Source organism: Empidonax traillii, unplaced genomic scaffold (assembly GCF_003031625.1).
Source record: "Empidonax traillii isolate 1590-97213 ecotype Southwest subspecies unplaced genomic scaffold, ASM303162v1 scaffold385:size1130455, whole genome shotgun sequence".
Classification (NCBI taxonomy): domain Eukaryota; kingdom Metazoa; phylum Chordata; class Aves; order Passeriformes; family Tyrannidae; genus Empidonax; species Empidonax traillii.
The window spans coordinates 159333-229873 of NW_020955578.1; the positions used below are offsets into that span (position 1 = coordinate 159333).

At 39.2% G+C, this 70541-nt stretch overlaps 3 protein-coding genes across 6 annotated transcripts; all 3 read left to right on the forward strand.

Moving 5' to 3' along the window:
- The first annotated feature begins 798 nt into the window (after positions 1-798).
- Positions 799-30235, forward strand: RAP1B (RAP1B, member of RAS oncogene family). Of its 3 annotated transcripts, none has more exons than XM_027893255.1 (8): positions 799-859; positions 19272-19356; positions 20751-20819; positions 23601-23657; positions 25075-25215; positions 25747-25890; positions 27089-27204; positions 28636-30235. In XM_027893255.1, exons 2-7 carry the CDS (start codon positions 19300-19302, stop codon positions 27173-27175), a joined length of 555 nt encoding a protein of 184 aa, XP_027749056.1. In that variant the 5' UTR covers positions 799-859; positions 19272-19299; the 3' UTR covers positions 27176-27204; positions 28636-30235. The 3 variants fall into 3 exon arrangements, with proteins under 3 accessions (XP_027749056.1, XP_027749057.1, XP_027749059.1); XM_027893256.1 differs by lacking the exon at positions 799-859 and adding an exon at positions 15689-15845; XM_027893258.1 differs by lacking the exons at positions 799-859; positions 19272-19356; positions 20751-20819 and adding an exon at positions 24360-24443 and having other exon boundaries at positions 23609-23657.
- Positions 30236-35648: 5413 nt separating this feature from the next.
- Positions 35649-62900, forward strand: NUP107 (nucleoporin 107). Of its 2 annotated transcripts, none has more exons than XM_027893281.1 (28): positions 35649-35653; positions 36856-36941; positions 38595-38684; positions 42189-42304; positions 44076-44211; positions 44720-44823; positions 46498-46625; positions 46943-46991; positions 48234-48305; positions 48772-48860; positions 49683-49761; positions 50703-50816; positions 51603-51693; positions 52843-52919; positions 53423-53482; positions 53854-53999; positions 54106-54154; positions 55167-55236; positions 55676-55794; positions 57216-57254; positions 57673-57823; positions 58857-58963; positions 59889-59991; positions 60167-60327; positions 60520-60645; positions 61345-61458; positions 61741-61908; positions 62571-62892. In XM_027893281.1, the coding sequence occupies exons 2-28, from the start codon at positions 36896-36898 to the stop codon at positions 62676-62678; spliced, it is 2712 nt and encodes a 903-aa protein (XP_027749082.1). In that variant the 5' UTR covers positions 35649-35653; positions 36856-36895; the 3' UTR covers positions 62679-62892. The 2 variants fall into 2 exon arrangements, with proteins under 2 accessions (XP_027749082.1, XP_027749081.1); XM_027893280.1 differs by lacking the exon at positions 35649-35653 and adding an exon at positions 36066-36131 and having other exon boundaries at positions 62571-62900.
- An 822-nt stretch (positions 62901-63722) lies between these two features.
- Positions 63723-70086, forward strand: SLC35E3 (solute carrier family 35 member E3). The gene is made up of 5 exons (XM_027893285.1): positions 63723-64211; positions 64299-64409; positions 65949-66107; positions 67047-67129; positions 67596-70086. Exons 1-5 carry the CDS (start codon positions 63822-63824, stop codon positions 67780-67782), a joined length of 930 nt encoding a protein of 309 aa, XP_027749086.1. The 5' UTR covers positions 63723-63821; the 3' UTR covers positions 67783-70086.
- Positions 70087-70541: the final 455 nt, after the last annotated feature.

Genomic DNA, 70541 nt, shown 5'->3' on the forward strand with positions numbered 1-70541 from the left:
CTCACTGCAACTTCCTGTCAGTTTTACACACTCTGCTGCGGACTTCCTCTGAGCACAAGTTTTATCTGAATGTACCACGTTAACTATTTGCTTACTGTTTCCTAGAAACTTAAGTGCTCATTTATTTTTAACCTTTATCAGCTCAACTCTGTGTAACTGGAAAATATTAGTGACACCCAGGGGGAAAAACAAAAAGCGATTTACATTATTTAGGACTGAAATAAGAGAAAGGCTAAGAAATACCATCATTATTTGCAGGCAAGGGGCATCCTGCTTTGTGTCAGCAAGGCTAATGATAAGCTGTTCACATTCAGAGGCGTAATGATCCACATAAAACCAACAGTATGTAGCATTTCTGAAACACCCTTAACCAGTGGATCTCGGCACCCTTTTAGAAACGCGAGAAAAACTGCACTGGCATTTGCGTTTGCAGCTTTTTGTGTTCTTAATTAACTTGAAGCAACCATAACGTGCTTTTGACGCACCTTTGAGCTGTAACTAACCCACGGCTCCAAGACGAAGAACTCGGGGAGACGCGCGATGATACCGCACTCACCCCGCTCCCCTCACACCGCGGGGCCGCGCCCCTCGCCCCCCGCCCCCTCCCGCGCCGCCACAGCGCCGGGGGCGGGGCAGCCGCGCGCCTGCGCAGGGGGCGGTGCGGCGGGGTCACCCCTCCCCTCCCCTCCCCTCCCTCCGCCCCCGCCGCGCCAGAGCGAGGCTGGGCGTGCGGCGTCACGGCGACGGCCCCGAGCCGCGCCCCGGCACAGGCGGCGAGAGGAGCGCAGCGCGGCGGGGCGGGCGCGGTGCGGCGCAGCGGCATCGGCCGGCGAGGCGGCGGGAGCGGAGGCGCTGTCCGGTGGGTCGCGGCGGGCAGCGCGGGTGGGCCGGGCCGGGCCGGGCCGCCGTGGCGGGGAGCGGCGCGGCGCCTCTGGTACAGGTGGCGGGGAGGGGAGGGTTTAGATGGGGTGGGGGCGGCGGCAGTGGCGGCGGCGGCGGTGGGAGGGGGGCGGCGGGGAGCGGCGCGCTGTGAGGGAAGGGGCACCAGCCTGGAACATGGCGGAGGAGGAACCGGGAGCCGCCGCCGCGTCCGGCCTCGGGCACGGGGGGACCCGGCGGGGGTGGGGGTAGCGGGGCGGCGAGGGACAGTCGCCGCGGCCCGGCCCGGGGCCCGGCCCTGCCTTTCTCCGCCGCCCCCCGCCCGCCGGTCCCCGGAGCAGAAGTTGGAGCGGAAGCGGAAAGTTGTAACCCCGCGGGTCGGGGCCGCGACGTGGGGCCCGGGCGGCCGCGGGGAGGGGCGGGTGACGCCCGGCTCGGCCCTGCCGCGGGCGGGGAAGGGGACGGTCCCCGGCGGCCGCCGGCGATGTCAGCGGGAAGTCCGAGCCGAGCCCCACCTAGTCCGGCCGCCGGGAGAAGCCGCTGGCTCTTTCCGGCCGGTGTGTGCGGGCGGGGCGGGCCGCGCGGGCAGCCCGCAGGGCTTGTGCCGGGGGTGGCCACGGAGCGGGACAAGCGGGCAGCGCCCTGGCCGGCGAGCTTCCCTCTGGCCTATCACAAAATGAAAAGGGGATGACAGGGATGTTTACCTCGTCCAAGCACCCCCCCAGCACCCGTGTCAGAGCAGATGGAAGAATATGACTGACGCTTCCTGCACCAGACCCGTCTAATAAACCTGAGATCCTTGTACTCTTCTGTTCGCGTTTGTGGAGAAGTGGTGGAAGGAAACCAAAGTTTGCAAAGAGGAAAATAAAACCAAATCCAACTGTTTTCGCACTGGCCCTAGATTACAAAAGAGAACAAGAAACCAAAGTTTTCTCCGAAAAAAGAACAGTGTGCTCTTGCTCCCATTTCCATCTTTAACGGATGGGTTGTGCTGCTCAGGGTAAAGGAAACAAAAAAAAAAAAAGTCTTTTTCTGTACTGTTTTGGGGTATGATAGTAAGGTAAAACAGTTCTAAAAGAGAGGGTATGTCAGAGATGCCCGGCTTGAAAATCACACAGGTCGTGTGTGTGGTTTTGCATTTACATCTTTTGATTAGTGTAATTTGTAATTTTCAGCATGTAACAGCTACATCTTATCCAAGTGTGAGATGTGCAGACAGTGTATGACAAAGACTTTTCAGTAGTCTTTGACAGTATACATTGACACTACTGTTATAAAAAAGGAGATGAGAAACACTCTTCTTTTTCATGAATTATAATTAAAAGGCAAAAAAAGAAATTGCATTACCTTAAAGAGCAACCATTAAAAATAAATATATTTCCCTTTGGAAAGAATTTCTTTTCACCTTTATGAAAAACTTTTAACACTAGTCAGATTATTACCTTTTGGATGACTTACCTCTATATTAAAATTGCAAGCTTTTGTGAGGGGAAAAATCCAACCAAACTTGCTACAGTCGAGTATTTTCACTTTCTTTATTCATTGCACCTTTTTTTGCTCTCACTAAAAGTCTATCCTGTAGACTTCATTCTAGATAAAAAGTGAGTAGTGAGGGTTACCTTGTCTGTTCACATTGAAGGCTTTGCAAAAATAAACTTTCTAACTAATTAAATGCATTAAATTTATTTCCTTGGTACCTGTATGTTTTCAAGGATGCTTCTTGTAGTGGTATGAACTACTTCAGTTTTAACTTAGAGCTGTAGTGTAAAATTCTGTTACTGTCAGTACCCAAGTAACTGAGTTTTAAGTTGCACTGTGCAGTATAAGTGCCATGTATCTTTTTTGCAGCAAAGATGATCATACTTGGAGCACCTGTCTGCCTGGGGGTGAAATAATCTGCAAAACAGAGTTGAAAGACTATAAGTGTAAAACCAGAACTTGTATATAGGGGAACAAGAAACCTTGGTAGTCTTTTTAATTTTTTACTCTCTGTACCTGTGCGTCATGCCGCTATTACTATATGCTTGCACCAGATAAGTTTTCTGAGTGGAATTAAAATTGTGCTATTTTGTTCCAAAACTCTGCTGTAGGACAGTTCATCAAAAATAAATCTGAAGTGAGCCATGACAGTTCTTTTTGTGCTGTGCCAGTTTTGCAGAGTAAAACTGACTGTCTTTTTAATTGAAAGCCTTTCTGGAGCAGAGGCAAACAGATGGGAATCTAGGTGAGGGCCTACAAAAGGAGAAGGAAATTGCTTGTACGGCTGAGGAACGAAGTGTGCTGAAGACTACACTGTAGCTTGTGATCTAACAGTTAGTAAATGTGACAGGGAACTAAAATAAACAGTTGTCCACCTATCATCTGGGATGTGGGAAGTGCAAGAGTCACAGAAGTACTTGAGTGCTTGATGCTTACTGCTATAGTGCCAATCCTGTCATCTGCAGAGCTCTGCTGGCTGCTTGGGGTGAGGTACAGAGAGGTGTTCTTAAGGATAAGAATATCTTAGAGATAAAAACAGGCACTCTGTTGTTCTTGGGTGTGTGCTAAGAGGGTAGGTGGATCCTCTATGAATTGGTTGGTCTAAGTAATGCTTAGATGACTTTCAGATACTTAACTGAGTGTTCTTCAAGTTAGGCTGAAGTTTTATGAGTTTTGATCAAAATTGCTCTCTTAGTAAACAGATCACTAAGCATACCCTGTGCAACAGAAGTTCAAGTTTAGCTTGTGTTTGCAAATGCTGCCATTCCTTTACCTCAGAACAAATCCAAAAGCAGACCAAAGTGCACTATGTGGTGTCAGTGTGCTGGATCCCTGCTGAGTTGGGGCAGGCTTCTGCTGTGTTCTGTTGCATCTAGGTCAGGTAGAGGGATATTTTAGACAAACGTCTTGTTCAGAGAGATTAAAGGAGTATCTAAAGTAACTACACCTTTATATTTGAAGGCAAACTTTGTTTGCCTGCTCAGATATCGTTAAGATGATCAGTTTCTATTTGTCTTGCGTAGACCAGGGAAAAAAAAGAAGTGTTTTTGTACTTTAATGCCATTAATAGGAGACATGTTTTCAAGTTGACCGAGTTTTCAAAGTTGTTTAACAGCTGACTGTAGTAGAGCTTTAGTATCTCAGAGCATCTAATGTATGGCTTTCTTCTTAGGGCCTGTCAAACACAAGAAAACTGAGGCAGGCATAGTAGAAGCTGTACTTTGATGAAGCTATGGCAGTTTGCTTGTAGTAGGCAAACACTATTTGGAGAAAGTCAAAGACTTACCTGCTGGTACAAAATGTTTCTTCATGGAGCAGTTGAATGAGGTTACCTTCAAAAGCAGCAGTAGGTTCTTGCTTGAAACTCATCTGCCAAGCTTTACAATGCCTAAAGAAACACTGGACAACTAAAAGTGATAAAGGTTTTTTTATTTTTATGTTTCTGCTTATGCATGGTGGTGTGAGCTCCTGACAGGCTGCATGTTCTTCTCTTCTAGCAGCAAGGAAAGGGAGGAAGGCTGTAAACACCAAGTTGGAAATCTGCCTGTTAAGCAACTTTTGAAATATAAAATGATTTGGGGGCCCTCTAGTTATTCAGGATGCTCTTTTTTCAAGAATAGTGTTTTAACAGTGATTTTTACTACTGAAGCAGTAAAGTGAAAGTCACTATAAGACCCTAGAGGACTGTGTGTTGAAGAGTTAAAGGAACTTTGTAGAGGTGAACCAGGAAGAAAAGGAGACATTTGGCAATATCTTGTATACTGTCCAAGTCAGCTCTCTAGTTATTAATCTAAGGAATTGATGTTATTTGAAGTAAATCCCTGCAATGCAGCTACAGAAAGAGACTTCCAATTACAGCCCACATGGTTAGTTCATTCCTGGCCAGGGGAGGAAGACCAGAGCATAGTGCAGGAGTTGGACAGCCTAGCCCTTCTAATGGATTGATGTTTGCATCCTGGGCAGACAAGCAGCATTCTCAAGTTTCTCTCCAGCTTGAGATTCTCTTCAGGAAATCTGTGCTTTCTTAGATCACTTGGTATCATTCCTGCAGCTGTTGCAACACAGGAAGGTGTGCTAAATCTGAATGACTTGACCAGGTCTTCTGTGAATAGGATATTGTATGCCACTGTTATTCATGAAATAATTTTCAGTGTAACTCTAATTGTAGAGCTGTGAGAGACTTCATATCATTAAATTTTCGGACAGCATTGAACTGGAACAGGAGAACAGTTTATTTTCATAACTGAAGACAAACTTAAAGCAGGGATCTGTAGTTAAAATTCTTTTGCACAGAAAGAGAATATGCTCTTTGCATCAAGATTTGTTGACATCAAAGTGAATGTTTCTTGCTTTAATTATAGTAGTTGTTACTAAATCAGTTAGTACCTGATTTTGGTAGGTAATCCAGATTAAAGGAAAATATGTGTTTCATCAGTATTTCCATTAGTATGGTTTACTACATAACTTTTTGAGACTTTAGATGGTGAAAGCTTATTCTCAAATGAATTTGCTATCTGTTGCCCAAATAATGTATGTTGTCTAGCTTTGTCTTCATCTGAAATAATTTGTGAACACAGATAGTCCCTGCAACTGTTTCTCTGCATTGGTTGTCTTAGCTTTTGAAGTCCTATCCTATTTTTTCCACTCACAGTCTCTGTTTCTGCAACCTAACCAGTTGTGCTTCACTTTTTTTTTTTTTTTAAATTTTTTTTTCAGTGAAGTCTGAAGTAAAGTTTCTTAAAGAGATGGTTTAGTATATCAGGAAGAAGCAAAAAAAAAAAAAAAAAAAGACCACTGCATCTGTGTTAAAGGTGAACTTCAGATACTTCTGAGTTACCTGTGTAGAGTTCCAGAGGGGAGAGGTACAGGAGACAGAAGTAGGACCTGTGAGTTACTACAAGTGACACTTCAGCACTCAGCAGTACTGAAATGCAGGTGTTTTTTGTAGTTGCAGGGTGCTCAGCTAGTTACCAGCTACTTTGATTTTTCTACAGGTTTTGTGTATGGTCAGTATTTTTTGAGATGAAGCTAGCAAGCTGGACAGTGGCTGGACTGCATCAGAACCCAGACAATAATGATAGTCTGAGTGTGGAGAAAGATAAACTGGAATGTGGAAAGGAAGTAGTATCTTAAGTGGAAGTTACCTAAATATCTTACTTTCTTCAATACAGTATTTAGGAGTAGATATATTTATTTATTTATAAGGTGACATTTACAGTTGAGACTGAGCTGTGAATGCCCCATCTCAAAGCCAGGCTAAATGGGGCCCTGAGCAACCTGATCTCTAGTGGGTGGTATCCCATGGCCAGTGGAACTACATCATCTTTTAGGTCCCTTCCAATCCAAGGCTCTCTGTGTGTATGGCTGTGTGTCCAGGCTTGCCTGGGGGTAGCCCAACAACATAGTGTTCCCAAAGCTCTTTTATTAATCTTGCAAATGTGAAGTGGTTATGGTGGATTTTTAGAAGTTGTAAGATGCAGTCAGTAACCGTCCTGTGGTCTTTCACTCCGAAGCTACTTACAAGGTAACATTCTGAAAGCTTGATGTACAAGATGACCCATAAACATAGCCTGCTTGGCTTCATGTGGTTTATTTTTGCATATAATATTGCTGAAGGATTTTCTTTGGGTAGGAAGAGTGTATAAATTAATATGGCATGCAAAACCTGACTCTTACACTTAATGCTTACTAACTTCTGGAGTTATCATTATTCATACTAACTATATAAATAGATATCCTACTGTCTTTCTGTGACCCTTCTGACTTGTTTAAAATGGAGATTTGGTGGGCAGTAGACATTCTGTGAGTGTGGTGATTTTATTCCCATTCAGGGAATGGTCCTTTTGTTGTTTGGTATCTATTGTTTATGTTGTTAGAAACGTACAGAAAATGAAATGTGCTTTCATGGGTTTTATAGTGAGCAGCATCAGAAATGAGTTCATGGCAAGTGTGAACTCACCTTCAGAATTCTCACAAATATAGTACCAATCCAGAGATGAATTTCTAAGGTAGTTTTACATCAACAAGTATATAGTTTGAAATGCCTTGGACTTGTGTTCTTTGTGGGCTGTGAAGTGTTGTGTTCAAAAATCCAACCTCAACTGACATCACTTATTTGAGAATGTGCCATGCTTCTAGAAAGTACCAAATTGTCATCGTAGGACTTGGTGGAATCTAAGAGACTGTAGTAGTCCTGTGGCATCAAGATGGAACACTGAAAGAGGCAAGAATAGCTGACCGTCATACTGGAGAATAATACTCTTCCATTTTTCTGATATCTTTTTTCACTTAGTAGCAGATTAGATGAGATCTCACCAAAGAAGAGACATCCTGGCACTTAATCATCAGGGGCATTGAGTAAGTTTGGGAACCATTAGAGAGAAGTATGTGATACTGTAGTAAACAGGCATTCATAACTAATTTTTTAACTGGATGTGTGATCTTGAAATGTTCTTACATTTCATGTACAATTTTCTACTTGCTTTTTACATCTGAGTACTAGAGAGGGAAACAAGCATTTCTGAATTATAGCTATGTTATACCTGTGCTCATTGTATATTCTTATTTTATTGTTACCTTTTCACCTTTCTTTATATTTAAGCAAGTCCATGGCTTATATTTTTAACGATCTTTTGTTTTGGTTTGGGTTTTTTTTCTGATCTCCCCAAACTTTTTATTTCAGGAAATGCCCAAAGCTAAACTGAGGTTCATCCAGAGATCTCACATAGAAAACTTGAATGTGGTAGCTGAAGTTCTGCAAAGATGGAGTAGCTGAAAGGAGGTTTTATGATTAAGTGCTTTAGGCCACTGTGTGTGCTTGTGTTTGGCATCCTTTTGATCTATGTGTTGCTTTTCATCAAACTCTGAAGAGTAATCTCAGAAGAAAAGTGCTGTATCAATGGGAGTAGGAATTAGAGTGAGAAATAAGAATATTTCACATGATGCCTGGAATGAAAAGATCAAATAGGTTGTACAGTTGTATTCCTGAAGAACAAAGAAGTACTGATGCTACCTCTTCCTTTTCTGCTAGAAATCTGGATCCTGTTTAGCCAGGAGACCAGTGAGGAAGCAACATTAAGTGCATGGAAGTTTGAACTTAGTTTAACTGCAGTAACCAATATTTTGAACAATATGCAGTCTCGCTGACTGGTATTGCTTCTAGCCAGAGGCACAATCTTAAGATGCAGTTTCCAAAAATGTCAGTTTTATGTCAGCTTGAAAATATTTGTATTTACAGGTAATGCAATTCTTCCATTACTTAATCTTACTGTGACTCTACTTTTTGAATGAAATTCGGTGCTGTAAGTTTCACAGAGGACAGCTGAAGCCTCTTTTCCGAGCTGAATGATGAATCTGCTGTGACAGTAGAAGTGAAAATAAGGAACTTTTCACACACTTGCCTACAGAAGATTGAAATCATAGATCACAGGAACCTAAACAGAGTATGCATTGGGTAAACTGCAAGCACCCTAAGCAATGTGGAAACAATAGACTGGCTTCCTGAAGGATAAACTTGCTTCACTGGAACAGTCAGGGTAGACTACAAGGTCATTCTTCTACTTGGGCTTTGCCAAAATATAGATTGTTTGGAGATGGATGTATTTAACTTTCTGAAGCATGTAGTGGTAATGCTTTTTCAAATGGTGTGGTGACTGTTGTAGCCTAAATAGTCGATGATTCTTAAGAGTCAGACATGCTGATTTGTATTTAGAAAGTTCTTCCCATCCAAACCTCTAGAGCCAAATTTAAATTTCAGTATACTTTGGACATCTTCTGTTACCTTATCAGGGTGTTTGATTTGTGTTGTGGGTTGACCCAGAGTGGACACCAGGTGCCCACCAAAGCTGCTGTATTACTCCCCTCCTCAACGAGACGAGGGAGAAAAAAATATCACAAAGTATGCTGAGTTGGAAGGGACCCTCAAGGATCTTTGAATCTGGCTCTTAGCCCTGGACAGGACCATCCTCAAGAGTCACACCATATGCCCAAGAGTATCATCCAAATGCTTCTTGAACTCTGTCAGGGTTGGTGCTGTGACCACTTCCCTGGGGAGCCTGTTCCAGCACCCAGCCAGCCTCTGGGTGAAGAACCTTTTTCTGATATCCAACCTAAACTTCCCCTGCTGCAACTTCAGACCATTCCCTCAGGTCCTGTCACTGGTCACCACAGAGAAGAGATCAGTGCCTGCTCTTCCTCTTCCCCTCACAAGGAAGTTATAACTGCAATGAGGTCTTTCCCTCAGTCTCCTCCAGGCTGAACAGACCAAGTGACCTCAGCTGCTCCTCACACGGCTTCCCCTCAAGGCCTTCGGGGGGGACCATCCTTGTTGCCCTCCTTCGCGTGCTCTCTAATACAGTGCAAGGCTTGTACATCAAGTTAAAGACAGGGAGGGATCACTTGTCAGTTATTGTCAAAGGATAAAACACATTTAGCTTTGGGAAATCAATTTAATTTATTGCCAATCATATCAGAGCAGGATAATGAGAAATAAGACCAAATCCTAAAAACACCTTCCACTCACTCCTCCCTCTTTTGAGGCTTAACTTCACTCCTACATTTTCTGCCACCTCTCCCCCAGCAGTGCAGGGGGATGGTGAATCAGGGCTATGGTCAGTTCATTACATGTTGTCTCTGCTGCTGCTTCTTCCTCAGGGGGAGGACTCCTCACACTCTTGCCCTGCTCCAGCGTGGGGTCCCTCCCATGGGAGACAGTCCTTCACAAACTTCCTCAACATGAATCCCTTCTGGGGGTGCAGTCTTTCAGGAACAGAGTGCTCTAGCACCTGATTTCCATAAGGTCACAGCCTCCTTTGGGCATCTGTATACTCTGACCTGGAGCCCTCCATGGGCTGCAGGTGGATCTTTGCTCCACTATGGACCTCCATGGGCTGCAGGGGGGACAGGTGTCTCACCATGGGCTTCTGAGAAATATGCTCTGGTACCTGGAGCACCTCCTCTTGCTCCTTCCTCACTGACCTTGGTGTCTTCAGAGTTGTTGCTCTTACATATTCTCACTCCTCTCTCTCTGCTGTTGCTCTTCCCCCAGCAGTTTCTTCCCTCTCTTAAATCTGTTATCCCAGAGGTGCTGCCGCTGTTGCTGTTGGCCTGCAGTAGGTCCACCTTGGAGACATCTGGCGTTGACTGTCAGACACGGGGAATGCTGCTGGCAGCTTCTCACAGAAGCCACCCATGTAACACTGCTGCTACCCAAACCTTGCCATGCAAACTTAATATAATTTGACTTAAAGCAAAGAGAGTCTTGAGGTATGACAGGTTTCTCCAGAAATTGGCAAGCTTTGAAGATGCAGAGGAATCAAAAAGTATGGTCTAAACATGAACTAAAGTGATCTTAAGAAGATTCAAATAGAATCTTGTGGAGACCTGATTAAACAAATTTAACTCTAGTTAATTTAGTAACTCTCTACTAAAGATCTAGTCTGTTTAATAGAAAGTGGTGTAGGGATGACTGTGATTCGAATTCATTTGGTTAAAATTATTCAGTTTTTCATGTAGGTGTCCTCAAGTCTATAAGCTCAGGCTTGCAAGTGTGAATTTCTTACCTTTGGGTTTATATTCCCAACTGTCAGATTTTTCCCTTCTCTTGGAAATTCCTGACCCATTAAATGAGACTTCTGGAGGGCTAAGGTGCATCAGCTACTCACAAAGCAGATGCAGAGCTATGCAGTTCACAACTTTGCATGCTAAGATTAGCAGGCATTTGTTTTAGTGTGGGTTGTTAATTTGGTTTTGGGGTTGGGTTTTGTTTTGGGAGGAGTGGGGAGGTCCAGCGTGGGGGATGTTTTTAGTGGATGGGGTTTTTTGTGGGGTTTAGTTTTTTTGGGTGGTTGGATTGGGTGTGGTGGTTTTGTGGTGGTTTTTTTATTTTTTTTAATAAGCTCTGCTGGCGCTTGTGACAATTCAGCCTCAGGAACAACCAAGTTGTCTGTGCATCTCCATATGGGCAGAGGTGTGAAAGTCAGCTGCAGTTGTCATCTCCTACTTAAGGTATGCTTGTGAATTGGACATTCTCTGAGGAGCAATCATCCTTAGATTCAAGATGCTACTACCTCACTGTCAGAAACAACAGGATGTTCTGCCCAAGTTTCACCCACTTCAGTTAAGCACTTCAGACCTTTTACAAGCTCAGGTTCATCAGTGGATTCAGCCGCTGAAGTTAACTGTGAAAAGAGGTAGTTACGGTTGCACCTCCACTACTGCAGAGTTTGCAAAACTACGTGGCAGAAGATGGTGGTTGTTGCTGGGTGTTGGTGTATGCCTTTTTCAGCCTACCCTCAGGACAGATGTCTGAGGCTATAACAAAAGAACTGTTTGTGAAGTTAGGTGTATTTTGGGTGATTCTGAGTGACGTTTGCTGCTCATGTTCAAATACCATGCTTCTATTAGGGAAGTATCGATTGAGAGGTCAAAAAAGACATGAGTTAAAATTACTTGGGACATTGCTGGTATGGTTCATTTATCATGGAAGAGCTAATTTTATTCCTGTTAATGAATGCTAGTAGCAAGTATTCTCAATTTGCATAGAATCAGTGTCTTTTCAACAGATAAACCTTCTAATCCTAATTAAAATGACGTATGGGAATTTGTAAGACTGCTCTCAGTCTACCAACCTGATTTGTAATAGAAATACTGTAAATTGTACTGTGGAAGGATGGTTTGAACGTAAAGGCCCTACACGAGCTGGTTTTAAATGGCCAGTAATAAAAAAAAAATCATATAATGATGGAAATATGTATATATGTGCCTCGACAAGTGTGTTAGTAATCTAAACAAACCTGAATTGAAACCAAACCTTTTATAGTGAAGACAGTACCAGTTTTCAGGTACCTTGGCATACAAGATCTGGCATTGCCAGGGGTGTATATGCTTTGTAGGTTATGGAGAAAAATAAAGAGGAGTCACAAAAATTCAGATGATCCTGGAATTTTAGTTGATCTGAGCATTGGCTTATGTCTGTAGAAGGAAACCCAATACAAGGCTTTACTGATTCAGCAGCCAGTGTCCCAATCAAGGTAGAGCTAGGATTGCCAGATGTTAAGCAGATACCACATGGAATTTGAGGCCAGGTCTTGCTTCTGCAAGAGAAATTAAGATCCCTTTTTCCAAAGAAGAGTATCTTAAGCCAACTGGCAAGCTTGTTCTTGAACTAGCTTTCAAATTGCACGAGTGCATTTTACAAAAGAAGTATCTTGACTCGGAAAACTTGCATATCTTCATTGTAGTCCTGCTGGTTTGATCTCATTTCATAGCTTGAAAGATTAAAATTTACTATAACAATTATGGGAACAAACAAATGCTTATATCTGCTTTTAATCAGAAATATGTGTATCACGTAAAGCATGTTGTGAATACTATGATGTGGCAATCCATGGATTTGTACAAGTTTTACAGCTAAATACTGATGCTTCTCTGCAATGACAGAGCCAAATTCACAGCAGTAAATTGCTGGCCTGGTTCTTGCTGTGTAGTTGAATACTTAGCTTACGCATAGCAAGATATTATAATGCCGTAATTATGCATTATCAGAATTTAATATACTTGTAGTATTTTTTTAAATTGGAGTTTGTTTCTGTTTATTGCCTGCCTGGATTTTCTTTGCAATTCATCTTCTCCAGGAATTGCAAGGTCATAATTTTAACTGTAAATCTGACTGGTAGAAAGTTCGCAAACAACTTTCCTGGGGAATCGTGACTATTTTACAGAAGTAGAGAGAAAATGTAAAACCATGGCCAACAGTCACCAAAAATAAGAATATATCTGATAAATGTTACAAATTCCATTTAAAGATTAAGGTAGATTCTATAGCATAGGTTTTATAAGGTACTCCAAATTTGAATTGACAGATTAAAATTTTTGCACAAAGTTGAAACTTGAACTCGGTAAGCGTTTGAAGGATAGCATATTCTTAGTAGCATAAGGGTGTTCATTACATCACTTGCTTTGAGAAGCCTTTTTATACTTTGTATGAATCTACTGCAAGTTGCACATGCTTGTTAGTCTCTCACATCAGGAAGCTTTCATCTTGAGATATCAGTGGCTTCAAGCAGGCAGTTTTCATCCTTACAACATGCATCAGATTTGTGTTCAGATTGAAGATCTAGCTGAGAGTTAACTGACTTAGGAAAAAAAACTAAACCAAATTTTATTCAGTATACTAATTATAGACAGTGGAGCAAGTCTTACAAGGTCAGCTTCTGTTACCTGCTTTGCAGAAATGGTCCCTGTGTGCAGTATTAATCAAGGTAACTCCTTTCAGGAGGAAAACTCGGTTAAGCTATCTCTGTGTAAGTGTCCCTGTGGGCAGTTCAAGGAGCAGCTTAAACCTTGGTGCCATATTTGTGCTGCAGTAGCTTGTGTTCAGATCTCTCTGGCTGTTTCTCAAGTGGTTAGTATGACTTCATGTCACTGAATAAGCTTAACCACTCAGCTATTTAAAAATCCTCTGTAGATTCTCTGACATCAGTTAAAATATTTGAACATAATTGAAAAAAGATTTTTGTCCAAGAAAAATTACTGTATTAGTGCCCAGAAGAACTAGTTGTTCAACTGACAAAATACGTATGTGTCAAACCCAGAAGCTATCAAACCCAGGTGAAAACTAGAAATAAAAGTTGCTGCTAGCTTTGTTTACTGAACAGTTGATTCTCTTCCAAAGAGTCTACATTAGTAATGAAATAGCTTTACTTCCAGGAATCTTGAATATAAAAGTCCTTAGTTAGACCCAATCAGCTTTTCAGTGTACCTGTCTTCAGAATTGATTTCTGAATAATGTTTTCTATAAATATGTGAAAGTCAGCTCTGGAGTATTTTAATTTATCTTTTATAAGAGGTGCACTTACCCTCCTGAGAAAGGGTTATCTCAATTGTTTTTATTCCTAAAGCATCTAAAAGTTGGTGAAAATGATCAGACTTCCACTTTTGGTTTTGTTGTCGAGGTTCTGCTTATGCACTGAAATTATTCTGGAAAAAAAAACCCTCCTTGGAGTCGAGCGATAAGGATTTAAGACTTACCCACATGCAAGTATTTGGGAATATTAACAACAGCACACATCTTCTCTTAAGTAATTGTTTACCTGAAGAAGAGGTTCTTAACCAAGAGATTCAAAACTTCGTGGAATCTGGATGGTACAGACAATGAGAAAGATTTAGGTTTGGCCATCTGAGACTGCTCCAGTATCAGAAATGGGAAAAACCTTTTCTGCAAAGGCATAATCCTCTGATCTTGGTTGGTCCCGTGACTGAACTAGTGCTATTTTTCCAAATGTCTGACCATTGTCATCTTGTTCCATCTCAGGCCTGGTATCCCCTTTCTGAGAACAGGGTTATTTTTTTTTCCCCTTGGCTTTTTTCCCCCTCCATTGCTAATTGTAAGCAGGTGAACCAGTCAGTTAATTTGTTTCATCTGTCAATCTAGTATTTGAAACGTTTTTTCTCATGCAAATAGTTGAGATTAATTTAGGAATGCTATTCCCAAGGTGGTTCTAACAAAGCCTCTTTTCCAGAGAGGTAAATGTGCAGGGGCAGAAGTGTTACGAAAATTTTACTGATTACACTGCAACTTCCCAATGCAACCAGAATGTCAGTGTCTGAACAAGAATTGTGGTATCTGTGAAGTGCTGAATAATCTTCCCTTCTGAAAATGATAAGGCTTCTGGGAGGGACAATTTGTTTAATTTCATACCTGAACAACTAGTTCACATAAGCAAGCCTTGGGGATATCTTCAAGTAAGTGGCTGTATTAGTTCATGTCTTTGGCCTGGGGCTGAGCTCCAGTTACAGCTTCATATGGTTTAATATCACTTGAAAATGTTGGATTATTTGCTTTCTCATTCCTCGGAAAGATAACAAAGTTCAATCAGAACCCAAAATTTGAAGCTGAAGGAATTGAAAGAAAATTAAATTTAAAATAAAACAAAACCACCAAGAAACTCACCAATCCCCCCCCCACACCTCACTTTCATAATTATCACATTAGGGCCAATTACCGATGGTATTTGAACTTACTTGAATTCTTCATTGTGTGGTTACTTTTTAGGAAAACTGTACAAGCAGTAAGTGTACAGTTTTTTCATTCACCTCTAAAGTAAGGTAACTTATTCCTCAATTTTCTTAGCATCATCAGTTTGCCTTTTGCTCGAGACTGCTTCAACAAACTATTCAAGGAAATGTCCAGGAGGCACTTTTTTGGTAGTTTATCTGATAAGGACAGAGGCAGAAAGCAAGTTCCGTGTTCACAATCCTTGTCAGATGTGAAGCTTTTAAAATGCTTTATTTTCAGTGACTTGTCCTTGTTAACCTTTCCTCCTTCTGTTCAAATGGGTTTATTCAAAGATCTGCTCATCCTTCAAAGAGAATCCTTACTGGGAAAGTGTCTGTGTGCATATAAAGTGTGTGCACTTGCTCTTCTAGTTTATCGAGTACTTAAGTGTGCCATGAAGAAGTAGAACCAAGCAGTTAGATTAATACATCACACTAATACATTAATGACAAAAAGTAATATGGGCAGACTAGTGAGAGGCTGCACAGACATGGTGGTTTTATGAACAGTTGTGTCTTGGGAAGTGTGCAAGGCAGTTACTGAAGTGTCACTGGCTGTTGAAATGGAGGCAGTCTGAATCTGTACTTTGGAGAGATTCTATACTCGAGGCAGCGTTAGAATCCAGTTTATGTGATAATGCTGTTTCTTAAAGAGTAGCCTCCCTTGTTTTTTCTAGCTAAATCTTGCATTAGACATCTTTAGTGTTCAGTTATGTCAAATACTTGTGTGTATAAATACTTGACACAGCTATTCAAAGCCAGTACCTGCTCCAGTTAAGAGAAAAAAAGGTCTTACATTTTGCATGCTTCCTATCTTCTTGCTCTTTAGAGCCTGCATAGAGACCGTAGTTGACAGTATTTTCCTGCCTAAAGATGGAGGAACGGGAAAATGAAAAAGCAAAGGATGTTGCCATTGCTCTCACTCCTTGCAGGTCAGTCACCTTAAAGGTAGACAGCCTTTAAAGCAAAATTTCTCTCTTAAAATAGACTCCACTAAATAAAGAGGGAGATTCGAATAGGTTACTTGATTTATTTGCTAAGAATAAGTTTAAACTTAATTGTATCTGATTGTTGGGTGATTAGGTGGATACTTCTCAAATGTCTCATAAATCTTGGGGAGGGGGGTTCTGTTGCTTACATATCTTACTTAATCTCTTCATTTCTGTTGTGCCTTTTTGAGTATATTCATTTTACATCCCAGAGGTGATCTGGGGACTACAGACATTGTTGTGGGACTTAAACATATCCTATTCTAGAGATGCTGACCAGATGTGGTGCTTTATGGCTTAAACCTCCTCTTTTATACTTTCTTGTCTTCCTCCTTTGCCCCCACTCATTTGTCATTAACGAGTCAAAAGGAAATAGTTTTGGCACTGAATAAATCGAAATACACTTCCAGTTTCGGAGTCAAGCATTGTGTCAACTGAAAAATAAAGTAAAAGCATGATCAAGATTTAGGATGCAAGCAGTTTGTACAACATCTGATATTGAAAAATGGGTTTGAGCTGGAGCAGAGCCAGGTCAGGTTAGCTGGGAGTTGCTGGAAAGTTAAGTTCAGGCAGGATCAGAGCCCTAGGTCAGGCTGGGGCATGCTTGCAGGCATCAGGCAAACGGGTCAGTGATAAAGTGTGTGCTACATTTTAATTACATCAACTAGTGTGGCAGACTGCAGTGTCCTGAAGCAATTCCTAGATTCATGAGCTGGTGGCTTCTAAGCTGAGAAGGAGACAAAAACCTGTAAACAGGAAAGTTTAGTAGCAAAGTTCTTTTAATGAGGAATTGAGCTTTTCTTTTCAGTTAGAAAACAGTGAGAGAGCAGTGAAGAGACATCAGTTCTGTTGCCCAAAGCCAGTGAGGTGGTAGATCTAAGTGGCAGTGGACTATAGATGGTGCTTTTGCAGCATGCTATGTTAGGGATGTCCAAGTTAGCTTTCTTGAAGTGTTTCAGAGAATTCATTGGGTTGTATGTCATTCCAAGATATAATGGCCAGATTACCTGACAGTACACCAGTGCAGGGATGCCAAGCTAGCTCTATGCAATGTGGGTGTGTGCATGTGTAAAGGATTCCCGTGTGCTCTTGTGAGTTAAAGACTAACTGTACAAATGACAAAAGCATTGTCAGGGAGGAAGAAGTTAGTACTAATTACATTGGTCATTTCCTGAGTTTGGAGGGAAGGTGTGCTGCAGTCTGGCTTTGTCATGTCTTCAAGATTGTAAAATGCTTTTTGCTTAGGTGTTCAGTGATTAAGAAGATGGGCTAACCAAGCTGTATGTATATGCTTTAATTATGTACCACCACTTAAAGTAGGGAAATCAGCTCCAGAGTGTTGTACAGCAGGTGGATATTTAGGGTTGAACTTCCAAATCTGGATGCTGAAAGACGCAAAAAGTGTTAAATTACTGAGTTGCTGTTTGAGAGTCAAAAATTAAAATGCCAGTCTCTTACTAAAATAAAGTTATTAGTTTATTTCAGGATTTGGAATTTTCCATGGAATTGTAGATCACTGAGTAAAAGAAAAGTCACAAATTACTTAAAACAGATATATTGTACCTGCTGTTAAAGTTCTGTTACTTTTAAACTACTGTCAGCCTTCATTATTGACATCTCCATATTTAGTTGCTAACTTCAGACTGAAAAATTCAAACTGTCCTTTTAAAGACACTGAAATTGCTGCAGTTCACCAAGATTACTGTACTGGGATTTCCCCTACACCCACTACATCTATGTCATTCTAGGGACACCTTTCCAAAAATAAAGGAGTAACTGCATGTTTGTTTTAAACAAGTTAAAGGCTTAACTTGTCATGAGTTTGAAAGGTGCCTTTCTTTACAGTTAGAGACAATCCTGTTTCTAGAAAGGCTGGGCAATTTGCAGATTTGTGGATCTAGCTGAACATTTACAGGGGTGCCAAATAGATAAAAATCTGTGGTGTGAATGGTTCTCATGATCTGCATTTGCGAAGAATTGTGTAGGGAAGGAAACAGCTTTTAAAGTCAGGAGTGAAACTATGTCCTATTAGGTGTGAAAATCCTTGAAGAGTAACAGAAGCTTGAGGAGACACCTGCTTTGCTGGACATCAGGTCATTTATTTCCTTAAGGCTTTCTCCTTGCATTCTTTTTGCGAGGAACAGTTTAGATAAGTTGAAAGGTTCTGCATTTCCAAGAGGAAATAGGACCCGGCCTCTCGATTTCTCAGTCTTCTGACAATGTGGAGTTGATCAGTGATGGCAAAGACAGGACGCTATCATGGTGCTCATTTAATTTCTGTGTAAGTCATCTTAGCATTTTATGCTAAGCACCTAACAACAGATCGTGTGACTTCAGAGATGCTGTGAGATTACTGCTGATGAGAAAGGTCCTTCTTACTTTCCTTGCTGCTTACCTTTTACAACCACCTGTGTTGGATCCCTGCACTTCCACTTTTCCCCAGCCCCCAGATAATTCATTAGTTGGGGAGGGTTTCATCTTTCTGCAAGGGTGGAGAGGGGAGAAAATGGGTAATTCAATCTGGTAAGTGCTAGGCTCCCCACAGGAAAAGAAATTAGACCTTCCTGTTAGGGCAGCAGTAAGAGTCCTGTTAGTAGCTCAGTTGTTAGTGGAACTGGAAGAGGTGTGGCTTTTTGAGCAGTATGACCCAAAGACATGTCCCAAAATCTCTGGCCTTGTTTTGGTTTTGCTGGGTCAGTTTTCAGCAAAGATGAGCGAGCAGATTAGTCAGATTGCTCTAGGCAGCCACACTAGCTAGTGTGGAACAGGGGAACAGATCTAGCTTGTAGCAGAGGAATAGTCTCAAAAGAATATTTGAGTTGTCTCTACTTACTCATGAAACATCAGTCATTATAACTGCAGTTAAATATCTAGCAAAACATTAATCAACTTTCAGTCTTATGAAGGGTTTTGGTGTTTTTTTTGAAAAATTATTTCTGGGATCCTGCTGTTCTTTTTAAGAAATGCTTATTTGCTGGGAAGAGAAGATTTGAATTTTCTTAAACAAGTCTCTCTCTGTGTGATTCTTTGTTTAGCATTTAAGTGCTTCAAAGTGAAAAAATGCATGCTATCTCCTCTTGGATAATTGTTTTTTATTAATAGTAACTGTTAGCTTTAGTATAATAGAGTTTATTTGATGTTCTTTATGGGAGAACAGTAATGAGGTAGAGGAAATGCAGTATCTGATGGTTTGCGGCATTTTATTGTAACTACATTAAGAGTTGTTAGTTTGAAAACATCTGTTGTATTAAAAAAAAAGTTAAAGGAGCTTTTATCAAACCCTACTTAGTGAACTGGATTGTGGTGTCATGTTTATACTTTCTGTTATAGATCAAACTTTAATCAGACTGGTGGCTTTGTGTGTTTTAGGTATTGAGGGTGATTTATCTCTTGCATCATGCGTGAATACAAGCTAGTGGTTCTTGGTTCTGGAGGTGTTGGAAAGTCTGCTCTGGTAAGTACTCTGAGGCAGTTTAAGTATGGTTTTTTTTTTAAGAAAAACTTATTCTAGTTTTTCTCTAATATACTCTCTACTAAAGTGTATTTCTTTATGTAATCGTGCACAAATAGATACAAATGTTAGTAATGACTGCTGAGGCTTCATGGCTAGAATAGGTAGATCCTTTACTGGGTGCATCGGCATCCGCTGGTGCATTCTCATGTGCCTCTGGTTTTATATGGGGTTGGTTGATGATGCTTAATCAGTCTGAGGCAGTGAAGTGCAGAGCCACAGCACTGTGAGGGTCTCTGGCTTCAGTAGGCAACCCAGCCATCAGTCTGAGGGAAATCCAAGTTGCTTTGTGAATCTCACACAATGAACTAGCTTGCCTGTGTCTGGCCTTTACAAGTCCTATCTCTAGACAGTTTGTCAAGGTGCTTAATGTTTGATAGCAGTCTCTGAAGCACTGGGGTTTTTTATGCAAATAGAAATACATATTTGCATGTTTGTAGGAAGTTTAGCATATTTTCTACATCTTTCCATGCAAGTAGGTGTATAGCTGTGGCAGATAGATGATTATAAATCAAAGAGCTCATGTATTTTAATTAAATTATTACAGAACAGTTCAGTCTGACCTAGACTAGAACTGAAAAAGTTCACAAAATATGATGTTTGCAGCCCACCTGAAAACCTAGCATCTTTCAGTTTAAATGGGCACCTTATCATAAAATAAGGTCCAGAGGTCCATTCTTGGGTAAGTATTCTCTTACAAAACAGTTCCTAAAGAAAAACTTAAATGACAAATCATGCTAGATTGTGAAAGAACATTTTCCTTCACTTTTGAATTCTTTATCTTACTGCAGCATTTCTGGATTTGAATCTCTCTGCTCTGACTTGGCCATTGAGTCTTAAAGTTCCATCTGACTTGTGCTAAAAACATCCTTCATGCTAGGTACACAGGAACAGCCTACTGAGTCTAGCTAAGACTAGTAAAAGCTGGCAGTTCTTTTTTGACTAATTCTTATGCTGACAGATAAGTAGCAGAAGATGCAGTAGTTCTCAGTGCAAAAGCTATGCAGCTGTACAGTATCCCGGTCAAGTAGAAACTAATGCTGATTCTAAGAGTTAGGCAAACTTTAAATAAATGCATGCTTTAATTCTTAAACTCCAAGTGATGATGGATAAAGGAAAACAGAAAACATAGCTTGCTTCATCTAACAGTTAAATAGTTAAATAGGCATAGACATCTAACTTTCTGTTGTTTCTTAAAATTTTATAGTTGTGTCAATCATTGATTCGCCTTAAAAATTTAACGGATAACTGAATATACACCTGGAACAGTAGTTTGTGTATGATGTGTATGTAATGGCACTATGCAAGAGAATCTTACAAGAACTTTTGTGTTGCAGACTGTACAGTTTGTTCAAGGAATATTTGTTGAAAAATACGATCCTACGATAGAAGACTCCTACAGAAAGGTATATGCAAAAGACCTCTCTAGTGTTACAGAAACTTAAAGCTGCAGTACCTATTGTCAAATATTTGAGTAATTGCTTGAAAAAGGGTATGCCTGATAATACCAGGTAACTTAGCAAGTTTGAAATATAAAGGTGCTCCTAAAGTCTGTTTTAAAGGAATAATTCAAGACTGGCTTTTTAATGTTTAAGCATGATACCTTACTGCTAGTCAATAAGAAATGCTAATTTCATTGTGAGAATTGGGAACATCAGTTAAATTAAAAAAAAAAAAAAAAAAAAGGCAAAATACACTACCTTTTGCTGTTTTTGTAATATATATTATTTGTTTGTGTGTTGGCATCTGCTGGTAGGTTTGGACTCGGAGGTGCTAAGCTGCTTTGTTACTAAGAAAATTGCTGCAAGCGACTTCACACTAACCTTTAGAATGCTGGAGGCATCTCTCGTACTGTATTCATAACGATTTAAATGATAGATAAATATGCTTCCATTAGATGATTTGTTGTTTTATTAATAAGTTAACACAACCCTATCGTAAATGAGCAAGCATTTACAGCAACTGGCCTGTAGTTTCTCTCTTCCCATCTTCAGCATGACAGGCTGAAAGGTTTGATTCTGCTTGCATCATCTTGAATCTCCATATTGCTCACTCTTCAGTTTCACCTGAGACCATGATTAAGATTCCAGACTAAGATAGTTTGTATCTGAACTGCTACCATTAACCATTTGGTGCAACAGATAAGTTTTTCTCTGTGTCAGTTAATCTATCTGTGGGAGTTTTTTTTGATTTTTCCTAGCTGAATTACTTTTCAGTTGCATTGATATTCTTATGTAGCTCATCATGTGGCCACAAAAATGCCAGTGTCTATACAAGGGAGGCAAGATCCACAAACCCTAGCTGGGAATGGGCAAAAATTCCAAAACCTCCTGTTTCAGCACTGGACTACATTTATATTGGAGTAAAGATGATGTATTAACAACTGTTGCAGCATATAGTCACCAGAATCTGTTCTGAACAGAAGAGGAATTAGTGAGAGCAAAGTGATAAATTCACACCTCTTTTCTCTGACCTTATATAAACCGTATGTTGGAAAAATCCTAGTCTGTCTTAAGTATGTGGGCTTCCAGCCAAAGCTAGAACTCTTATTAAAGAGATAACAGCAAACCCAAATTCTATATAGACAGTTTTTCTGTATGAGAAGCAGGAATTTTGGACCCTATCCCAGTGGTTGGTGCAGGCATTTGCTGGGTCAGGCCTAGTAAATGACTAAAAATTTCACAGGATGATCTAAAGCAAAATATTTCCTTTTTTATATATTTATATCCTTCAGGTCATACTAGATTCATGGTGTTTGCTGAGTTAAGTTTTCCAAAGACTATTTCCACAGAGCCTAGGAAAGTAAAGCCATCTTAAAAAATTTTGTCTTTTGCTAACTACATTTTTTGTTGCTGTTGCTAGTAAATATCTTATTACATTCTTTCCAGGTTTGTTCCTAAAATGACTAGTAATACCTCTGGGTACTCTTTTCAAATTAGCCAGATTGTTGAAGTCCAGACGAAACTTTATGCAGTCATTTTCACCCCCTCTCTGTTAGTTACTATTCTACCTTGCTTCTTGACTTCATTAAATTCAGAATTTGATATGTTGATTTGGCAGCTGCAATTCTATGCTATTAATGTTATATCTAATTTTATAGTATTTGAAGTTGAGAGGATATAACTTGTTTGTCTGGAACTAAATAATTGAGCATGAAACCTTGAAACTTGATGCCTTGGTTTACTCCCCAGATATTTCTTCATAAAGTGAATAAATGCTTCTTAATTAGCTGGATAACTGTGTCAGCAATGCATGTTAAAATCGTGGTTATTTTTAAGGAATCGCCATTCATAGGGGACATTTGGGAGGTGTAAGAGGAGTGGAAATACTCCCTTTTTCCACCCCCTAAATTCAAATCTATTTACAGAAGAAAAGCTGCAAGTTAAGCTCGTTACAACGCGTAAATGGAGAATAGTTGACACAAAGTTTTTTTGAGTGCTGATCTGTCAGCCTGGAATTTGACATGTAAATGGACACAAGGAAAGTGTACCAACTGCTTGAAAGAAAAAAAAATGTGGGTAGCCTGCTTGAAACAGCTTGAGGACACTATCATGTACCTTGCTACCCTCAGAGCCATTTATTTGAGGTAGAAACTAGATAGAGAAACTCTGGAACTGGTACAGAAACAGATCCACCTTCTTAAACCTTCTATTTATTGCAAACTTTTCTAAGCTGGGTCAATTTTCTAATTAATTCTAATGTTCCTGAAGGCTTGTTTTGGGGACACCACTCTTAGTGGTTCTTGTTTAATTGTTTGCCATGAACTACTTATACTCTTGTTGATGTAAATTACTGTTGGAGCATTAGTATGACAATTCAACTTTCTACCTTTCAGTTATACTTTTCTTTCAATCTGTGATGATCTCAGAAACAAGTGGAAATTAGTTGTTCGAGTTGCTGATAACCATCATTACAAATTTAGCAACCTCCTTTTAAATAATCAAAAATCCCTAATCACTTTGCAAAGTGGTACTTGGCTGCTGATGCTGCATTTGAAAATGTCACTGGGGTTCTTTGAAAGGCTTCTTCCTGCTGTTTTCAAACTCTATATTCATACAAACTTCTTAAGCCATTATGTTGCTTTATGCATTATGAATTTGCTTATAAAAGTCACGCTATTTCTGATGTCTTTGGGGAGGAGAGTTGCAAGAGGAAAAATTCTAACCAACTGATCTTTCTCTCGACAGCAAGTTGAAGTAGATGCTCAACAGTGTATGCTTGAAATCTTAGATACTGCAGGAACGGTACGTAAACAGGAACTTTCCTAAATACTGATGTACAGTGTTAAAACCATCAAAAGCTGTAGGGATATAAATGGTGATGGGTTTCCTTCTCTACTTTCTAAAGAGTAACTGTGGTCAGTGCATTGGATTAGAGGGTGTTCTTTAACATACTGGTATTTAAAAAATACTTTAGTATTGCAGCAGAAAATAAATTCCATGTTTCCTGTGAGCTCACGTTCTGTAATAGGGGAAATGTGAGACTGAGCATTGTGAAAGAGATTTTGCTCCTGTTTTAAGTTTATGTTGCCCAGAGAAAATTTAGGCCCACTGGCTACTCAGGTTTGATTTCTGTTGATGTAGAGAATACCGTCTTTCTCGTCTCCTTTTGTATGTGAGAAGTGCTGTGACATTGGGATAAAAATAGTATTGCTTTAGTCAGCTTATGGACCTCAAAGCACAAGGTTTATGCTGACCCTTTGCATACTGCTCAGGTTTTTCTCTGACTAGTTCCAGAACTTATGAAACCAGTTGTTTCCTTCATTGATTCCAGTGAGCTTAAGCTCAAGACTCTTGGAGTTTAACATGTGTTCTCTGAACTGTAATAGTAATCTGGTCGAATAATGGCTGATTTAAATTCCATATTAGATGAATACTCTGTAAAAATACAGACAGATGGAGTGGCTGTTTTCTAGAAATAAATTGCACTTTTTATCTGACATACAGGGAGGGACAGTGAGTGACTGATCAGGCACCAGATAGCCAAGTCACAAAAGCAAGAAAGGCAAATGCTATTCCACAGTCATACTGGTAGGAGTTTTCAAACAGGGAGAAGTCCTGGTGCTGCTCTGCAGTGCATTAGTGAGTCTTTATATGCAAAATCATAGTTGTCACTGAAGTCAAGGAAATGTGACAATTCTATTGAGTGTTTCCATCCTCTAGTCCATCTCCTTGGAAATTAAAGTGGAATTTAAGCTAGAAAAGTGCCTAGACTAAAAATTGGGGACTGAAAAGGGATGGACACCTTTTACAATCCATTTTAAGGAACTATCAGGAGATAGAGAAAAAGTTGGTATGTAAGGAGGTATTTGGGAGGAATGTAACTTCTGTAACCTACAGATTACGCTGTACCTTCTACTGTACTTTTCTCCCATGAAATTACTCTAGTTTCTGTGACTTTTCTTCCCAGGGTATGGCTGTTGGCAATATCTGGATGTTGCTCAGCCACCTCAGATAGTGTTCCAAGCTTCAGATTTCTTTAAAAGCAGTTCTGTTTACTGTAGTGGTTATAGTCAAACAGTAAAACATTGGTCAGTTTAACAGGGAAGGGAGGGGACACAAATGCCTTGTACTTGTGATCCATTTGTTATGTTAAGTTTGTAGCAGTCTGTGCAGGGAAAGTACAAATTGAGTGCAACATCTGTATATTTTTTAATTACAGGAACAGTTTACAGCGATGAGAGATCTATACATGAAAAATGGACAAGGTTTTGCATTAGTATATTCCATCACAGCACAGTCCACATTTAATGATTTACAGGATCTAAGAGAACAGATTCTTCGAGTCAAAGACACTGATGATGTAAGCATCTCTAAAAATTCTTAATACTTAGAGTTTTGTTACAGATGTTGCAGTGTATACACACTGTGGTCAGATGGCTTTCAAGCTTTAAATAAAGAGACGTATCAACGCATAGATGTGTAGTGCAGAAATGCAGCTCTTAAGGTAAACTGAAGAAATTGTCATTCATTGTGTGTTATATAGAGAATTGCTTTATCTATTCCTTTAAAATACTTTATTTAAAACTGTATATAACCTTATTCAACAGTACTGCAGCAAGCATTTCTATAGCAACTCTATTGTTGTCTTAATTCCTATCAATGAAGGTTTAAAAGCACCTAGAGTTTAATTTTTTCTTCAATATCACTTCTGTTTATGGTATTCTAAAAGCACAAAATTTTAAGTTCTCACAGAAGACAGTACTGTAAGCTTTAAATTTGCATGTTATGCAGCTTTTATATTTTGCATTTCATTGGGTTTTAGGTGTGCATTTACATGATGCCTTCCTAAAATTTTAATTATTTCTTTGCTGGCATTAAATTGTTTTTTTAGGTGCCTATGATTCTTGTTGGCAATAAGTGTGACTTGGAAGATGAAAGAGTTGTGGGAAAGGAACAAGGTCAGAACCTAGCAAGGCAATGGAATAACTGTGCATTCTTAGAGTCTTCTGCAAAATCAAAGATAAATGTTAACGAGGTAAGGCACATTTCCTGTGTAGGGGAGGGATAGCAGGGAGAGAAGGATGGGACACTCTGGTAACCAAACATATACACTGTCAAGGAAAAAGTAAAAAAATCATTAAAAACATCCTCTATAATGAACAAAACTGTACCCTGCTATTGTGAGATGTTTATGTTAAGGAATATATTTATGTTATGATTTGACTTGGGATTTTTTTCAAATATAATTATTTTAGTATGATTAGTTTTCAAATGATATTCATATGAATTTAGAATAAATACGTTTTTCATTTTCCATTCCCTAGTTGATACAATTTCTGTCAATTGACGAGACTGTATTGCTAACTGTTTTTTAAAGACCTTTAAGAGAGTTAAGTTATTAAAATTGATTTAAGTTATTTGGTGTTAAATTATTTGAGATGGTAAGAACAAAATCTCTTAAAGGTTTTGTTAAAATTAGCTGCTCTGCATAGAAGGGAGGCAAAAGCCTCTCTACAATATATCTACTTGTTAACAGGAGCTAGATGGTTGATCAAATGCATGCATTTTGGGGACTTGCCATAATGCATGCCTTTTTATCTGGGGGAGGTACCAGCATAAAGGATGGGATACAAAAGTTTTAGAAAAAGAAGCTGTGTTAGTATTTACATTTCTGGAATAGCTTGAATTTTATGATACACCCTACAGTTCATTAGGTCGTGTGGAAAACATTGGCAGCACCAGTCAAGTTAAAAGGGCCTCTGTGCAAGACTTGCAAGTAATCAAACGAGTATGGCAGTTTTCAGTACAGCTCATTTTTAAAACAAGTAATGTGTGTTTAATTAGTCGGGAACGTCTGGAAACTATTCACTTTTTCTTAATATAAATTAATTAATATAAATAAATCACTCTAACTGTATATAAGTCATATGTTTAATAAACTAGAACTTCCATCAAATATTATAAGCCCTTGTTGGAACATTTTGCTGCTTTACAGCCAGCTTTTCCAATTTGCTTCACTGAAAGTGGAAAACCCTTGGCAGACAATTATCTTAAACAAGAAAACCCAAACAGTTATTAATTAAGTATACATTTTAACTTTCTAGCTTTGTGATAACTAAATATTTACAGGGGTTCTTGAGTATGTGAGTACATTGTGTGTGAAGATTGAAAGCTTAAGGTTATAAGAGAAACCTCTTTAATTTTAATAACCCAACTGATTTTTATCTTCTCAGATCTTTTATGACCTTGTGCGACAAATTAACAGAAAAACTCCGGTGCCTGGAAAAGCACGCAAAAAGTCATCATGTCAGCTACTTTAATACATAACTGTACTGTAGCTCTGAGCCAGGTAAACATTTTCAATTTTTCTATGCATTATGGCTATTAAAAACAAACAAAACAACAAGCAAAAAAAAAACCAAATAGCTGCGGTAGCTGTTGATGCAGAACAGCATTGAAAATTATTGATTTACATTATCACAGAAATGTTTGTGGTCTTTATTTTGCCATTTCAAAGTCAGCTACAAATATGTGCAAGATAAACTGTTCACATTAGTATCAAAATTATTTTCAAACTTTAGGGTGTTGGTAGAGCTCAAACTAACAGTGTTTTGATACTTTCAAGTTTTAGCTTTTGGAAACAGGGTTTTCTTTTTTGAAGCCTGCAAGAGCTCAGTTATCAGGAATGCACATGGTACAGTATTGCAGTTTGCACGCTAAAGTGTCACTTCCCTGCTTTGAACTCCTGCATGCATATGCTTGTGTGGTGTCATAGGAATTTAGCTTCCTTTCTTGAGACTGTATGGGTATTTTGGAGGCTGCATTGCAATTAGTACATTTGGAAGAGAGAAGTGAAGTGATCATTTTAACACTCCAAATATTTGACCTGGAGCCATTGGTTACTAGATCAACTTCTTACTTGTTTGCTGTTAGGTAAAGTTCTATGTGACTTAATCTGTACTCAAAGAATGCTGCTAAAGGATCAAGGAAGCTCTAGCCTGTTCTTTAAGCAAGGCTTTTCAGAAGTTAGTCAGCAGGCATGAATTTTTTCCTGCAACTTGTTCTTGGGCAGGTTGTTTCCCTCTTTTCCTCTCTAAGCCTTAGTATGGGCAGATTGATGATCTGTTTTGATTGACCTGACGTTAAGCAAGTTGCCTGTTATCTCCCTTGCCTTCAGTTTTATTGAACATGTGGTGGTTCAGTTGCTTCAGTAGTATGATCCATTATTTTGTTATCCAGTAGAGCTATTTGAGATACTGGAGGACTCTGGTAGAACATCTATCTCACTGTCAGAAATTGCAGGCTTTTATTACTTATTCAGGTGGTGCTGTGTTTAATTCCTTTTGATATATTAAAAATTCCTTAATTTGAACAACTTTGATCAACATAAAACGGAGAGGGTTCCAAACATTATCTGAGAGTGGCAGAAATGGTTGCTTCGTTTCTGTAACAGGACTTTAGATTCAAGGGCTTTGATCCTTCAATTGTGTTTTTGTTTTTAAAGCCACAGGAACTGTCATACAGGAAGCAAAACTAGGCTCCCCAGTCAAATGCTACTTTCACAATTCATCTTAGATTACTACATATATCCTAATCCAGTTAGGATAATAATTGAGATAGTATGTTATTTGTATATGTACAGTAGAAATTACATTGGTTGAGAAGAAGTGATAGGATTGTTTTCTATGTTTGCTATGAACTTTGCTAGTTCCTGCTTTAGTTGTAAAGAGCAAGGACGAATAGTTGTTCTTAATACTAACTCCTTGTTTTGTTGTTACAGGTCTGAAGAACTGTTGCCCAGTTCAACAGTGCCAGCATTCCAACTTTATTAAACCTACCAACATCTTAAATGGACTTTCCTGTGGTGGTACCCTTTAAGAAATGGATGAAAGCTACATCAGTTTGCACATTCTAATCACTTTCCAGTGTCATGAGAGATTTTTACTTCTAAATATTCTATGTATGCAACTGGTAAAACCAGAGCCTACATCCAGTATTACTGATAAGAGACATTGTTCATCCACCAGTGTTGTACATGTATGAAAACTGTGTACTGTATACTTCAACAATCCCCACTTTCTATTGGAGAGTACAATAATGTAAATCCTAAAAGCACCACTATTTTAGCATAATAAAAGAAAGTCCAAAGAGCTCCTATATAGACTACTCCAGATAACTTTGCTTCATCGGTATTTGTAGCTTATTGTAACTTTTTTAAAGAAATACAGGATCATCATCATCATCGTATTGTACAAAAGCGCTTTGATTAACACAACGGCTATATAGTTTTTTAATTTTAGGAAAAACCTGTGGAGACAGTGACCTAGTCTTTAAGAGTCCTTTCAGTATAGCGTCTGACTAAAGACATGGCCTTTAATATCTGTTGGGAAGGAAATGTCCAGACTTTTCAACCTTTTATTGTATGTTTCCTTTTCCTTGTTTACATAGGGAACAATGTTTATAGTTGTGTGTACAGTGGGGGTCTACAACAAGAAGTGTATATTTTAAAACAATTTTTTAATGATTTAACAATTTTTTGTAAATCATTTTCGGGCTTCTGCAGCTGTAGATTCTCACTGTGATTCCCTTGCTTGCTCATGCATAAGTGTATTTGCAATACCAAATATACAGGTTTAGTACTTTTGCCTGTTAGTGATTGTTTTACATGTGTAACGTTTTGGTTGAGATGTTAAATGGTGGAAGAGTACTGTGGATGTGAATGTGGGAAGTAATTTTAATCATGTGTAATTGGTCACAGGGCCTAAGTTGCAGTAATTAACTTTTGCTGATTTATTTAACAATGCCTTGTTGCTTTGTATGCATTAACGTTTGGGTGTAAAGATTGTGTGTATATCCAACAGGGAGCCACAGTATTTAAATTGACCAACCTAATGTTACAACTGCTTTGAGGTGGCCAAATGTAAACTAAAAGCCTTAATTAAAGTGGTGCAATTTTGTATGACTTAGCATCAGTAGTTCAATAAATTTGGATTGCCATGCAAGGGCTTGCATTACAGTTATACTACTTGAATGTTTTGTGTTTTAGTAGTGCTAGTAATTACTGATTTTTTAAATTTCTTACACAGTGCAGATTCATACATCTTAGGATGAAAAGGAACCCTTATGGCTTTGCCTTCTGAGAAATACTTGCCATAGATATTTCTTGTATCCCAGGTGTAAGGGTGGATGAATTTCTGACTGCATTGTCCTACTTAGTTCTGGACTTGAAATATTCCAAGATCTAATGAAGAGTCTAATAGAAAAATATCAGAGGTTAGACTACCAGTGGCTGTTTTGGAAACTTAAAAATATGTTGCCTGCTCTTTTCCTTCTCTCCAGGAAGAATTGTCAAAATTATTAAAATTTACTTAGTGTAACTCCAAAAAAATTATCTTGGGAGACAGTATGATTTTTCTGCATGATTAAACCATGTTTGTTTGATTTCAAGGAAATCTGCAGAAGAGCATTCTTGCAGTATTGAGCGTAGAATTTTGCAGGCTTGAAATATCTGTTAACACTGTTAGACTGAGAAGTAGAATGTGGGAACTGTAGATGATTTCCTGATTTTTGTCTGTGCTGCTGAAAATTAATATCACATCCAAATGCTTGGTGCCTCCTGTTACTCTGGCACAGAATTATCAGAGCTTGTTCTAATCCACTCCTGCAAATTCAATCAGATTAGGTTGGCTAATACCAGTAAGCTTTGAGATAGTTTACGTTGCCCAAAATGAAGTAAGGAGCCCGGCTGATCCTTGCAGATGGTAATTTCATCAGTCTATCACCATTGTTTAATGGAGGTAACTCACTTCCACCTGTGCAGAACCAGAATTAAGACTGAAATTCCTTTTCACTTATCATTAGAAATCAGAAGATGTGATGATCCCCGTAAATATCACTTTTGCTCTTGGCATCCTGCATGGTCTCCAGAGTAGATAAGACTGGAGCACTGGATGCTCTAGTTCTTTTTTCACTAGGTACCTACCTTCTTCCTTGATGAACTAGTCAGTGTTTTTCCTCCCTTCATCCTCTGCTTATTCAGGTCTTGTAGCACTTTTATGTCTCAGTTGTCCTTTTATCAGTCTTTTTAATATGTTTCTTTTCCAGTAAGCTGTACAGATGGCATTGGACAGGAGGGAGAGAAAATTCTTTGAGAACGTCGGAGAGGGAGCCCTGGTCTGGTCTCAAGTGTCTGGCCAAAGAGTACCATTTACAGGGAACATCAGGCTTTGTCCTGAAAGGCTCTGTAGCGAAACATTCTTGGCTGTTCTGTTCCTCAGCATTAGAGGCATTCAGATGGATCAAATCCTGAGGAAGTAAAATTTTCAGAATCTCTGGGCTTTAACATCTAAAGATTGTGCTCAAAAGAGTGAAATATGTTCCCCCCCTTACTTCACCACCCTTGTATTTAGAACTTAGGTCAGATTTGTAAAGCTGGGACATCATAATGCAGGTAATACCTAAACACCAGTATTTTTCTCCTTGAACACATAGGCAGGCTTCAAGGGAGCAGTGTCCTGGTTGTTAAAGGGAAGATGCATGACAGAATGATGCTAAGGAAATGATAGACATGAAGTGTAAAGTGAAACACATGGAAATTCTCTTCATATCTAAATAATTGTGGCGTAAGAAGCTGTTCCCACTGAGGAAGTGAACAACCAGTCCCCCACAGGAATTGGAACTATGTAAGCAGTTACCAATTCTAGAAAAGAATCCTGTCTGCTGAAATTCTTGAACGAACTTTAACATATCTTCAGGATAATTGTTTTGTGTACCAATGCTTAAGAAGTTCACGCTTGAACTACTTGTGCAGAAGCAGAACACTTCTCATAAAGCTTCGGATGCAAATATGCATAATTCACATTTAGAGACCTAATGCAGTAATTCTTGCGAATTCAGTGTTAGTACACAAGTATTATTGCTTGTGAAGTTAGCTTATGCTTACAGTGCACACAAAGGTTGTGACTGCGTTATTTCCTCCGTAATCTGAAACTGGTATATGTCAGTATTTAAAGTCTGAGCCTTTTATGGAAAAAGTAATGTTTATGTCTTGAAATACAGAAGTATTAATTAATGGAATTGCACTCTTCATGTTAGGACTCTTTTCATTGCAGTATAAATTTCCTCTTATACCTTCCCTTGTTCCTAGTGCCCTTTTTCATTCTCAAATTATTCTGTGAAATGAATGTGACTTGCCTAACTAACAGAAGACTATTTTGAGATATCGGAAGATGTTTTCACATGTCCAAATGAACTACCTGTAAGCTCAGACTACTACTGCTCTCCTGCGTAAGAGAACTTTATTTCTGGGAAAGTATTGTAGGGTTAAATATTACATTTGTTCATAAGATGTACTGATACTGTGATGCTAGCAATGAGAGGTGGGAGCAGTTTGGAATCAAACTCCTTGGGGTTTTTTCCTGAAGTTTTCTGATCTTTGCCAGTTTTGGAAATAAGAGGGGAGAGATTTGGCCACAGTACTGGTTTAAGTCTAGATAGACTTCAGTTTAGACATATCAACAATAGAAAGCTATACTAGATGTGAATGGTCAAAAATAGTCAATGTACAGCTGTCTGTAGCACTTTTTGAATTGTAATCTGATGATGCAGCCAAGCATCATTGTGGACAGAAAGCTTTTTGTTCGATTTGAAACTGCTGTCCCAATGGCATCAGGCTACACTTCAATTTATAGCTTTTATTTTGCCTGTATATGGGAAAGAGAATGAAAGCAAATAAGTTGATCTCAAATACAAAATGCAGTTGTAAGCTATTTGCTAGGGTAGCATTAGAGTAGCAAAGCTCCTAATCAAATTAGGTTTTTACTTTGAATCTTAAGCACCTTAGGGTTTTCTTTGAAAGGTTTATGAACAAGCTGAGGATTCCTAAAACTTAGTTTACATTCTCTGTTATATGAAGTAAACTCTGGAATGATACTTATATTTGTGGAAAACCTTACATTCTTAGTCTGGAACTGTAAGCAAAGTTGTTTTGTTGTCTTGATTTTGTTCTTAGTGTTGCAATATCTGGGCTTCAAACCACAGATAAATGTGGATTTTGCTGCTTTTTTTATGTGTTTGGGTTTGGGGGAGGGGGGTTTGCTTTTTTAAATACCTTCCGAAGCCATTTTTTTTCAGAAGTTTGAATCATCAAGGAGAGAGTGGCTTCCTGTTTTGAAAGAGTTGTTCTTTAGGGAGGGATATACTCTTTAGGGAGAGACTTTCAAATGGAGAAAGGAATGTCTTTGTAATTCCACTGGGCTCATTTCAGTCTCCAGACATACTAGTTCTGCTGAACAACAAGTTCAACAGCTTCATTGTTTTAAGAAAGTTCACTACTACCAGGGCTTTTTTTCTTTGAGGCTGTTGCTGGGGTGAACTAATTTGAAAGACACTGTCATTTCTAATTAATTCACAAAATGTCTTATTGGCTGGAAGGGATGGGACATTTCTGCAGTCTTGGTTAGTGAGTGAAACTATAGTGGAAGTTAGTTCCTTCTTTCATCAGTTTACTTCACCTTTTTATACTAGGTGGCATTTTTACGTAGTACTTCCAAATCTAACAGGGTGGAGTCAGTAGCTCCACTCCCATACTAAGTATAGAATCTACATGTAAAATCTCAGCTCTCATAAACTGGGTTTACTGCTTGTAACAGGCCCAATAGCAACAAAGACCCTTGGCAGTACTGTCATGATTTTCAGACACAAATAAAATTACAGTTACAAATTTGTCTCTTTTCAATAAAAAGAGGGGTTGGCTGAGCTGCCTCTATAGAAGTAGGTGTGGGAATCAATTTGTTTAGTAAGACCCTGAAAGAACATTTTGATTAAAATACTAAGTGATTTTATGAACACTTCAGTTAAATGCTTGAGATTGGTTTTTAAAAAAAGGTTTCCTTGCTTGTAAATTAAAAAGTGAAGAATTACACACTTCCAGGAATGTGTTTCAACTAAGGAAAGATGAGCTAAACCATGAGCTTTTTTCCTTCTCTTACAAAAGGGCAGGGTATAGTGTAGATTCCATAGTTTTCTTTGTATTGGAGCAATTTATTTGATTCATAAGCTGTCTTAAAACATATTTTGTTGAAGGGTAAATGGAGTTTTGAGTTTACTTGTTTAAAGTTCAGGATATATTATGTCAAAATTAACCTAGTACGTCCTGTAGACTCTCCTAACTTCACAGAAAGCTGGTAGAGAGCAGACGAACTTCAGGGATTGACGATACGCATGCCAGGTTTCCATGTTAGTAATGCTAGCTGCTGGGTTTGCTTTGGTCATCCTGCCTCTAGCAGGGAACACTGCTACCTCCTCAGATATTCTGGTAACATAATTGCAATTAAGATCAGTGTTGATGCAAATATGTGCAACTTAAGATGGAGATGTAATTTTTTATTATAAATTTGAATTCAGAGTCCTTTATATCACTGACTGGAAATTTTGCATTCCCTTCTGCTTCTTGGAAGCATAGGATGCTTGCGTGAAACTGTCAGTTATTTTTTTCTCCTTTTTTTTTCCTTTCCCTTTCAGCAGATAAATACAAAGTGGGATGCTAGTCAAAAAGTACTGCCTGAAAACACACCTTCAGGTTTTTACCTTGTTCCCCTCACATTGCCCCCTTACTGGAGCCAACTTGGAGCCTCTAGGGTGCTTCCCTATACTGTACTTAGAGAGGCTGTACATACTAAAGAGAAGTTCTCTCAAGGTCCCAAATCTTTTATATACTTTTAACAGGTTTGTTTGGTTGGGTTTTTTTAAAAGCATGCATGCTGCCCTCTTAATTTCCCTTCACCCGTATTTGCTTTATTCTCATCTGTCATTGCTTTGGATAAACCTGAGACAGCACACAAAGGAAGCATCTTCTCTTTCATGGTTACATTTCTCATTTGTTTACGCTTCTCTGCCCTGAGGCAGAGCTAGCCTGAGAGTGAGTTGTTGGCAAACAATTGGACCAGATACTAATTTGTACATTACTCTGAATTTCCCACTGCACTACAGAGGCAATAACACTACACTGTTTCGGGAGGATGTGTTGAGAGAGAAATTCTATTAAATATCTAGACTGAATTAGGCTAGAATAGTTCCTTTAGTGCTCTTTTAGTTTTCTGTTATAATGAAGGTTGTTGCATCTGCTTATGCTTTCATGGTAGTCTACTAGATAGAAGGACATCTTCATATATTTATTCTTTTTAAATCTGAAATCACATTTCCTGAGTGACTAATCCACTCTGTAGTCTTCTGCTTGCTTCTGTTTCTGCATACCCACTCTTCATCAGCTTTCTTCTTGTGAAGCCGCCTGAAGTTAGGCTCTCTGCCAGCGTCAGTGAGACCCCAGGCTTGGGTGCCACGGCATTTTATCAGCATCTTTAACAGGTTATGGGACTTCACATCTTGCAGTTCTGCTGCCTTTTGCAACCCTTGTCAGGTGTATCCTTGTGAGGAATGTGAACGTATAATTTGCTCAAAGTACCCCATTGTAGCTGTAGCCCTTCCAAGGGGGGGCTACCACGTACTTCCAAGTGTGTTTGGGCGGTTTTCCTTGTCCTAGAGCACAAGTAAACGAACTACAGTCAGTAGTAGGGCTGTTTGTAGTGACAGAGTAGTAACAGTGCTTTTCGGTAGTTAAAAAGTAGGCAAAATTCATTTTGGAAAGGAAGGGGAGAGGTAGTTTCCTAACTTTGTTTCCTAAGTTTGTCCATGCGGGTAGGGTGTGAGTGGTCCTGCGTGGTAGTTACTTTACCCTTTAAAGTTGGTGACGGCAGTCTGAGTTACAGTGGGAGAAACAGGGGAGAAGTTGACACGGGTTTGTAAGTCGGTGAAAACAACCCCGTCTTTGCAAAGGCCGGGGCGCTGGCTGCTCTAGCTGTATGAATGAAACCCTCTGCCCGGCTGATGAGCCCTTCTCTGTGCGGCGAGGTAACGCAAACAGCACCAGGCACTTTTAAACTACGGCGGCTTTTTAAGCTTTGTCCCTTAACGCGGGATGGCGGGGACGGACAGAGGAGAGCAGCCTTAGGCCTAACAGTGGAGGGCAGGTCTCGCCGCTACCGCTCATCCCCAGCACGGCCTGTCTGGCCCCCGCGCAGCCGCTCCGGGGCCGGCGGTGCTCGGGGCCGGCAGTGCCCGGTCCCCCACGCCGCCAGGGCTCTCGGGCAGCGCGGCGGCCCCGCCCGGTGCGGGCGGAAGGCGGCCGTGTCCTTCCGGAGCACGGGCCGGCGCTGGCGGAGGCGGGAAGGCTGGAGCCCGTGCTGAGCCGGGCTGGGCCGGGGCCGCTGCCATGGACAGGTGAGGGGCGAGGGCGGGCGGTGCCCCGTCCCGGGGCTGTGCCGAGTGTGACACGGGCCCCGGCGGAGCGGGTGCGCACAGCGCGGGCTGCGGGCCGGGAGCGGCTGCTGCGGGTACCGGGGGGCGTTTGTGTCACCCGGGAGCTTGGAGCGCGGTTGCTGCTCCTTGAGTGTGTCTGTGTATTAACCAGGAGCCGTGAATTGCTCGGGGATCGCGGGGCCAGGCCTTTGCCAGGCCTGGTGAGGCATCACCGCGGTACCTTCTCAGCGCACCGGGAGCGGCTCCTCCGCGTCTGGGCAACTGGGAGTGGGTTCTTTCCCTTCTGCAAGACACGTGAACGTTTCCCATCTGTAGTGATTGCGTGTATCCGAAGAAAAAATCAAATAGTGAAATCACGCTAGTCTTTCAATTTAATTTTTTCGTTCAAAATTAAATTTCATACCTTGCATCTCTTACTAGCCTTTTTTTTTTTTCTTAATAATAATAAGAAAGGTTTGTTGTGGTGTAGAAGGAACAAAGTGTGGTTTTTCAGGCAAAGTCGTTTCCCTCACCTGATAAGCAGTGCTAGATGTTCTGCAGAGGAAACTAGACATCAGTAGTAGAGTTAGGGATGACTTAACACTTTAAGTTTCCCAGATGTGGGGTTACTTTGACACAACAAAAAGTCTTGTATTTTCTGCTTGAATTCACTTGCTTGCTTTCTGTCTGTGTTGCTGTTTTCTAGAAATGGTTTTGAAGACATATCATCCCCCCTTGAGGCAGAGATGGCCAGACCTGGAAGAAAGCAAGGCTCTCAGAAAAGAGTTTCTAGTATCCTTTTTCTGTAAAGAATTTTTGCCTTCTCTTTAACCTGTGCTTGCTGTGTTCACCAGATGTATCTCTTTTTACTACTGCTATGATTTTAAGCATGTTGAGAATAGTTTTTGAATATGCAATAAGTTACTCTTTATACCCATTTAAAACGAAGAATGTATGAATGTAATGTGAAATTGTTACCTGATTTTTGAGGTATTCTGCAGTCAAAATTATGCTATTGAGCTGTCTCATACTTTCCCCTACTGTAGTCAGTTTTCTGTGTGGTATTTTCATGCATTAAGGAGAAAAATTCAAAACCAAAACTGTAATTGCACTATCTAAAAACCAGTAGGGAGGGATGTTAATGACTCTGACTTAGGAAATCTGGATGAGTTTCATTTAGAAAAGTGCTGCATTTTCAGCAACATAGTACATTACTTGTCCTTTACAGAAGAACTTAGAAGTAAGCTAAAAGATGTAATTCTTTGTTTTTTCTCGAAAGTATTTCCTCTGAATGGAATTTTCTCTCTCTCTTCCTTTTTCTTACATTGTAGTCTCAAACCATGTCAAAACTGTTGTAGTGATGGCTCAGAACAGATTATTCAAAAGATTTTGGGGAAAGTAAGAGGTTGTTCTTGACTGTATGTAGATTATTTTAACTGTGGGTTAAATGTGATAGCAAGGATATTGCATTACCTGTCTGCTAAACTTGTGCCATTATGTTTATATAGTGTGGTGTTTTATAGTTTTTCTTGGGCGTGTGAACTCAGGTTGATGTCCACCCAGAGAACTATGTGAGCCGTAGCTGATTCCGTGTCTGAGGTTTTGGAAAAGAAAAAGGATTTTTCTTCCTTATATCTTAATTTTATGGCTCTGTGCTCTTTTGCAGATATTGTGTTACTAGAGTATTGTGATGATTCAGTGTATCTTAGCTTTCCATCCACTGTAATGGCAAGAGTAGTGCACAGACATAGATTTAAATTTCCATGGAATTTTGCACCCTACTTTTTTGCAATAAGGAAAAGCCCCCATGTAATTTGACAGCTAAGATAAGGGTATTTTTATGGTTATAATAGCAAAAGAATCCAGTACATTTGCTGCTTCTTCTGTTTTTGCATGTAAAATAAAACTAGTGAGGTATTTGCCCTGATTGTATTGTGCCTAGGAATCCAGATGTTCCTGGACACTAATAATGCAGGCTGCTGAAACATTTATACACCTACTTCTTAGTAAATCATACCTAGAGCACTGAACCTAGTAGCTGACAGGAAGAAGAAAAATAGGGCAACAGACCACCTGGAACTGAAGAGAAAACTTCTTTAAACAATGCTTTCAAACTCAAACTTTCTCGTTATGGTTGATGTAGCATAAAGCAGCTCCTTATGGGGCATAAGGATTCTCTTTGCTCTGAGCAGTTGTGAGGAGTCCCAGACCTGCTGTGTTCATATTTGTGAACTTTGCTTTGTGGTGTCCCTTTTAGCCCTCCAACTTTAAGGTTCTGGTGAAACATTTTGTAACCTAACTCAGGTTTAGGAACGGGACTTTCTGTTTTCCTCTGAAAGAGGTTGAAATTTCCATAACATTTTTCCTTTCCAAGTATTCACGATCATTTAGAATAGAGCCAAAAGCATGTTTAGGAAAGTGTTTCTTAACTTGTTTATTAATCAGTTCTCACATCCCTGGATGACACTCTTGGAAACATGACACCCAGAAGCCAGTTTCTTTCCCGCACTCCTAATTCATTGCTTCACCAGCCAGGTAAGACTGCTTGCTCTCTTACTGTTCAGTTAAAGCGCTTACCCGCTCGTACTTCATAATTAATAGCAATTCATAAGAGGAAGGATGTGGACGTGCTGTAATGGGTCCAGTGAAGGCCCACAAAGTTGATTAGTGGATTGAAGTATGTGACATATCAGGAGAGACTGAGAAGAGCTGGGATTGTTTATGGGAAAGAGATTGGGGGATCTTGTCATTGTATATAAACACTTGATGAGAGGGAATAAAAAGAGAGCCAGGCTCTTCTTAGTGACAAGACAAGAGGCAATAGGCACAACGGCATATACAGGGAATTTTGTTTAAACATAAGAAAACCTTTTTTCTGTAATGGTGGTTGAATGCTAGAACTGGTTCCCAGATGGTCTGTGGAGCCTCTGTCCCTGGAGATAACCAAAGCTGACTGGACAAGGTCCTGAGCAACCTTTTCAAGTTGACACACCCTTGGGCAGGGGACTTGGAGCAGATGATCTCCAGAGGTTCCTTCCAAACTCAGAGTAGTGGGTTAATCCTGGCTGGATGCCAGCTGCTCACTGAACTGCTTTATGACTCCCCATGTCAGGCAGGACAAGGTGGGGAGAAAATGTAATTAAAGGTTCATAGGTAAAGATAAGGACAGGGAGAGGTCATTCACCCATTACTGTCACAGGCAAAACAGACTCAACTTGGGGAAAACAGTTTATTACCAAACAAATCAGAGTAGAATAATGAGAAATAAACCCCAAGCTTAAAAACACCTTCCCTCTTCCGAGACCTAACTTTACTCACACATTTTATAGCTTCTCCCCTGCCAGTGGAGCGGGGGTTGGGGAAAGGGGGTTGTAATCGTTGCATCACAAATCATCTCTGCTGCTCCTTCTTGCTCTGGAGGACTCCTCACACTCTTCTCCTGCTCCCTTGTGGGATCCCTCCCGTGAGAGACAGTCTTCCATGAACTTCTCCAATGTGAGTCCTTCCCATGGGCTGTAGTTCTCTACAAAGTGCTCCAATGTGGGTCCCTTCCACTCCAGCATGAGTCCCCTGCAGGGTCACAAGTCCTGCCAGCAAACCTGGTCCTGCATGGGCTCCTTTCTCCCCAGGGCTACAGGTCCTGACAGGACCCTGTTCCAGCAGAGGTTTCCCACGAGGTCACAGCCTCCTTCGGGCATCCACCTGCTTTGGTGTGGGGTCCTCCATGGGCTGCAGGTGAATCTCTGCTCCACCACTGACCTCCATAGGCTGCAGGGGCACAGCTGTCTCACCATGGGCTGTACCACGGGCTGTAGGGGAATCTCTGCTCCTGTACCTGAAGCACCTCCAGTCCCTCCTTCTGCATCACCTGGTTTCTGCAATTGTTGCTCTCACATTTTCTCACTCCTCCCTCTGCTGCTGCTGTTCCCTCAGCAGTTTCTTCCCCTCTTAAATCTGTTATCCCAGAGGTGCTGCCACCACTGCTGAGGTGCTCAGCCTTAGGCAGCGGTGGGTCCATCTTGGGGCCAGCTGGCATTGGCTCTGCTGGACATGGGGAAGCTTCTGGCAGCTTCTCACTGAGGCCTAGCTGTGCAGACCCAATACACTCAGCTACAAGGTGATTCTGTGACTTTGCAGTTAAAGGCATTTGTGAAAATGGACAAAAACACCTAGTAGCAGGCAGCATTTATGTTCATACATTATTTGCTTATGCTATTCCTGATTAACAATGAATTTTTGCCCTTTAGTTTTTAGAGTGGGTTTGAGCTTCGTTTTCATTGTTTGGTACAGGAATATATCCAGTATCATTTCACTTTCTCTGCTTTAGTGAGCAGTTTGTTGTTTCCTTCTTCTTGCAACCTTCTTTTGATTTTGCAGTAGCTTCTGATTCTTCAAGATTGTCTGTTGTGTAGCATGTCATCAGATATTTTTCCATCCTTCTTTTTCTAACCGGTTAATTCTGTTGCTGACCTTTCTGCATATTTATTTATTGGTGATTATTGGCTATTTATTTGTTTATCAGTGAATTATTCCCTCTCCACTAGCAGAAGAAGAAATAGCACACCTCACAGAAAGGCTGTGGAACCACACATGGTGGCTAGGGTTAGGTTGCCCTGAAACCTCCCAGTCTCATCCCAAGTTCTGCATCAGTGGACCCATATTAGTGTTTGGGGATTCTTCCATAACTGACACTTGGGCAAAGATATGAAGCTCCAGAGAGACTGATTCTTCGTGATTTCTTGGGGTTCTTTCCAAGTTCCGTGTAGCCCCTGCTTGTTCTTATTTACTGTAACATCTATTGGCTTCTATTTCGGCAGCCAGCAGCAAAGATAAATGCTGTTAGCATCAGCCTTCTTCTTGAGCAGAAGCTATTTATGTGTCAGCATTGTTGTTCTTAGTGTTGACTTGATGCTAAACATACTGTGAAAGGGTCTGTAGTCTTCTTAGAGCCTTCCTCACTAATTGTGGCTGAAATAAAGAAACATGCCCCTTCCTTACATTTCCTTGTTATCACCAGGGCTTACCTCCCCTTTCCCTGTCAGTCTCTTCCTGTAATCTTTATTTTGTCATCATTCAGGCATTTATATTGGGAATTCCTCTTTTTTGTCATCATCTAAGCAGTGTGTTTTCCATCAAGCTCCAAGAAGATGGCTGTACCTTCTGCTGTTCTGTTTACCTTAGGCACTGGAGGAAAAAAGAAAAGTGCCATAGACATTTTATCTTTTGCATCTAAACTGGATGGAATCTGATGGAGACCCAGGACATGCCCTTTATTTTGGAGTTGTATATGCTGTTGTGGGCATTTTTTGATTGCCTTGGATTCCAGGAGACCAAAAGGAAGTATTAGTGGTCTCAATGCTGACTGAAGCAGGAACTGCTGTTGAAAGTTGTACAAGCACTTCTCTCCCCAAATTTGCTACCAAAATGTTGGAACTCTGTCATTCCCTCTACCACTATTGACACAGCTCCTGTCTGTCATTTTCTTGATGCAATCAGTATTTTCAGATGGCTTCCCAAGCTGTTTGTGATTGATTAGGGGACCAAAGTAGCTATTGTCTTGATGGAAATTATGTGATGTTTGGTTTGTAGGAAGGTCTGTTGTGGTGGATATTCTTGTTGTCATAGGATGTGCTATTTATCATCTTGCAAAGCAGAGTTTACATGAGTCAGATATTGCTGGGAACACTAGGCACTGGATTGATGTGCAAGAAGTATCTGGAGCAGATGTGATGCTTGGTAGAGCAGGTTTGTGGTTGCCTTTTGCTTTAAGGATTTGGAGACAAATTTCCAAGGAAGAGTGTCTGGAGATGCACTGTTCTTTGTGCTCATGTGTTTACCAGTGAACTCCAGTAACTGAAGGTGTGTCACATATTTGGTGCATATGTACACTCACATTCAACCTGGCTTCAGCCTTCTATCTGGAATGCTGCTGGATTTCATAAGTACTTCAGTCTCTGTTAAAACATTTCCTTTGGAGCTTCTGGTTAGAGCATAATGGCTTTAAATACTTCTTTTCAGAAAAGCCTCTCTCTCTTTCAGGTACTGCACTACATCGGAGCTCCATGAAGCCATCAGATATGTCTGCCATCCTGGGAACAGGAGGGAAATCTCCTCTGATTCTACCAACTTCTGGGCTTTTTGGCAATCTGTCAATGGTAAGGTGGTTAGAGCATCTTTTTTATTCCTGTAACATAAGAAACTACAAGTTTACAGCGTTTCTCTGTTGTTTGCACCAAGGACAGACTGTGGGTGGTATAAGCTTCCTAGTACTACGATTGCTGCTTGCTGCTGGTGTTATTTATTACTGTGTTGTTCTTTGAGCAGATGCAGTGAGGAATAATAGAGGGGTTTTAAGGACTTTCCAAATACACCATGTGTGTTAAACTAGTCCTTATAACATCAGCTTGTGACTACAAAAATCCTGATATTGCTTGTTTACAAATTCTTTGAAGATAATTGTTCTATGTCAGCAAGTTAAAACTTGAGAATTTTTCTTATTTTAGCACTCTCCAGTATTAGGCTTCACTTAGGTGTTAAAGTTTGGACTTCAAAGAACAAGCTCTTCTGATGACTTTTTAGAGGACATTGATTATCTTCTACTTCAAAGTTTTTGGAAAAACATTGATTGGAAAAGTTATCAGTAGGGACGTCTGAACTATTTTATCTGTTTATTTTTAAATTAACTCAAAAGAAATTTAGATTTCTCTCTGTATATGCATTTTAATTAATTCTCCCTTTTAGTTGTTTCTTTATAAGTTATCACCTTCTAGGGCCTAGTTGATCAACATGTATACAGCTCTCAGCACTGGTACTTTTCCTCTGACTCAGAGCCTCGTGTAGCTAATGTTTTGTGAGTGGAATACGTTTTAGGTTAACATTTAGTGGTCTGATTTGAATCCAGTTTAGATTAGCAGGGGAAATTTGGGACTAGACTAAGGCTTTCAGAGGAGGGTGACAGGAGAAAGGACTTTTATTTGTGGAAATTTACTTGCTGGTAGATAACACTCATCAGCCCTTTTTGTGTTTCCCACAGAGACCTGATACGATCTTGCTGGAACTGTGTTTGTTATTTTTACTTTGCAGAGGGAGGACTGTAGCATTCTGTTCTGGTTGGCTAGAGGGGAGTAATGGCAGAGAGAGATCAGGCAGGAGGAATACTGTGGGTAAAAACAAGAGTCCAGAAAAAGAATCAGCCAGTGGCACATCTCTACGTCTTCGTGTAGTATTAATTGCTGCTGAGAAAGCAATTGCTCGTATAGGAACACCTCTAGGAAGCTGTCCTATCAGTGCAGTATATGTACAGTCAGTCTTCTGTTTTGGCTGTTTTGCTGTTCTGATGTCAGATATGTTATCAAATACCTTACCTGAAATACTCCCCACAAAGTATAGGTATGTCTTTATTTCCTCCTTCAATATTCTGATACTTGCTATTATTTTAAACATATTGCTGTGTTTGATCAAATGGTTTTGAGCAATTCACCAAGAAGGTTGAAAGACAGGTTAATGGTTGATTCAAATTTTAGCTATTTTGCTTAACTTTTCACAGCTGCTTTAGAAGCTAGTCAATGTTGTGATCTTTTTACTTTGAAAGACTAGCTAAGCACTTGGAATATGAAAGTTTAGAGTGATTTATTTGTTTCAAGATGAAAAGTGATACCTGATGTTCTAAAGTAGGTGGGTTTACTAGGTTAACTTCCATTTTAGTTATTTTCAGGAAAAAAAAATATTTTTTTTCCAGATTAAAATTTATCTTTTCAGAGCTGTTTGTTAAAGGCATAGTTGCACCTTATCCAAATGCAGTTATTTCACTATTCGTTTTTTAGGATTCTCTGTTTATATAATGTTCATATAGAAGGAAAAAACGTGGAACTAGGCTTGTAATATCTGAGATTGCAATTTATTTTCTTTATTTTCTTGTGGTTTTAGTTGGATGAAAGTAGCTGGACAATGGCACTCTCGCCTCAGCAAACAGGAATGTTTGTGAATCCAGACTTGTCCAATATGACAGAAGATGTCACAATGAGTGCTGTACTGTTGCGTGAGGATGATCCTGGGGAAGCTGGTAAGGCAAGCTGGAGTTTTCATAATAATCCTATTTGTGGGATATAAATTTATATGGGGTTTTTTTTACTATTATTTTGCTGCTATTTCTTAGTCAAAAGCAGTTGAAAAAGTTCAGGAAATTAAACTGTTCCAGTTCATTGAAGTTTTGTGAGTTTGTGTCTTCTGTGGAACCTGATGGAAAAAATGGGATGCTCTGGTGATGTAAGACACAACCGTATTAGTGGATTTTGGAGATACTCAAATGAGTTTGCTGTTAAAACTTCTGCAGAAGACATATCTACAGCTGAAGTTTTATAATTATTTTACTTAGTTCATAACTTCCATCTGTCTTGCTGTCTTAGCTGATAAGTTCTTCTGACTTTATAGGATGTAAATAGTTGATATCGTCATTGTTCTCATTTAAATTTGTGAAAGGTGAGATTCCTTGTCATCAGAAGGACTTTTTTGTAGTCTGTTGGGGTTTTTTATCTGACTAATGTGGCTATTTCTTATTAAATCTCTTCTAGCTACTATGAGCATGTACTCAGATTTTCTGCATTCCTTCCTGAAGCATACATCAACTACCATTTTTGATCTTGTGGATGAATATGAAAATATTTGTAACAATCAGGTAAGTAGTTTACTTGCTCTTCCCAAAGCAGTATTGCTGAGAAGTCACAGTGCTTAACATACTTTAAATCTTCCAGCTTGTTGCAGTCTTACGAGTCACACTAGCATTGAGTGTCACTCACTGATGAACATCGCTCCTTCTTCATACACTGCTTTGGCACAGAAATACCCATGGTGTAGCTTGCTGAATACTAAAATATGTCATCTGGCTGCCACTCCACTGCAAGTGTCAAGTGGCAACACACAGTAGCAGATATATAGATGTTTTTCTTAATGTTAATAAGCTGGATTAAAATGTACCTATTTTTCTCAGGTATAAATAAATAAAGTCATTGTATTATGATGCTTAAGTTTTCTGCTATGTTACTAACAAGCTGGCCATAGAGGACTCACCGTTGGCTCTAAGGTGTCTCTGATTTTAGACACAGTTCTTTATTTGATTGGTTGTTGATTGTTAGCTCAGAATCAACAGGGATTGACAAATTGAAAGGAAGAAATTATGATGCTTCTGTAATTGTTGATCACAAGAGAAGTGTACAGATTAAGTCTTTTTAAGAGACTTCACACCTCTGTCTGTGTTAGGAAAATGTGTTCTAATGGAGGGTTGGTAACCGTCTTTCGTGCAAATTTGTTGTTGAGGCTGAGGTGGAGAATGCTGAGATCTTTAATGAGGCATGTACCACAGTTGTGTGCTCAGGTAGGAAGCAGATAAGAGGAGGAAAATAAATGTGAACTTGATTATTTTGTGAGACAGTGGAACTCCTGTTGGAGAATATGGATAACATAGACAAGGTTGGGGAATAACAGAGTGGTTGTTTTGAGCCATGTGGAACTGAGGGCAGTTGACTGTACATTGCCAAGGATGTACAAGAGTACAGTGAAAGATGCTGCTCTAAGGTGTAGCTTGGATGTTGCTGATGGGGCTTGGCATGGGAGTGGAGGAACAGCCCTGAGCTGTCGTGTTGCTTGTCAGCTGTACCCTCAGATTAGCCCAGTGGTTCCTAGCAGCCATAAGCTCTTCATATTTTCTGGGGGGTAATGAAATCTTGTGTGCTCCTCTCTTGCATCATAATGGTACACGTATTTCTTTTCTCCAAATCTGTTGTTCACCTCCCACTTGAAAACCAGTGAGTATATTGATGCCCGATGAATTGGGTACACCTAAAATGTAAGAGTTTAAGACTCTTCTTGGAAGTAGTAGGAGCTCTGAAACTAGCCAGCAATGGAAAAGATTTCATTGTGTAGTTTTCTTCATAGTAAATAAAGGAAAAAAATAGTAGAATTTCTGTTTGGTGATACTATGAATTATGTGGTAACCAGCAGATTGGGTTCCCTCATCTAACAGAGCTAGAAAGGAGAAAGTATCTTTTAGGCATGGATAAATGCATAATTGCTCATAATCGCTCATACTAATACCAGTAGGGCTAGCTTAATGTTTCATATTGATGTATATGGAAAAAAAGCTGGGGATTTTGGTGGCTGCAACCACTCTCTTGGTTTATACCCTCTAGTCTGTGTTAATGGGGGTTTTTTATTACTAATGAAGGGAATTTACGATGTGGAGTATTGTGTACCTATTTTGAAGAGATGATAATGAAACTCGGTCGTTGAAAGCATTTAGGAAAAAAATATACTGGTGGGCAATATTAACTATGTATAAATTTATCTACCTCAGGTGAATATACTGGGGAAAATAGTTTATCGGGCAACTCCTGGACAGCAAAAGTTTTCCAAAACTGCCAGTGTTTTGTGGCTTCTCAAGCAGGAGATGGTAACTTGGAGACTGTTGTCCTCGCTTTATAGGTAATTCCTTTGAAAAGCATGTTATGTTTTTCTACAGAGATGACTTTCTTGCATATATTTTGTAGGAGCTTATACATAGGGAGTGAAGCAACTAAGTACCTATTAATAAACTGTTTATGGAACTAGGTTCTGATATATATGTCTGTTGATTATCTATTTACAGAAATGAAAGTTTTAAAGAGAACTATTCTTATTACCTTTGCAACTTTTAGAATTTTTTTTAAACATTTTTGTAAATGTTTTTTAAGTATTTTTGCTCACACATTCTGTTACATTTTCTCAGCTTTATTTTAATCATTTTGCACTTTTATTTCTAGAGACAGAATACAGTCTGCACTGGAAGATGAAACTGCATTTGATATCACAGTGAGTGTGGACTTTTTTTTTTTGAAGTGACATAAGAAGCTAAATAAGCAAAATACAGGCTAAATGCTTTTATTGTATTTTTAGAATCTCAAAATTCAAAGCTGAAAAATGAGACTGATTTTTATCAAGACAAATATGAAATTATTTCATATATTGTGAAGAGTAGATCTAAATATTCAGTTCTAAAGAGAGAATGCTAGTGTAAAAAATATTCTTAACTATTGTTTGTTTTATTTCCTTAAATATTCCACATACACATGGAAAATCATAAAGTATGAGTTGGAAGGGACCCATGAGGATCACTGAATCCAGCTCTTGGCTCTGCACAAGATAAACCTAAATTCACTAGAAATAACTATTAATTTATTTTAAAAGCTGCATCAGTAGCTGTAACATTCCCATCGATCAGAGATAATGTTGCTTTGCCTAAAAGAAGAACATGTGGTCTCAAACTGTCTAGCCTTTGCAATTCTGATTGCAATTTATTTCCAGAGAAATCCAATTTTTTTAGTGTTCTTGTTTCAGCTGTAGTCATCTTGTCTATGTCAATACAGCGCTTCCAGTCTTTGCTGCCAGATTGCTTAGGAAGACAAAACAATAAGTAAAAAGACTGCCTTTGTAAAATTTGTGATCGCAGTTGCTTTCTTCTTAAAAAAAAAAAAAAGAGCTTACTCTGGAATTCCCACTGCAAAGCTGTCACTGTTAAACACTGTTGTGCCAAAAAACCCCAGTCTCCTCCTGTCTGTGTATTTTAGGAAAACATATCTCCTGTTCTCTTCTTATTGCAAGTCTACTGGAAGCTAAATTAATGCAGGAGATCAGATAGAAGGATCAGGTCTCTCGAGTTGGTTTTATTTTTGGGGTTTTTTTTCACACATGTTTATATTAAACGTTCACATGATCTTGGAAAATCTCATTGTTTTAATGTATAGCAACAAATGGGATTTAGGATGATATGAGTGCAGCCAGTGGAATCCATGGATCTACTGTTTAGAATCTTTCTGTGGTCATAAATTTGTGATTTAAATGCTGAATCTCATTTTTACAGTTTTTAGTGTAACTGGATCTAAAAGATCCAAATAAATCAACGTATAGTGACATCCATTTTTTAAAAGGTGGGAGGGTAGAGATAGCATACTGAACTTGTAGAAAGTTTATGAATTACCGTGTGTTCAGTTTGATATTCCTTTTTTGTGGTAGTTTTCTTTTCCATGAAGTAATAATCAGCTTTTTCTTAAACAGGTTTTAACTGCTAGTGAAAAAACAAACGTAGACAACTTTTTTCAGAAAGATTCACTTGTTCGACAAAGTCAGGTAGGACGGAAAGTTTTTAATATGAGAATGAAAATAGATTAAATGTTTATAACACTAACGTTCTATGCACTTTTTGAAGTTGTTTCTAATGCTCTTTTTTATATTCACTCAAGTGTATTATTCCTTGTATGCATAAAAATAATGCTCCTTAGTTTCTAATGATCAGGATGGTTTTTCAGTCTGACTTGGGGATGATGAAAGGCTGAGAACTGTTCCCATTTGCAGCATCTGTTACTGTTGATTCTGATTAATAAACTGTTAAATAGCATTGTAGTAAACTGCAGCATCCAATGAGAAACAGAGATTAAGTGCCAACAACCTTCATACTGGGTACTTAAAATGCAAGTGAAATGTATGCCTTTTGGTTGCCGAGTAGATAACAAATAGATACAGAAATGAGAGGAAGGCAGTAAAAGTATTATTTGTTACATATCTGCTTTAAAAATGCAATTTAATTTTATTCCAGCTGGTGGTAGATTGGCTAGAGAGCATTGCTAAGGATGAAATTGGGGACTTCTCCGATAATATTGAGTTTTATGCAAAAACAGTATATTGGTGAGTTCAGACTTTCTTTAATTACATACATGCTCCCATCAAGTGTCATCAAGTGTAAGATTTGCAATCACAGAATCACTCTTGGAAAGAAGTGGATTTTTTAAGTTGGTCATTGTATTCACTTCTTTTCTTCAAAGTCATAAATGTAAAAACTGAGATTTCTTACCTGTCTGCTGAAGTATATCTTCTCAGAAGTCAGTTACTGCATTTTGGGAGGCAAGGATGGAAGGAAAAACCATCAAACCAACTTAACCTAATCTTAACATAGATGAGGATTTCTTCTGTGTATTTCTCAGCTGGCCACTTCTTTATCTGGCTTTAATTTTTGCCTGTTTAAGTACTTGTTGTCGTTTTGTGTCATTGACCCTTCACTAGAAGCTATTATTGTCATCTTTATTATCTCAGATGGGTATGGCAGAAAAGACCAAAAACTACCTTTATAAACCTGCTTTTAATGGCCAGTGAATATAGGCTTTTGGAATCATGTTTATCCTAAGCTGAATTTGTGTCCTTGGCTGACTTTATAGTGAATGCTAATGGGAAATTTTGCTTCTGCAGAAATCAATAATAGTTAAATACATGAATGATTGAAATAATGGATGCTTTTGAAAATCAAAGATATATGTATTGATTCCAATATTGTACCTCTTGTGAAATGTTGCATTTTCACAACAGTAGCACAGTCCATAACAAATCAACCAAACCAAGTGTCTCTTCTGTAAACAAATTCCATGTAAGAAAAAATATCTTTCAATATTTGTGTCTTATTAAAAGATGCTTGCTAAAAAATAATTTTTCTGTAAAACATTCCACTGCTTTCAGGGATAACACACTGCATACCCTGAAGCAGCGACAGTCAAGTACATACATTGGAAGTTCTCGAGCTCTGGTAACAGAGTTGGTAAGTATTAGATAAAAATAAGGCTTGATTTCAAAATACATTAGAGAGAGCTATTTTCCCAGCTTTCCATTTTAGGAAATTCTTAGATAATGGTAATATCTAAAAATCAGTACAGATATTGTGAGGCCGGGCACCTCAAAAGCTCTTTTGGGGATCACTGTGGACTTCTGTTTTCTTTCAGCAGTCACTTCCATATCCCAACACCCCCCCCATCACGAGTACTTGTGGCCTATTTGGTGAAGTAAATGGCTTTATTATGACTTTTTATGTCTGAAAAATACTCATGTTCCTAAGCAGAAAAGCTTAGAAAAATGTTTGGGAGCAATTGGAGCCATTAAAGATAAGGGAATGCTGTCTTTACGCAATAACTACTACAATGAAACCGAGTCCTGAGGCAATTCTTGGAGAGTTACTATAGGAAAAGCTAATAGGAGAGAAGGCAAGGAAAGAAAGTACTGTCCAGCAGAACGAGGTAATTAACTGCCCTGGTGACAGCAAAACAGTTGTAGAAGATTGATTCATTTAGGGAGTGATCTGAGGTACTGACTGGCTTAAGAAAATCTGTTTGGATTAGATAGAAGCGAGTGCAGCTGTTGTGAAAAGCCTTCTCACACAGGAGGTAGAAGAGGAGAAACAGCGGTAGGTGGATAGAAGGGGAAAGGATGTTTGAAGGTGAGAATAGACCTGGAAGATAAGAAGTTTGGGGCAAATAACAAGGCAGTAGAATAAATAAATTGCATTGGGTTCCTCTGATAGGAACAGTGACAGAAGAGGAATAAAAGAGAGAGGAAAAACTGAGAAGTATCGTGCTCAATAGTACATGTGTTGTACAGATTGTTGTGCCAACATGAAAAAGTGACTCCAAATTATAAAACAGCAGGAATTTAATGGAAGAGACATATAGACATTGTGTGGATAAATGGTGACTTTTTTTCTTGCAGGATCCAGATGCTCCCATACGACAGAAACTGCCACTTGATGATTTGGACCGAGAAGATGATGCAAGGTTACTGAAGTATCTCTTCACTCTCATCAGAGCAGGAATGACAGATGAGGTAGCATAACTTTTAATTCAATAAGATTTAAAATATCTTACTGTTAAAGCCAATGAAAAGCTGTTAAAGCCAACGAAAAGCTGTGTACTAAAATGTCTGTTTAAGTTTGGCTTGTAATGATTTTCAATTTATTGTCAATATTGACTGCTAAATTAGCATTTTGATGAAATCTTGCTTTTAGTTAAGTAATTTTGGGCGTAGAGTAGATGTTATTGAAAAAATAATGGCAGTTGAGTAAGGGGAGGGAAAGGTGACTCGAGATTCTTGTTGCAAAGACCTCAGTCTCAGGAATATGGTTACTTGTTCATATTCTGTTCCAATATAGTGCACATCTATTCATTTTCTGATATTATGGGAATGTGAGCATATTGCTGCAGGGCATTATGAACGTGAATATAAATTCACACCTTCAGTGGGGGTTCTAAGTCAACTGGAAAAGTAGATGACTGCATGAAGAGATGGATTATACATATAAGCAATAGGACAACACTTTAAACTTCAGAAGGATGCATAGCAGCTGTTTAGGCTAACAAAGATGAAACTGTAGCACATTTCTCTCATTGCTATAAATACTGACTGAAAAACTAAAAAGTTTGGTGAAAAAAAAGTGATGAGATTTACTTTGAAATCTTTCCGTTGTTTTGAGTTTAAGATCCTCTGTGCTTATTTCTCACATAGTAGAATCTACACAAATTAACTATTTTAATAATGTTCACATTTTTAAAGAAGAAGCTGGAGGTTTTCCAACCTCAAAGTCTTTTGCTGAGAAAATCCATTATTTTTCAGGCACAGCGCTTATGCAAACGGTGTGGTCAGGCCTGGAGAGCTGCAACTTTGGAAGGCTGGAAATTGTATCATGATCCAAACATTAATGGAGGTATCTGTTCCAAAGTGCATTTGAGACAGATATAAAAATAGAGCAGAGGACTTTCTCTTAATATCTGTCTGTGGCAAAGAGAAATAGGTGTTTCTTAAGAGCCTTTTTTTGTATCTAAAATATTTTCCCATGTCTGTTAACATGTAAACACTAATATGAAATCATTTTAGTTGAAGGTATGAGTTCACTGAATTCATCTAAACATAGTAAAATCACTTTCTTTTTTAAAATCAGGCACAATCATTAGGAAGTAGATGTCTCAGAGTTCCAAATGAATCTTTTCCACCTCCATAGAATACTTCAGTCTATATTTTCTTAACATCTGACTTGTGCTATCTAGTACACATTTTGTTGCTTACAAACTCAAATTGGACTCTATCTTCAGAAAGGTATAGTAGGGCTAGAGTTCAGCAAATGCAAGTGCAGGAAGTAGAGATGCCTTTAAGATACCTGAAAATTATTAAACTACCTTTTTCCTTGGTAGTAGGGTTCCTTGCACACGGTCCCATTTATAACACAGTGCCTTGCTTCTCTCTGTGCTCAGGACATTGCAGGATTTAGCAAGGAATTCAGGAACAAGTCTAAGTGTTGGTTATAGGTGGGTGTGGAAGGCATAATGCTTTCCTACTTTTCAAATCCCGATAGCCTGTCACTTTTATCTGCATGCTACACCAGTGTCCTAGGCTTGTTTTGAATCTACCTACCTAACTTGCTGTTATATGGGTTTGAATGCCCTCATGCAGGTGCATACAAATAGCAGCACTGAAGCAGTGACATTTTTTAAAAATTTTGATTCCTTGAGCTACAAAAAATTCCTTTTCTTCCTTAACTTTGTTTTTTTTCCAAATGTTAACACTGTAAATACATTATAGCCAAAACAATAATTTTCTTCAAAGCTAGATAGCAGCCAAACTTTAAAAATACTGTAACTTACAGATACAAATTTACCAAACTTCCCAGAACAGCCACCTTGCGGCCCAGTCAAAAGCATCAAAATGCTTTTGGGAAAAGTTTCAAAGGGATCAAAATGGGGTTAATAACAGAAAATAGGCTTTACCTGTTCCTGGGTTCTCTTTTTTTAATAGTGTTTTTTTCTTTTTTTCCACACACCTCCTCCCTTTTTTTTTTTAAATTATTCTTTGCGTGTAGGAAAAGAGCTGGAGCCTGTTCAAGGCAATCCATACAGGTGCATTTGGAAAATCTGTTGTTGGCGTATGGCTGAAGAGGTAAGATAATGCTGGTTTGTTTGATATTAACACATTTAAACTTTTCTAAACTCTGAAACATGATTTTAAGTAAACTTACCCCCTCTGTATTTGCTGCTTATAGGATTTGCAATTAATGCTGCTAAGAGGAATTCTGAAATAACATTTTTATGTACTGTAGTGAGAAGTCTACATATTCATCACCAGTTTTTCAGGAAATGTGTTCCTTTTCTTTTCTTGTTGAAAGTAAAACCACTGACACTTTGACTTTCATCTTGACTTTACTGAAAGGGAAAGGAAAACCATTGCTTTCTTTCCAGGTCAATATAAATTTTTCAGGTAAGTTACAAGGGGATGCTGGTGAAGGGAAAGTCACTTGCTATTTTTGTTTTGGCTCCTTGTGTGTCCTGTGGTTTTCCATCTGTTAAATGGAACGTTTTCAATGGATTAATCTAATGTAAAGAGACTAGAAAACTTAAATGCTTTGTAATTAAAAGTTTGGGTATTTTTACTTTTTATTTTAGGAGCAGTTTAATAGGTATGAAAGAGCAATCTATGCAGCCCTGAGTGGAAACCTCAAACAGGTAGGCCAAGCCTCCTAGATAAGTTGTTTGGTAGTTGTGCATTTTCTTTCTCATATATGAAAGTGATATCATCAGATTTCATCGGAAATATTGCAATTACTGGTTATCGTACTTTTAAAGATATAGTAAACAGGACAATGGCAAACACTGCTGCTCCTTGTAGGACTGTGTCTAAACAGTCTTTTCTTAGTATTATTCCTGCTGACTTTTTCAGTCATCCTGCTTTGGTGAAGGAAAGGCTGCTGTTCATGATGGTTACTAGTCTGCTTTAGTGCCCAAAAAGCTGATCCTAAATTATAGTTGCTATGTTTGGGAGATAGTTCTCCCTCTCTTGATAATTTTTGCTTTGTTTTTTTTTTTTTAATCTGTAGCTTCTTCCAGTTTGTGATACCTGGGAAGATACTGTTTGGGCATATTTCAGGGTCATGGTGGACACTCTAGTTGAGCAGGAAATACGAACCTCTGTAGTAACTGCAGAGGAGATGGAAGAACTCCCTAGAGACTATTTAGAAACAAAGTAAGTATCAAGTAGAATTATGCTCCTACACTCAACAAAGCACACTGTATGATCTGTTTGGAATATTCAAGGTAATGCTTTTTGTCTTTTCTCTCCTACTTTGAAGCTGGACTTCAGAAAAGGTTTTTGAAGAACTTCAGGCAACAGACAAAAAGGTATTTATTAATTGCAGTGTTTCTCCTCACTGTTTACCATTTTAAACTACTCACTGCGTTCTGTTTTCAGTGCACTATTTAATGAAATGCTCAAATATGCACAATGACTGATTCATTTTATATTTTCTACCTCTATAATGTGTTATTTCTCAATTCAAGTAGATTTTTCTATATACTGCCACCTTTTAATGATGAAAATTATACAGGTTTTGTCTTGCCCTGTATCTGCTAAACCAGCTGCATGTGCTAAAGAAACAGCTGACTGTCAAGTGTTTTCAGACATACAAAGCAATCAGGAGTAAATCAACTATTCAACACTGACAGAATGTTCAAAGATTGATTACATTGCATTTTCTTTATACGAGGTTTGTGTGCATATTTCAGAAGAGACCTTTCAAAATTTAAAAGCATGTTTGCTTTTGCGATGATTAAATTGATACTACACTTACTTTTATTTGCCGGCATGGACATATGGCATTTGTCAAAGACATGCAGTCAGCTACAGATACAGCCAGCTGCATTTGCCATTGCAACACAGTGCAGTCCTCACCATATGGCAAATTTACAGATGCATTTGGATTGCATTTCTTGCATTAATTCCTCTACAGCAGGGGGAAAAAAAAATCTCTTCTTCCTCAAGTAGCTTTCACAGGCCTTTCCTTAGGGATTTATTCACATTGTTACTTCTTCTGTGACTTTGTAGAATTTGTTATCTGTATCATCTTTGTTTATTCTCCTCTTCAGAGCAAAAAGCCCTTAGTCTTGGATCTCTTCCACGAAAGTATTAACTGTACAGATCTATATTCTGGTTCTTTCAGTTTGTCGATATTCTTGTAATTTGACATGGAGACTGCAAGTGCCTTTTCTCTTGCTCTTTATGAAGAATACCCTTTGAAATAGGATAGCTTTTTTCTCCCCTGAGGAACCTTTGCTCTATTTATAAGTTTGTATTCTTCATACATTAGGCTATAAGAGTTTATTCAAAGTTTGAAATTTTTGTTTCTGTCTCCAGAGGGTTATAGAGGAGAATCAAGAACACTATCATGTGATTCAGAAATTCATTATACTTGGAGATGTGGATGGTGAGCTTTTCTCTAAGTGATTTTTAATTGTCAATTGACTACATTATTTTGAGTGACCTTTACAGAAATTTTAATGTGAATGGATTAGAAGCATGGAGTAGGCAAACTCCACCTTAAAGCTGAGCTCTAAAACAGTAGGGACTTTCTGTAGTTTGACTTTCTGCAGTTTGACATATAAGGTAGTTTTCAAAGAAGTCATGAAGTCACGTAAATGTGTTAGGATATATGCAAAGCTTTTCCTGAGAAATTATAAAATACATACAGTAGATATTTAAGCCAAACAGCTACATCTTTCCAAAATTATTGCTGTTCTGTTTTGTTGGACTTCTGAGGCTAAATTCCATTTATTGAATAAATGCGTAATTTTGAAATATTTCTCGGGTGTTTTTTTTTTTTCCCCATGATATGGCTAATGCAAACTTTTCCTTGGTGGCTATAGGTTTGATGGAAGAATTCAGCAGGTGGCTTTCCAAAGACAGAAGTGTGCTCCCAGGACACCTCCTTCGTTTCATGACGCATCTTATTCTGTTTTTCCGCACTCTGGGTATGCAGACTAAGGTAAGTTCTCTTGTATTTGATTTGTTGTCAAAGCAGTAGGTAGTCTTTGCAGTAGAAGTGCTGGTGTCCAAATACATAAACAACACAGAGGGATGGTAAATTACTTCCAGGCTGATAAGGAGCTGCATGCTTAGAAAGTGTATTTGTTGATCTTGGAGCCCAAATACAACAGCCTAAATGAGAAAAGAGCATCCTCCTCTCCTCCTGTTGAGCTTAAAAATTGTTTCTTGAGGATGGTGGATTTTACTCATAAACCCTTTATTGAGAAGGTCCTGACTCAGACTTCAATGTTAGGCTTATTCATAGCAGCCAAGATGTTTTGAATATAACCTATTCATATAGGCAGTTGCTGGAACTGCAGGTACTGCTGCTCTAAGCTCACACGTGTTTTTTTCTTGAGGTAGTTTCAGAAAGCTGAAACTGTCATATTACCTCGAAATATGACCTAAGTATAGCTTACTAACTACCTAGCCTATTTATGCTAAATATGCAGATGGGTCACATATCTGTAATTACTCTCTTCTGAGGAAATACGAAGTAATTACAAGCTCTCCTTTTCTACTATTTTAAAATTTAGAAGCCCTTATGTAACAAAAAAGTTTCTGAATACAACAGCTTTTGACAAACGGCAAACATGTGTTTTCATTAGACGATTTAAACACAGCTCTGAGTTATTATGTTTATTCATGCCTCCAATCATTGCTTTATTCCCATGTTAAAATTTATTTTGAAGTCAGTTAACATTTAGCTAAATAAGAGGAATATGTGTGTGTGTATGTAGTAATTTTTTAGCCAGACTTAAAATTGGACAGAGTAGGTCTTTAGGCTGAAATGTGGTAGAACTAGCCATTAGCATATGTTTAACAGAGGGGACAAAAAAGGGGCAATTTCCTACATAACTTCCATTGTGAGATTGTGAGTAACTGTTGAGTCTTGGCTAAAGCCGTTTCAGGTGTTCAGACTATACTTTGGTTGTTTAGTATAGGCTACTACAGAAGAGCAAGATGATATTTATACCCTGTTACATTATAATTTTTTATAATAAAACAGTGCCTGTAGTACAATGCAATAGTAATCTGTATGCCTGACATTTTGTTTATTAATTTTAAAAATATAATAAAATGGAAATAAATAGAAAACATTTTAAAAGTAACTTTCCAGTTAGCCTAAAGATTGTGTCATCCAGTTGCTGAAAAAGAAAATCCTTGGAACACTAAATCTTTGAATTAGAAGACCTGGGGTTTTTTATCACACTCCAAGAGAAACAGTTCTTCCAGTAGAACCTGTTCGTGTAGATTACTGAAGCAGGAATAAGCAAATAACCTTGTGTCTGTTTTAATAGTGATAGCCTGTAAAGTATCTTTTACTTTTTTTTCCACATTATCTAATTTAAAATTGAATTTATATTTGTTTGCAACAAGGAGGAAGTTTCTGTTGAAGTCCTAAAGACCTACATTCAGGTAAGCTTTCAGAAATACAGTTTGCTTTCTCTAATGTCATTTAGACATAAAGGAGGAAGAAAAGGAAACTTAAGGTTACAGGATGAAAAGAGCTATGATGCAGCTAATGCTCTCTTCTCAAGAGATACATGGAAGCTTTCCTAATATGCAGAGTTTCTGTCAGCAGCTCTTAAATAAGAGACGGTTTTATTGATCCTTGTTTAGAAGCTGAGTGGAATCTTCCTACATCAGGATAAAATAATCAGAAGTTTTTACCTAACACATGTTTTTTACTGAAGTGTAAACACACTTATGCATTTACACAGAGGAATATATGTTTATGTATTATATATATAGTTACATAATAATGTATATCATATATATATTTGCTTCTTATACATTTGCTTCTTGTTCTGTGTATTTGGATTTTGTTCTACAGCGGATGATATCTGAGAAGCACACAGATTTAGTAGCATTTTATGTGAGCCACCTACCCCCAGAGCTCGCCGTTGCTCAGTATGCTTTATTCCTTGAAGATGTTACTGAAAGTGATCAACGCCACCATTGCCTTGAACTGGCAAAAGATGCAGGTGAGAGATCCTGAAATTCCAATTATCATTTTGTATCCTGGGTTCTTTTGTGTTTCAGTAGTTTTTGCTCCAAGACCTAGCTACGAATGTGATACTTTTTTCTTTCTGTGTCTTCTCTGTTTTTCAATTAAATAAAATTAATTTGCTGATCTCTTCTTCAAGTAGGTATACACATGTGTTTTAACTAAGCTGGAATTGAAGTTCTTTTCTGAATTAAACTAAATATCACTGGCTGCTGGATTATGTCCAAACACAGCAAGAACTAAATACCAGCTGCCTGTCTCAAATACAAGTTCTGAAGCTTGACATGGTCATATTATTTCAGAGAACTAATTATAAAACTATATACCTATTTGTGGATTTAGGAATGTTATGAGTATCTTAATTCTTCTATCCTATTTATAGTGCTTTTTCTTAGTCATGGTGGGTTGCCTGCATTAATGGTGAACTTCCTTCCAGGCCTGTACATCAAACCAAAAGGGGACTATGGGAAAGCAGCATACTGTCCATTGCTTGACAATGCTTCTGTGCCACTCAAAATTTGCAAAGAAATAGATTTACTGGATATTTCAGTGTCTTATCTTCTCTTCAGTCATTTTTCAGTCATTTTCCCTTAAACTGGGCTAAGGCTTACAAAAATAAAACATCCTGCTTAAGCATCTGTAAAAGAACTATTCTGAGCTTTTTCTGGTACATTCCTGTCAAATCATGGTCTCGCTGTCAGAACTGTAGGCATCAATGGTCTTAGCAAATATATCTATACGCTGGTCCTCAGCACAGACTGAAAAACTTGTTAGTTGTCTTATTATTTTTCTCATATTTTATATTCTCTCATATCAAATATCATTCTTGTAAAATACCTGCAGTAAACTACACAGCTCAAAAGCTTAAATTTTTTTCTGACAATGTGTGTGTGAACAGATTGATAAGAATTACCAGTAGTAAGGAATAAGATCAACTGTTGGAGTCCAAAATTCACTTTTTGTCAAGTTTGAGTTCATGGTAGTTCTTACATAGTTCTTTCTTAATCCAGGTCTCGATGTTGCAACCATAACAAAAACTGTTGTTGAAAACATCCGCAAGAAGGACTCTGGTGAATTCAGTCACCATGACCAAATGCTAGATACAGGCACAACAGAGGTGAGTCCGCTTCTCAGAGCAGATATTCCAGTTTGCAGTCAACTATGGAGTCTTTGACCACGTATGATCCATATTTTTCTTTCAACAATGGTGGAAATTGCCTTGGAAAAGCCTATTGGGAAAACGTACTTTCCGTGTGACTAAGTGAGGATATTGCACAAATCCATAACTTCTGTTTCTGCTTGTCCTTGATCCTCGTGTGTGTTGCTCAGCAGCCATGTCTGTATGCAGACGTCAAGTGAAGATAAAGCCCATGAAATGACTACAGCATACTACGTTGTGGTTGAGAGTAGGATGTTCTTGTAGCTTCTACAAACTACAAGGATTAATACTTAGTATCTCAGATGTACCTTTTAACATGTCCAAGTGACATTTCTAGGTACAGCAGATGCTGCCTTTACTGACAGTTTCCTTTCACCACTATTTAACATCAGCTGGATCAAACTCAGTACTTTAGGGACAGTGAGGTACTTGTAATAGCCTGTACTCAAAGTGCTGTTTAGAAAGCAACTGATTGTTTGCAGATTTTGGGCAATTTTTTTGCTGTTCATTACAAAGTTTAAGCTAAGACAAAAACGTAGTTTATCTAACACAAGAGGTGCAGGCTGATGGCATTTCTGAAGATTATAGCAAGGGCTCCATAAACCATATTTGTACAGTGTATTCGTATTAGAGTTTGAGGAAAATGCATTGTAATCCATAAAAAATTTTGAGAGATCATGCTCAGTATCTTGGGAACACTTAGAAATTATTTTTTTTATTATTCCATATTGCAGATATTGTTTTTTAAGTTTTTGAATAAAGTGATCCTTGTTACTATGTCATAATGCTTTCCAAACTTGGGTATTTTATTGATCAGATTTAATGTGTGTAACATCAGCTGTATGTTTGAAATGGTAGTGAACCTCTATGTTGGTTTTTACAGGCAGATCAGCTGAAAATAGATGTGATTGACTGGCTCGTATTTGATCCTGCACAGAGGGCAGAAGCACTTAAGCAAAGCAATGCAATCATGAGGAAGTTCTTGGGTACTAAGCTTCACAAATTTTCTAGACTTTTTAAATGTTGGTTTTGTTCTCTTTGGCTCTTGGCGCTACGTTTGATATAACTGAATCTAGTCCATTAAAAGCATGGCTTTGTCAGCTTATGAAAATAAGGTATGGAAATTGCAAAGCTGTTGATACCCAGTTCACATTCTCATAGCATCCAAGAAACACGAAGCTGCAAAAGATGTGTTTGTGAAGATTCCCCAAGATTCTATAGCAGAAATATATAACCAGTGGGAAGAACAGGGAATGGACAGTCCACTTCCAGCTGAAGATGACAATGCTATACGGGAACATTTATGTATTCGTGCATATTTGGTGAGTTTCAAATATACAGTATTCCAAGTTATTACTTAGAAATAATGGTGTGTTTACCTTGGTGGTTAAAATCTAGCTTTGTCCATTTAATTTCACTTCTGATTTTTTGATGCATTATAGCTGTGCATGTAATGACATTCTGGTTATTATACGAGTCAAAAATGTCCAAACACTGTTTCCAATGCAATCCAGGAAGCCCATGAAACCTTTAACGAATGGTTTAAACACATGAACTCAGCTCCACAGAAGCCATCTTTGTTACCACAAGCAAGTTTCACTGAAAAAGTGGCACATGAACATAAAGAAAAGAAGTATGAAGTAAGTAAAAGTCCAAGTTATTTAGTGTAAACTTTTGTGGTTTTGCTTAGGAGGAAGTCTTAGTTCAGTGAAACAGAGTAGAAGACTGCTATGTCATATTGCTTAAGAACTCGATTATAAATTATTCTATTTTTAGATTGAAGGGAGTAGTATAAGACAATAGAATAATAATGGCACTGCACAATAAACTCTGGTTTTTTAATATGCCTTAGCTCTACATAAGATATGGTAATGTAGTAGTAAATGTTCATTATTATCTGTTGATTGTCAGTGATACTAATAAATCTGAGCACTTGATTTTGCTATTAACTCTTTATTCTTGTATTTATCACCTTTTGTTTTCTAAAAGATACTTAAGTTTTGTTTTGCCAAAAGTTCTTTTTACATGTCTGACCAGTATGAATATACTGTGTTCAGTTAATACAAATGTTTGTTTGATAAGCATGGCAGAATAAGTTGTTTAAAATTATGTGCCTTGAGAGGCTTTGCTTCTGAACAGCTTGTCTGACTCTCTGGACAGGGAATTAAGCAAGGATGGAAATAGCTGCTAGCAGCAGGTTTTAAGTTTTAGCCACTGGCTGAAGATTCTAATTTGAATTGGAGCTACACTGACTGTTGCATGCTGGTGAAGAGTCTGTTTTAAAATAGCTTTGGAAATCATCCTGTTCTGCAGTAGTTTATTTTTTGTTTCTTTGCCAGATGGATTATGGCATTTGGAAAGGCCTCTTGGATGCTCTTACAGCTGATGTTAAGGAGAAAATGTACAATGTGTTGCTGTTTGTTGATGGAGGATGGATGGTTGATGTTAGAGAGGTAAAATAAATTTTTATATCACAACATAGACCACAAAGCAGAGATTGTACTCAGTTGTACCCTTGTCACCTTTAGTTTGATGTGTTCCTGTTTAATTTGCTCTGGCCTTGCTGTGATCAGGTACAGCTTGCTTTCTCCTTCAGTTACCATGAAAATCATGTCTGACAGTCCAGTCTAGGCTGGTTAGTCCACTTTTCTGACGCTACTACTGATGTGGTTATGCTGAGTTGCCTTTTAAAAGTAGATTTTCATAACACTAATATGCTGTATTACTCTGGTAAGGATGCCGAGGACGACCCCGAACGAACACACCAGATGATTCTGCTGCGTAAGCTGTGCCTGCCAATGATGTGCTTCTTACTGCACACGGTGCTGCACAGCACGGGGCAGTACCAGGAGTGCCTGCGCCTGGCAGACATGGTCGCTTCCGAGCGGCACAAGCTGTACACGGTGAGTTAGTGAGGGCTGCAGGCAGCTCAGCTTTCATTTAAGGGCTCCGTGGGTTGGCTGTGTAAGAAGCTTCTATAAAGAGAGGAAGATGCCATATGTTCCTTAAATTTCTTTATCACTTCCTGTCAACGGCAAGTAGTAAAGGGTTTCCTTGTATTCTGACTTACGGAATCAAAGAGTTAACTCTGAAACACAGAGGATAATGGCCAGTGTTTTGACCAGCAGTTCTTTGGAATACTGCAGTTACTAATTTTCGGATGGGAGCTTAAAGGTTGGACTCCATGATCTTAAAGGTCTTTACCAACCTAAACAATTCTATGATTCTAAGTTGAGCTGCAGAATTGTAATTGATTTTGCAATTACATTTCATTTCAGAAAGGTTTGCCCTTGTTTACCCCTAACCTTCTTTCCCTCCTAAAGCCTGAAAAAAACCCTAAAAATGAGACAGAGCTATCTTGAGCCTACCTTCAGATTTTGGATGCTGCTACGAGCTTCCTGTGCCTTACTAAAGGTCATTCTGAAATGCCTGATGCGCACACTATCTTGAATAGAAAAAAATAAAATGAGAAAGATAGTAACTTAATTAATGACCATTGTTTTAATATCAGTTCTATTCATGGCAAATAAATATAACTTTATTATGGTTTATTATTTATTCTTAGGTATTTTCAAAAGAAGAACTCAGAAAGCTTCTGCAGAAGCTGAGGGAATCTTCTCTGATACTTCTGGACCAGGATCTTGATCCTTTGGGATATGAAACTCAGTCATAGGTTTTTGTGTAGATACCTACAAAAACTTCCAAGCATGGACATTCTGGTTACATAAAAAAAAACAAACCAACAAAACCATTACTTGTACAAACTGTTCTGATTTTGTGGGGGGGAAACCTCCAACTCTCAGATTTCATTGTAAACTTGACCAACTTCAGAGATGTTATTTGTTAAACAACCTTTTTCATTATTTTTTTTCCTAATAAAAGTGCTTTAAAAAGAGAAAATGTTTGTTCTAATCTAAAATGTCATTACAGAAATATGGTGATTGTATGAACCTCCTTAATATCTTTGCTATGTGCCAAAAAGAGCTGCCCATAGACTGGAAACATTACTTAGCAGAAGAATGTGCATGGGTACAGTGGGGAGAAAAGTGAGACTGCAGGAAGGTGTATGTGGAAAGTAGGGGAAAAGAAAGTAGACACCTGGGGCTGGATGAAGGGAACACCAAAATGCAAAAGTGAGGGGCTGCATCCAACCCTTCAGAAGAGAAGGCAGCCTTGCTTCAGGGCTTGTGCTGCTCTACCGTACACTGTGAAATTGTTAAAATGCTGCTGAACCAAAGCAAGGATAATCATGTTAAAACTCCCGAGATTTCGTAGTTTATTTAGAAAGCTTGTTCTGACCCTGTTTAGCCGTGTAAACACACATTTCGCTGCCTTCCCCTTAATGTGAGAGTGCAGGGAACACGACTGTAGGGGAGTTAGGCGAGGCCTTTGGCTCCATCACCCAGTCGGTGTCTTCTGACACCTGACAAAGAACTTGCTTTGCGCTGTACCTGTCTGCCTGCATTTTCGCGTGTGTATTGCCGGAAATACCAGCCCAGTTGCGGAGAGGTGGTTTGGAGGGAAGGAGCGTTCCTGCCCGTCGCTGGGCTGGTGGGCAGAGCTGGGGGGTTCTGGGGGAGGGAGGGACACAGACACAGAGGTACAGACACAGAGATACCCGCACAGCCACACACCCGCCCCGTTCCGCTCCGCGGGCGCTGCCGGCGCTGCCGGCGGGCGGGGCCACCGGAAGGCGCTCCCACGTGTGCCGCGGGGCGGGGCGGGGCGGGGGCCGCGGGGCGGGGCGGGGGCCGCGGGGCGGGGCGGGGGCCGCGGGCCCGGCCGGTTCGCTGGCGGCCGCCGGGCAGCCTCAGCCATGGGCTGGCTGCCGGCGCAGGGCCGGCTGGCGGCGGGGCTGCTGGTGAACCTGGCCGCCTCCATCTGCATCGTCTTCCTGAACAAGTGGCTGTACGTGCGGCTGGGCTTCCCCAACCTCAGCCTCACCCTGGTCCACTTCGCCATCACCTGGCTCGGCCTCTACGTGTGCCAGGCGCTCGGCGCCTTCTCCCCCAAGAGCCTCCAGCCCGCGCAGGTGATGCCGCTGGCCCTCAGCTTCTGCGGCTTCGTCGTCTTCACCAACCTCTCCCTGCAGAGCAACACCATCGGCACCTACCAGCTGGCCAAGGCCATGACCACGCCGGTCATCGTGGTCATCCAGAGCGTGGCTTACGGCAAGACCTTCCCCTTGCGGATCAAGCTGACCCTGGTGAGGAGGCGGCAGGGTGAGGGGAGCGGGGAGGGGCGACGCCGAGGGCAGTAACCCCGCCTAAAACCCCCTTCTCCATCTCCACAGGTCCCCATCACGCTGGGCGTCTTCCTCAACTCCTACTACGACGTGAAGTTCAATGTCCTGGGGATGGCATTCGCCACCCTGGGCGTCCTGGTGACCTCCCTCTACCAAGTGGTGGGTACTGGGGCCGGGGAGGCGGGGAGCGTGTGGTGGTTGGTCTTCACGATGCGGCCCCTTGTTTTGATCGCCTTTCAGTAGCATCCAGCCTTCCAGGAAACCCTCCGTGCTCCTTCATTTGTTTTTAAAAATCCCACCAAATTGTGATAATCCACCATAACTCCTGGTAAATTGAGGAATTGATCGTCCTTGCTGCTAAAAATGGAGGTCATCTTTAACGTGAGTGTATTTTCAAGGGGTGAAAAGCAGTAAAACTCCTTTTTTTCTACACAGAACAGATGTTCTGCTGAAGCAAGTGCCTTGCATTTGAGCCTTTCCCTAGAAAGGACGTTTTCCAGTCCTTCAGTTAAGCCTGTGGTTTATCCTCGAGCTATTTGCATTTTATCAGCATCCTTTTTCAATTTCGACTATACACAGTCTCAGGTGTTTTTATAGAGGGTGCATTAATACATTTGCACAGTATACACACAATACAACCTTTCTGGATGATTATAGTTGAAAAAATAGATATGTCCAAGGACTGTTTTAGCCCTTTCTGCTTTAGCATTGTACTAATAGCTCAACCACTTCATTACTGACCATGACTGTAAAAGCCTCCCAAATTAGAATCCTCTGTCATGTCGATGTGATAGTCATCCATTTAAGTGTGAATTTCTTTGCAACAGGTATACTGTGCCTCCTAAAGAAGTGGGGCTCTTTGATTTGTAGTGTGTAAGATGATAAGTAAAGGTCTCTTGTCCTGTTTTGGGGTAGGAGGAGGAGAGAGATGCTGTATAATAACTTTAAGTGATGGTGTGTGTACTGGAGAAATTATAGTACCTGGGTGAAATTATTCTGTAATGTTAAAAAAAAAAAACCCTTAGCAAATTCATATGCTGGAATTCACATTACCAGTTAATGTGATTTATCAAGTATTAAACATCATTTTTAAGCATGATATAAAATTTCATCTTTTTGGCTGTAACATCTGTCTTCATAGCCATAGATAAATAATACTTCTTAAGGCACGCTACCTTGAAAATTGAAGTTACGAGTTAGAGTCAATTATAATCAATATTGAAATGAAATCCATTAAATTTGGAATAAACTGACAAAAGAAAAACATTTACTGATTCTGTTAGCTTGTACGTGGAAGAAAATGAGAAGAAAGGTGGAGAAGCAGATCTCTGCAGTGGCAAAGGTACTCAGCTCCATCACAGACAGGATCTGGAACTTGTGTTGAGTATAAAAGGGAGCCGGCATTTTCTTCCTAGTTCTGCTACTTTTTTGTTCTTTCTCAGGGAAAAGACAGGTTTAGGCACTCAGAATTTTTTCACTCTCCTTGCATATGATTTTCTCCTCCTCTCGTGGCTTTTGTGCTTGCAAGAGACAAACACACAGGGCCCCTGGTTAGGGGAAGGTGATGCTCAACAATCTGTTTATGTAGTATTGTCCACGTGAGGTTCCCTGTGTGTTAGTAGCCAGTTTGCTTTTGCTCAGCTTTTCAATTTATGTTTTTTTTCCCTCATGTTTAACGGTTTTCTCTTTTGGTTTTAGTGGGTAGGCGCTAAGCAGCATGAGTTGCAGGTAAACTCTATGCAGTTGCTGTACTATCAGGCACCAATGTCCTCAGCTATGTTGTTGTTCATCATACCCTTCTTCGAGCCAGTCTTCGGAGAAGGGGGAATATTTGGGCCCTGGACGCTTTCTGCTGTGGTAAGGCTTTTATTGACTTTGTTTAAATAATTATCACTGATGTAGTTAAACTTGATAGTAAGATAGATTTCTTTGTAAAACAGATTTTTGCACAGCCATTGGCTATGGTGAGATGAGAGGGGCATGTACAGGAGAAAAGCCCCTTATTGAGTCTACCCCACTTCCTCTGAGAGGAGCGAGTCTGTCAATTGATTTATCTCCTTAATTCTTGTTTCTGTTTAGAGGGCATCTGAACAACAGGAAAATCTGTGAAAATCCAGAAGCTTCCCCTAATGTATTAAATTTAAAATAATGTAACTGCTCTAGTTCCAGCTCTTACTGTCCACTCAGAGAAAGAGATAAGCATGCTCCGTTTTGACACTCTCAACTCTTCTGTTCAAGGATGTCAATATTGGTTGTTCACTAGAATTAGTAGTTTATTTTCGCCAAGAAGACTATAATTTCTCTCTCTATCCTTTCTGTCCAAAAAAGAGGCAGTGGCATATTCTTACCAATGCTGATCATGCTCCTCAGTGGTGGGTCATTTCTTGTAGCATTGCAGCTTATGAATGGGTTAACGAGTATTCACAATAATACAATCAGATATTTTGCTAAAATAGTTTTCGTTGTGACAATAAATAAGACTTTGTCTTAAAGGTAAAGAATACAACCTCTGTGTGTATGAGCAGCCAGATTTTCCAAATCACTCTTTAATGTTCACCAAGAGTAAAGGAGAAAAGGGCTTGTAGGTCTCTCAGTGTATATTTATGGAGATCGTACCCTGAGCTTCTTATACACATCACTAGTGTCTGTACTGATTTGAAGCTGTTTCTGTTTTTGTTCTCCATGTGTTTTTCTTGCCTGATACTTTGCATTTGCAAGTAAATGAAACTAAATAAATAACCCAGGATGTATCTACAAAACTGGGTCAGATTACTGACTGTGTCCATTAATCCACAGATAATGGTACTGCTGTCTGGAATAATAGCCTTTATGGTAAACTTGTCTATTTACTGGATCATTGGAAATACATCACCAGTCACGTATCCTTTGTCACATTAGTCGTTTCTCCTGTTTCCAGATGAATTGTGTTGGAATTCACTTGGGCTGATTTACTGTGGCAAAATTGTTTGTAACTTGCCTGCTTTATCTTAAATGCTGAAGCTGGAAAAGCATGTTCATGTTTCAGTGTATTTGGTTCCTTTGTTCAGGATTTGTACAGGTAATGGTGGTTTCCTCGCTGACCTTTATACCTGCAAAGAATATTAATCCACGCTTTGGCTACTTTGAGGAAGCACTGGCGTGTAAGTCAGTCTGAAACGTACGATGGGTGAAAGGCTTTAGGTGGAGGTTAATACTCACAGCTGCAGAGATGCAAGAAAATTGTGTGAGTTGGAGTCAGCAAGGCCGTACCATTGCATGCTTTGGGTGTAACTAATGAAGTTTCCACATGTTTCTTTTTACAAAAAATAATACTGGTATTTGCTGTTATCCTTAATGGATGTTTAGGTATAACATGTTCGGACATTTCAAGTTCTGCATCACTCTCCTGGGAGGGTGCCTCTTATTTAAGGATCCACTGTCGGTTAACCAAGGCCTTGGGATTCTGTGCACATTGTTCGGCATTTTAGCCTACACGCACTTCAAGCTTAGTGAGCAGGAAAGCAGTAAGAGTAAATTGGTCCAGCGTCCATAAAGCAAGAGTTTCTGAATACTGTTGTGAAGGAAAACAAGTATTTAAATATGCATTGATTCTAGAATGCACAAAATTGCCTCAGTCATTTAGATCTATGGTTTTAGTTTAACTACCAGGATTGTTATTCTGTAACTAAACCAAACGAACTGAATTATGTAGAATGCTGGGGTTTTGCCATTTCAGTCCATCCTATCGTTTTCATTAAATTAAAACATTAACTTAAAAGAGAAAAAGGCACACTTCAAATTGCTGTGGAAATTGTACTGAAGTAATTATATTTTTTGCATACCAAATGAGATCATGATGGCTACAGTTATAATACAGAGAGAAAGAAAAGGAATCCTGTCTCTGTGATCATGCCAGTATTGCTGTCATGAAGAAAAACTTGGAGGCACTTTTATGCAGATGTTCTGGTATGTAGTGATGCTTCCTCCTTTCCGTCTGGTAAACAATGAGGAGGAAAATACTTTGTCCAGTCATTTTAAAAAAGGCAGCCAAAGTCATTCCTATTTCTTTTGTGCTTTCTTATCTTTGTTTGGCTTCAACACAGGGATAGGGTTTTGTCTGAAGAAAGTAGATAAAATTACTGGTGGAAGGAGACTGGAGGTGAGAGTGGAAAACTTGAAGCCACAGGCTAAGCTATAGAAAAATAGGAAATCAGATCTAAACAGTTCATCTAAAATTTTTCTTTTAGTCTGTCAGGACATTCAAGAAGTAATTAATGTTTTGGAAATGTTGTTACCGCTTTATAATTTTCTCTGTGCCAAAATCAAGACTTTACATGAGATCTTGTAAATACTTGTATGCCTAATAAAATCTCCGGGTTTGTGGTAATAACCAGTTATTTTGCAGCCCTTGCACACAGACACCCATGCTAAAAAATATTTTGGAGAAATCTTAAGAAAGGTCACTGTCTTTAATGGGCATGAAGATTGCCCATTTCTCTGTCCTGCCTTCAGCCCCATCTCCTTCACTCCCACACCTTTCCCCAAGAGTTACCTTGGGTGGGATCTGCAGGTTTATCTGTTGCTGCTGTTTTAGGGGAGGCACAGGAGGGCTGTCTGGGCAGTGCTGGTTAAGGCAGCGTTTCCTCAACTGACAGTCCTGGGAAATGTACCACAGTGACTGAAGAGTGCGAGGTGGGACCTACTTGTGCTCTAATTCAGAAATGCTTTGAAAATTATTTATGACAGTGTCAGGCACTGATTTTGACAATGTGGATGGAAGAAGCTGAGTGCTGTTCTAGTTAAAAAAAGGAAAGAAAAAATAACTGCTTCCAGTAAATCTGGTGAGAACATATGTTTGCTAGATTTGCAGGGTTAGAATGTTATTCCAGTATCTTAATCTTTACTTGTTGAGGTTTGTTTTATCTTCATCTACCTCTAGCAGATTTAAAGAGGGGAATTATGTGAACAAAATCAAGTATTTAAGTTTTGCAGCTACCTGCAGAAATAATATTTAGTCCTCTAAGTTTTATACAATAGAGGTCAGAAGTCTTTATGTAGGCAACAATTCAGCTTTTCTCAAGCTTGTAAATTATTTATTCTGTTACAGAGTTCTTGATTTAAGAAAAAGTTATTTCTCTATGTAACCTAAGTTTACACCATAATACTCTATATCATTTCAGAGTTACAAATACCTGAATAATTTAAAATCTTTTCCAACTGTTTCTTGGACATTGTACTGGTCCAATGATAATTTTTTTATACATTTTTATAGATTTGTATAATTAGTTTAAAGATAAAGCCTGGACTACTGAAAGGTGCATTCAGACGGTCAAGCTCTGGATGCATATCCTTCAGTATGAACACTGAGAAAGCTATTTGCATTAATTTGTGCTGTGCACAAGTTCTTCTGAGATGTAGATAGACTGCCAAGACACAGTTAGAAAACAACTGAATTAGATGCCTGTTTAACAACAATATTTGAGATGAAACGGATGTAAAGTGGTAGAATGAACAAAACAGCCATGCCTGGAAATATAAAAGACTCCTTAAGAAGAGGAGCAGATCTGCAAGAGAAAGTTAACAGTATCATTAAAAGAGTACATTACAAATAAAATCTATTGGGGGGAGGGAGGTGCTGAAGTGATGTGATTTTTTTCCATACCTTCAAGAACTCTCCTTTGAGATTTACCTGTTGTATCTAATAAATAAAGTATCTTGAACTTTGTCATATAGTTCAAAATATTAAATCCAGGAGACTTGTGTAATCGTGGGATAAATGGATATTTGTATGTATTGTTTCTTTTGGATATATGTAGGGTGGGAATAAAGTTTACTGATACCTGCTTATTGCAGGAGAGAGGAATTGTCTTTTTTCATCTTCAAATTGCATGCGCTTTGGAGGTCTAGGTGTCTGTAAGACAAAATGGTGCCACATGGATTTCTGTCTGTAGGAATATTTCATGAAGTTTGAATGTTTTGCACTTATGGCACAAATGAGGGAAATTTTAAATCCTGAGGTAAAAACGAGTCCTATAAAAATCACTAATACTTACATGGTGGGAAACTTGCTTATTCTAGTTTTTACTACATCACTTGAATGTGTTTTCCTGTTAATTATGTGTATTTCAGTCAGTTTTGACTTTCCTGTAAGAGAAATCAGAGGTTTGTCATCTTTAGCAGTATGTAGTCATCACTCTGTGTATGCTGTTACAATTGGAGCCATACCATACAAACCCTCTTGTTTGCTTTCTGCTTTTTTTTTTCATAATCTGCATATCACTGAACTGTGGTAGCAGGATGGGCCTTGCTACT

Coding starts and splice junctions, on each gene's coding strand:
- RAP1B (XM_027893255.1), top strand. CDS start 19,300: ATGCGTGAATACAAGCTAGTGGTTCTTGGTTCTGGAGGTGTTGGAAAG. Junction 19,357..20,750: donor GTGTTGGAAAGTCTGCTCTG/GTAAGTACTCTG, acceptor TTTGTGTTGCAG/ACTGTACAGTTTGTTCAAGG. Junction 20,820..23,600: donor TAGAAGACTCCTACAGAAAG/GTATATGCAAAA, acceptor TTCTCTCGACAG/CAAGTTGAAGTAGATGCTCA.
- NUP107 (XM_027893280.1), top strand. Junction 38,685..42,188: donor TTCATTGCTTCACCAGCCAG/GTAAGACTGCTT, acceptor TCTCTCTTTCAG/GTACTGCACTACATCGGAGC. Junction 44,212..44,719: donor GGATGATCCTGGGGAAGCTG/GTAAGGCAAGCT, acceptor AATCTCTTCTAG/CTACTATGAGCATGTACTCA.
- SLC35E3 (XM_027893285.1), top strand. CDS start 63,822: ATGGGCTGGCTGCCGGCGCAGGGCCGGCTGGCGGCGGGGCTGCTGGTG. Junction 64,212..64,298: donor TGCGGATCAAGCTGACCCTG/GTGAGGAGGCGG, acceptor CCATCTCCACAG/GTCCCCATCACGCTGGGCGT. Junction 67,130..67,595: donor GGAAATACATCACCAGTCAC/GTATCCTTTGTC, acceptor ATGGATGTTTAG/GTATAACATGTTCGGACATT.